This window comes from Oncorhynchus gorbuscha, unplaced genomic scaffold, assembly GCF_021184085.1.
Source record: "Oncorhynchus gorbuscha isolate QuinsamMale2020 ecotype Even-year unplaced genomic scaffold, OgorEven_v1.0 Un_scaffold_2527, whole genome shotgun sequence".
NCBI classification, from domain to species: domain Eukaryota; kingdom Metazoa; phylum Chordata; class Actinopteri; order Salmoniformes; family Salmonidae; genus Oncorhynchus; species Oncorhynchus gorbuscha.
This window is the reverse complement of record NW_025747015.1, coordinates 8,080-74,802: the sequence shown is the minus strand read 5'-3', so window position 1 is coordinate 74,802 and position 66,723 is coordinate 8,080. Positions and strand designations below refer to the sequence as shown.

General features: G+C 44.5%; 1 protein-coding gene across 1 annotated transcript; it reads right to left on the bottom strand.

Annotated features, from left to right (window-relative positions):
* Positions 1 to 29,892: 29,892 nt before the first annotated feature.
* Positions 29,893 to 33,587, bottom strand: LOC124026042 (transcription initiation factor IIA subunit 2). Its single transcript, XM_046339220.1, has 4 exons — positions 33,365 to 33,587; positions 32,451 to 32,555; positions 30,451 to 30,577; positions 29,893 to 30,237 (listed from the first exon to the last, which is right to left on the bottom strand). The coding sequence occupies exons 1-4, from the start codon at positions 33,434 to 33,436 to the stop codon at positions 30,215 to 30,217; spliced, it is 327 nt and encodes a 108-aa protein (XP_046195176.1). The 5' UTR covers positions 33,437 to 33,587; the 3' UTR covers positions 29,893 to 30,214.
* Between the last annotated feature and the right edge of the window lie 33,136 nt (positions 33,588 to 66,723).

The window sequence follows — 66,723 nt, the reverse complement described above, 5'->3', positions numbered from 1 at the left end:
GAGAGAGAGAGAGAGAGAGAGAGAGAGAGAGAGAGAGAGAGAGAGAGAGAGAGAGAGAGAGAGAGAGAGAGAGAGAGAGAGAGAGAGAGAGAGAGAGAGAGACAGAGAGAGGGAGGTAGAGAGAGGGAGGTAGAGAGAGACAGAGAGAGAGACAGAGAGAGAGAGAGAGAGACAGAGAGAGAGAGAGAGAGAGAGACAGAGAGAGACAGAGAGAGACAGAGAGAGACAGAGAGAGAGAGAGAGACAGAGAGAGGGAGGTAGAGAGAGAGACAGAGAGAGAGACAGAGAGAGGGAGGTAGAGAGAGAGACAGAGAGAGAGACAGAGAGAGAGAGACAGAGAGAGGGAGACAGAGAGAGAGACAGAGAGAGAGACAGAGACAGAGACAGAGAGAGAGAGACAGAGACAGAGACAGAGACAGAGACAGAGACAGAGACAGAGACAGAGACAGAGAGAGAGAGAGAGAGAGAGAGACAGAGACAGAGAGAGAGAGAGAGAGAGAGAGAGAGAGAGACAGAGACAGAGAGAGAGAGAGAGATAGAGAGAGAGACAGAGAGAGAGACAGAGACAGAGAGAGACAGAGAGAGAGACAGAGACAGAGAGATACAGAGAGAGAGACAGAGAGAGATACAGAGAGAGAGACAGAGACAGAGAGAGACAGAGACAGAGAGAGACAGAGAGAGAGACAGAGAGAGAGACAGAGACAGAGAGAGAGACAGAGAGAGAGACAGAGCAACTAAAACATTGTAACAGGTGTGAAAGGTAAACATGTCTGTGCTCCAACTAGGGAGCTACACAAACATAAGTCCCTGTAGGTTAAATCACAAGCCTCCGGGTCAAACTCAGTATCAAACAGCACCACGGGGTCATTTCAGTAGAAAACACTTTCTTTTGTCATCAGTCACGATTTAGGAGGGTTGAGGATTAGAATTTACAGAGCAAAAAACATTTTGACAATAGCTTTAACTTAAACTAATATGGTGTCTACGAGCGTCACAGCCTGCAGCATCTGATCCACACAATATTAGATTTGTTTTTTTTATAGGTCAAACGAATCGGGGGGGAAAAATGATTGAATAACAAAAGAAAAACATAACACTGAATTCAATTTCTTATCACTTCTCAGCATTTTCTCCTTCACTCATCATTAATTTTGACTGATAGTTTGTTTTATCCGATGCATTCATCTAGATGACCTCATGTCCATGTTTCAGTACAAAACAAATGCATTGTTGTTGTTGTTGTTGTTGTTGTTGTTGTTGTTGTTGTTGCTACTGTTGTTGTTGTTGCTACTGTTGTTGTTGTTGTTGTTGTTGTTGCTACTGTTGTTGTTGTTGTTGTTGTTGTTGCTACTGTTGTTGTTGTTGTTGTTGTTGTTGTTGTTGCAGTTTTCAGTTGTTGTTTTTTTTTGTCGTTACATTTTGAATGCTTAGCAGGACAGGCAAATGGTCTAACATTACCAACAGAACATCCCTGGTCATCCCTACTGCCTCTGATCTGGCGGACTCACTAAACACACCTGCTTCATTTGTAAATGATGTCTGAGTGTTGGAGCGTTACAATAACTACATTAACTTTTTGATACTTAAGTATATTTAAAACCAAATACTTATATTTCTCAAGTAGGATTTTACTGGGTGACTTTCACTTTTACTTGAGTCATTTTCTATTAAGGCATCTTTACTTTTACTCAAGTATGACATTTGGATACTTTTTCCACCACTGTCTCTAACACGCAATATGTACCTGTAGCTGTAATAATCCTGGCTAGTGGAACACGCGGGTCAGAGGTCTCTCCTTCACTGCAGCCGAGGTGATTAAGACATTTAAACGTGTTAACCCTCGCAAGGCTGCAGGCCCAGACGGCATCCCCAGCCGCGCCCTCCGAGCATGCGCAGACCAGCTGGCTGGTGTGTTTACGGACATATTCAATCAATCCCTATACCAGTCTGCTGTTCCCACATGCTTCAAGAGGGCCACCATTGTTCCTGTTCCCAAGAAAGCTAAGGTAACTGAGCTAAACGACTACCGCCCCGTAGCACTCACTTCCGTCATCATGAAGTGCTTTGAGAGACTAGTCAAGGACCATATCACCTCCACCCTACCTGACACCCTAGACCCACTCCAATTTGCTTACCGCCCAAATAGGTCCACAGACGATGCAATCTCAACCACACTGCACACTGCCCTAACCCACCTGGACAAGAGGAATACCTATGTGAGAATGCTGTTCATCGACTACAGCTCGGCATTCAACACCATAGTACCTCCAGCTCGTCATCAAGCTCGAGACCCTGGGTCTCGACCCCGCCCCTGTGCAACTGGGTACTGGACTTCCTGACGGAGCCGCCCCAGGTGGTGAGGGTAGGCAACAACATCTCCTCCCCGCTGATCCTCAACACGGGGCCCCACAAGTGCGTTCTGAGCCCTCTCCTGTACTCCCTGTTCACCCACGACTGCGTGGCCACGCACGCCTCCAACTCAATCATCAAGTTTGCGGACGACACAACAGTGGTAGGCTTGATTACCAACAACGGCCAGAGACGGCCTACAGGGAGGAGGTGAGGGCCCTTGGAGTGTGGTGTCAGGAAAATAACCTCACACTCAACGTCAACAAAACTAAGGAGATGATTGTGGACTTCAGGAAACAGCAGAGGGAACACCCCCTATCCACATCGATGGAACAGTAGTGGAGAGGTAGCTAGTTTTAAGTTCCTCGGCATACACATCACAGACAAACTGAATTGGTCCACTCACACTGACAGCGTCGTGAAGAAGAGCGCAGCAGCGCCTATTCAACCTCAGGAGGCTGAAGAAATTCGGCTTGTCACAAAAGCACTCACAAACTTCTACAGATGCACAATCGAGAGCATCCTGGCGGGCTGTATCACCGCCTGGTACGGCACCTGCTCCGCCCTCAGCCGTAAGGCTCTCAGAGGGTAGTGAGGACTGCACAACGCATCACCGGGGGCAAACTACCTGCCCTCCAGGACACCTACACCACCGTTGTTACAGGAAGGCCATAAAGATCATCAAGGACATCAACCACCGAACCACTGCCTGTTCACCGCTATCATCCAGAAGGCGAGGTCAGTACAGGTGCATCAAAGCTGGGACCGAGAGACTGAAAAACAGCTTCTATCTCAAGGCCATCAGACTGTTAAATAGCCACCACTAACATTGAGTGGCTGCTGCCAACACACTGTCATTGACACTGACCCAACTCCAGCCATTTAATAATGGGAATTGATGGGAAATGATGTAAATATATCACTAGCCACTTTAAACAATGCTACCTTATATAATGTTACTTACCCTACATTATTCATCTCATATACATATGTATATACTGTACTCTACAACATCGACTGCATCCTTATGTAACACATGTATCACTAGCCACTTTAACTATGCCACTTTGTTTACTTTGTCTACATACTCATCTCATATGTATATACTGTACTCGATACCATCTACTGTATGCTGCTCTGTACCATCACTCATTCATATATCCTTATGTACATGTTCCTTATCCCCTTACACTGTGTATAAGACAGTAGTTTTGGAATTGTTAGTTAGATTACTTGTTGGTTATCACTGCATTGTCGGAACTAGAAGCACAAGCATTTCGCTACACTCGCATTAACATCTGCTAACCATGTGTATGTGACAAATAAAATTTGATTTGATTTGATTTGATTTGACACAATAACCAGCCTGCGTAGCATTATAACATTAAAACGACAGGGACGGATCTGTGTGTGGCTGACTGCATCATAAGACTCTGGGGCCACAAATTTATACAGACGTTTCTCATGCAGCCCTCACAGATTTATGTAGAGGTTTCAACCCTCACAGATTTACACAGACGTTTCTCATTCAGCCCTCACAGATTTATGTAGAGGTTTCAACCCTCACAGATTTACACAGACGTTTCTCATTCAGCCCTCACAGATTTACACAGACGTTTCTCATTCAACCCTCACAGATTTAAACGGACGTTTCTCATTCAGCCCTCACAGATTGATGCAGACGGTTCTCATTCAGCCCTCATTGGCTGTCATCGACAGAAATAACATTATGAGAGAAGAAATGACTGATTATTTTTCACTAAATACTTTAATTTGTCTAAAATAAGTAGCTATGAAATGTGAACTATTTAAAACGCTGTGGAGCCTGACAGTAGAACCACAGTTAGACCCTCGAGACTACTGCTGAGGGTTAGTTACAACATCCACTTCCTCAAGAGGAGGCATCACTACATACAAAACAACATCCACTTCCTCTAAGAGGAGGCATCACTACATACAAAACAACATCCACTTCCTCTAAGAGGAGGCATCACTACATACAAAACAACATCCACTTCCTCTAAGAGGAGGCGTCACTACATACAAAACAACATCCACTTCCTCTAAGAGGAGGCATCACTACATACAAAACAACATCCACTTCCTCTAAGAGGAGGCATCACTACATACAAAACAACATCCACTTCCTCTAAGAGGAGAAATCACTACATACAAAACAACATCTACTTCCTCTAAGAGGAGGCATCACTACATACAAAACAACATCCACTTCCTCTAAGAGGAGGCATCACTACATACAAAACAACATCCACTTCCTCTAAGAGGAGGCATCACTACATACAAAACAACATCCACTTCCTCTAAGAGGAGGCATCACTACATACAAAACAACATCCACTTCCTCTAAGAGGAGGCATCACTACATACAAAACAACATCCACTTCCCCTAAGAGGAGGCATCACTACATACAAAACAACATCATCATCAGATCTGGGACCGGCCTAACAGACAGCAACATGTCCTGAGTCTCACCATAACATCCTTATAAACAGATCTGGGACCAGCCTAACAGACAGCAACATGTCCTGAGTCTCACCATAACATCCTTATGAACAGATCTGGGACCGGCCTAACAGACAGCAACATGTCCTGAGTCTCACCATAACATCCTTATAAACAGATCTGGGACCAGCCTAACAGACAGCAACATGTCCTGAGTCTCACCATAACATCCTTATAAACAGATCTGGGACCAGCCTAACAGTCAGAAGTGGTCCAGTCCAGCGTGGAAACGTTAGCGGTTTGATCGCTATAGCGACCCACAACCTCAGAACGGTTACAACACAAAAAGGATGAGGATCAGAACGTTGATTTGAAACGGGCGGAATAAGGTACCGTTTTGGGAACGCATACAAAGTCCTCCATGGCATGAACTTTCCCTGGAGACGACAATACTACATACTACAAAAAAAAACCAACATTTCTCTCGTATTATTCTAGTAGCCTGTTCCCAGACCTGTTGGTGCTGTCTTGCCAATGCCTATGGTTACATGAATCTAACACAAACAGATCTGGGACCAGGCTTAAAGAAGGCAACGTGTCCTGGTCTCACGGTTACAGACTTTATGGATTCTCTTCTCTTGAATCATTCAGAAGAGTTCCTTGGTGCTGAACCGAGGCCAACAGGAACCCATTCACAAAGCCACAATGGTCATTCCGATGGGTCTCTTTGTGGAGCGAGGAGCAACGGAGCTAGAATTCACTGGGATGTCTGATCCGAGGTCAAGGAGCGTCCCCGGAGTCTCCATGTCCACAGCACACTGAGCACAGTGGTACAGTCCAGACCAAGGAGAAGAACCCCCATGTCCACAGCACAGTGGTACAGTCCAGACCAAGGAACCCCCATGTCCACAGCACACTGAGCACAGTGGTACAGTCCAGACCAAGGAGAAAAACCCCCATGTCCACAGCACAGTGGTACAGTCCAGACCAAGGAGGCGAACCCCCATGTCCACAGCACAGTGGTACAGTCCAGACTTAAGAGAAGAACCCCCATGTCCACAGCACAGTGGTACAGTCCAGACCAAGGAGAAGAACCCCCATGTCCACAGCACAGTGGTACAGTCCAGACCAAGGAGAAGAACCCCATGTCCACAGCACAGTGGTACAGTCCAGACCAAGGAACGCCCATGTCCACAGCACAGTGGTACAGTCCAGACCAAGGAACCCCCATGTCCATAGCACAGTGGTACAGACCATACCAAGGAGAAGAACCCCATGTCCACAGCACAGTGGTACAGTCCAGACCTAAGAGAAGAACCCCATGTCCACAGCACAGTGGTACAGTCCAGACCAAGGAGAAGAACCCCCATGTCCACAGCACAGTGGTACAGTCCAGACCTAAGAGAAGAACTCCCATGTCCACAGCACAGTGGTACAGTCCAGACCAAGGAGAAGAACCCCATGTCCACAGCACAGTGGTACAGTCCAGACCAAGGAGAAGAACCCCCATGTCCACAGCACAGTGGTACAGACCAGACCAAGGAGAAGAACCCCCATGTCCACAGCACAGTGGTACAGTCCAGACCAAGGAGGAGAACCCCATGTCCACAGCACAGTGGTACAGTCCAGACCAAGGAGAAGAACCCCATGTCCACAGCACAGTGGTACAGTCCAGACCAAGGAGAAGAACCCCATGTCCACAGCACAGTGGTACAGACCAGACCAAGGAGAAGAACCCCCATGTCCACAGCACAGTGGTACAGTCCAGACCAAGGAGAAGAACCTCCATGTCCACAGCACAGTGGTACAGACCACACCAAGAAGAAGAACCCCATGTCCACAGCACAGTGGTACAGTCCAGACCAAGGAGAAGAAACCCCATGTCCACAGCACAGTGGTACAGTCCAGATCAAGGCGAAGAACCCCCATGTCCACAGCACAGTGGTAGAGACCACACCAAGGCGAAGAACCCCCATGTCCAGAGCACAGTGGTACAGTCCAGACCTAAGAGAAGAAGCATGCCCTGCTAGCCTGGCATCAGATCTATGTGTGCTGTCTTGCCAACTATGCATGAAAGCAGCCATAGCAGTTACTGTAGCTATACAGCACCAACCAATCTAGAACCAGGCTAATGCCCTGTAGGTTTAGTCAGCATAGTCAGGTGCCTAAACACCTGTTATACACGTGACATATACTGGTTATAACCTGCCATAGGCTCCACTCTCTAGACACCTGTTATACACCTGACATATACTGGTTATAACCTGCCATAGGCTCCACTCTCTAGACACCTGTTATACACCTGACATATACTGGTTATAACCTGCCATAGGCTCTACTCTATAGACACCTGACATATACTGGTTATAACCTGCTATAGGCTCCACTCTCTAGACACCTGACATATACTGGTTATAACCTGCCATAGGCTCTACTCTATAGACACCTGACATATACTGGTTATAACCTGCCATAGGCTCCACTCTATAGACACCTGTTATACACCTGACATATACTGGTTATAACCTGCTATAGGCTCCACTCTATAGACACCTGTTATACACCTGACATATACTGGTTATAACCTGCCATAGGCTCCACTCTATAGACACCTGACATATACTGGTTATAACCTGCCATAGGCTCCACTCTCTAGACACCTGACATATACTGGTTATAACCTGCTATAGGCTCCACTCTATAGACACCTGTTATACACCTGACATATACTGGTTATAACCTGCCATAGGCTCCACTCTCTAGACACCTGTTATACACCTGACATATACTGGTTATAACCTGCCATAGGCTCCACTCTATAGACACCTGACATATACGGGTTATAACCTGATATAGGCTCCACTCTATAGACACCTGTTATACACCTGACATATACTGGTTATAACCTGCCATAGGCTCCACTCTATAGACACCTGACATATACTGGTTATAACCTGCTATAGGCTCCACTCTCTAGACACCTGACATATACTGGTTATAACCTGCTATAGGCTCCACTCTATAGACACCTGACATATACTGGTTATAACCTGCTATAGGCTCCACTCTATAGACACCTGACATATACTGGTTATAACCTGCCATAGGCTCCACTCTATAGACACCTGACATATACTGGTTATAACCTGCCATAGGCTCCACTCTCTAGACACCTGACATATACTGGTTATAACCTGCTATAGGCTCCACTCTATAGACACCTGACATATACTGGTTATAACCTGCTATAGGCTCCACTCTATAGACACCTGACATATACTGGTTATAACCTGCCATAGGATCCACTCTATAGACACCTGACATATACTGGTTATAACCTGCCATAGGCTCCACTCTATAGACACCTGACATATACTGGTTATAACCTGCCATAGGCTCCACTCTATAGACACCTGGCATATACTGGTTATAACCTGATATAGGCTCCACTCTCTAGACACCTGTTATACACCTGACATATACTGGTTATAACCTGCCATAGGCTCCACTCTATAGACACCTGACATATACTGGTTATAACCTGATATAGGCTCCACTCTCTAGACACCTGTTATACACCTGACATATACTGGTTATAACCTGCCATAGGCTCCACTCTATAGACACCTGTTATACACCTGACATATACTGGTTATAACCTGCCATAGGCTCCACTCTATAGACACCTGTTATACACCTGACATATACTGGTTATAACCTGCTATAGGCTCCACTCTCTAGACACCTGTTATACACCTGACATATACTGGTTATAACCTGCCATAGGCTCCACTCTATAGACACCTGACATATACTGGTTATAACCTGCCATAGGCTCTACTCTATAGACACCTGTTATACACCTGACATATACTGGTTATAACCTGCTATAGGCTCCACTCTATAGACACCTGTTATACACCTGACATATACTGGTTATAACCTGATATAGGCTCTACTCTCTAGACACCTGACATATACTGGTTATAACCTGCTATAGGCTCCACTCTATAGACACCTACTATACACCTGACATATACTGGTTATAACCTGATATAGGCTCTACTCTCTAGACACCTGACATATACTGGTTATAACCTGCTATAGGCTCCACTCTATAGACACCTGTTATACACCTGACATATACTGGTTATAACCTGCCATAGGCTCCACTCTATAGACACCACCACAACCTTTTAATGCATTATAAGTAGCTCATAAGGCATTATAAATGTGCTTATAATGCATTATGAAAAGGGTATTCATAGCTTGGAAGTGCTACCGTCCGAGCGAGCGTTTCTTCTTCAGGTTTATCCTCCCTCTTTGTGAGCCCCCCCTCCCTCTGCCAACCCCCTCCACCAACCCCCATCCACCCCTCCACCAACCCCCTCCACCAACCCCCATCCGCCCCTCCGTCAAACCCCCTCCGCCCCTCCGCCAACCCACCTCCGCCACCCACCAACCCCCATCCGCCCCTCCGTCCAACCCCCATCCGCCCCTCCACCAACCCCCTCCGTCACTCCACCAACCGCCCTCCGCCACTCCACCAACCCCCTCCGCCCTCCACCAACCCCCTCCGCCAACCCACCTCCGCCCCACCTCCGCCAACCCAACTCCGCCCCTCCGCCAACCCACCTCCGCCCCTCCGCCAACCCACCTCCGCCCCTCCACCAACCCCCCTCCGCCCCTCCACCAACCCCCTCCGCCCCTCCACCAACCCACCTCCGCCTCCACCAACCCACCTCCGCCCCTCCACCAACCCCCTCCGCCCCTCCTCCTCCGCCCTCTGCCCCTCCACCTCCGCCCCTCCACCAACCCACCTCCGCCCCTACACCAACCCACCTCCGCCCCTCCACCAACCCACCTCCGCCCCTCCACCAACCCACCTCCACCTCCGCCCCTCCACCAACCCACCTCCGCCCCTCCACCAACCCACCTCCACCTCCGCCCCTCCACCAACCCACCTCCGCCCGTCCACCAACCCACCTCCGCCCCTCCGCCCCTCCACCAACCCACCTCCGCCCCTCCACCAACCCACCTCAACCCCCCTCCACCACCCACCGCCTCCACCAACCCACCTCCGCCCTCCACCAACCCCCCTCCGCCCCTCCACCAACCCACCTCCGCCACTCCACCAACCCACCTCCGCCCCTCCACCAACCCACCTCCGCCACTCCACCAACCCACCTCCGCCCCTCCACCAACCCACCTCCGCCACTCCACCAACCCACCTCCGCCACTCCACCAACCCACCTCCGCCACTCCACCAACCCCCCTCCACCAACCCCCTCCGCCAACCCACCTCCGCCCACTACATGATCTCACATCACTCTAATGCATGCTGCTGGGACCTGACCTAAATCTAGAATAGGATGAGACCCTGCTATGCACACACACACACACACACACACACACACACACACACACACACACACACACACACACACACACACACACACACACACACACACACACACACACACACACACACACACACACACACACTCTCACTCTCACTCTCACTCAGACACGGAACACAGAAAACAGAGGAATGACTGTGGCCGAGGTTCCTAGGTAAGAAGTCTGAGTCTTAACTAGTTGGAGTCCATGTTGTAGACAGAGACACAGAAGTCATTATATTTAACTAGTTGGAGTCCATGTTGTAGACAGAACCACAGAAGTCATTATATTTAACTAGTTTGAGTCCATGTTGTAGGCAGAACCACAGAAGTCATTATATTTAACTAGTTGGAGTCCATGTTGTAGACAGAGACACATAAGTCATTATATTTAACTAGTTGGAGTCCATGTTGTAGACAGAGACACAGAAGTCATTGTATTTAACTAGTTGGAGTCCATGTTGTAGACAAAGACACAGAAGTCATTATATTTAACTAGTTGGAGTCCATGTTGTAGGCAGAACCACAGAAGTCATTATATTTAACTAGTTGGAGTCCATGTTGTAGACAGAGACACAGAAGTCATTATATTTAACTAGTTGGAGTCCATGTTGTAGACAGAGACACAGAAGTCATTATATTTAACTAGTTTGAGTCCATGTTGTAGACACAGACACAGAAGTCATTATATTTCTAAGGTTGTATGCCATTCAATCAGTATATATATTATGTATTATTACGTAATAGTTTGTGTCTGGAGTGGGTGGATCCAGGTACTGGTATGGTCAGGTGGGTGGGTGGATCCAGGTACTGGTATGGTCAGGTGGATGGACCCAGGTACTGGTATTGTCAGGTGGATGGACCCAGGTACTGGTATGATCAGGTGGATAGATCCAGGTACTGGTATGGTCAGGTGGGTGGATCCAGGTACTGGTATGGTCAGGTGGATGGATCCAGGTACTGGTATGGTCAGGTGGATGGATCCAGGTACTGGTATGGTCAGGTGGATAGATCCAGGTACTGGTATGGTCAGGTGGATGGATCCAGGTACTGGTATGGTCAGGTGGGTGGATCCAGGTACTGGTATGGTCAGGTGGATAGATCCAGGTACTGGTATGGTCAGGTGGATGGACCCAGGTACTGGTATGGTCAGGTGGATGGATGGACCCAGGTACTGGTATGGTCAGGTCGATAGATCCAGATACTGGTATGGTCAGGTGGGTGGATCCAGGTACTGGTATGGTCAGGTGGATGGATCCATGTACTGGTATGGTCAGGTGGATGGATCCAGGTACTGGTATGGTCAGGTCGATAGATCCAGATACTGGTATGGTCAGGTGGATGGACCCAGGTACTGGTATGGTCAGGTGGATGGACCCAGGTACTGGTATTGTCAGGTGGGTGGATCCAGGTACTGGTATTGTCAGGTGGATGGGTGGATCCAGGTACTGGTATGGTCAGGTGGATGGATGGACCCAGGTACTGGTATGGTCAGGTGGGTGGATAGATCCAGGTACTGGTATGGTCGGTTGGGTGGGTGGATCCAGGTACTGGTATGGTCAGGTGGATGGATGGACCCAGGTACTGGTATGGTCAGGTGGATGGACCCAGGTACTGGTATGGTCAGGTGGGTGGATCCAGGTACTGGTATGGTCAGGTGGATGGATCCAGGTACTGGTATGGTCAGGTGGGTGGGTGGATCCAGGTACTGGTATGGTCAGGTGGGTGGGTGGATCCAGGTACTGGTATGGTCAGGTGGGTGGGTGGATCCAGGTACTGGTATGGTCAGGTGGGTGGGTGGATCCAGGTACTGGTATGGTCAGGTGGATAGATCCAGGTAATGGTATGGTCAGGTGGATAGATCCAGGTACTGGTATGGTCAGGTGGATGGATCCAGGTACTGGTATGGTCAGGTGGATAGATCCAGGTACTGGTATGGTCAGGTGGATGGATCCAGGTACTGGTATGGTCAGGTGGATAGATCCAGGTACTGGTATGGTCAGGTGGATGGATCCAGGTACTGGTATGGTCAGGTGGATGGATCCAGGTACTGGTATGGTCAGGTGGATAGATCCAGGTACTGGTATGGTCAGGTGGATGGGTGGATCCAGGTACTGGTATGGTCAGGTGGGTGGATCCAGGTACTGGTATGGTCAGGTGGATAGATCCAGGTACTGGTATGGTCAGGTGGATGGATCCAGGTACTGGTATGGTCAGGTGGATGGATCCAGGTACTGGTATGGTCAGGTGGATGGACCCAGGTACTGGTATGGTCAGGTGGATGGACCCAGGTACTGGTATGGTCAGGTGGGTGGACCCAGGTACTGGTATGGTCAGGTGGGTGGATCCAGGTACTGGTATGGTCAGGTGGGTGGGTGGATCCAGGTACTGGTATGGTCAGGTGGGTGGGTGGATCCAGGTACTGGTATGGTCAGGTGGGTGGGTGGATCCAGGTACTGGTATGGTCAGGTGGATAGATCCAGGTACTGGTATGGTCAGGTGGATAGATCCAGGTACTGGTATGGTCAGGTGGATGGATCCAGGTACTGGTATGGTCAGGTGGATAGATCCAGGTACTGGTATGGTCAGGTGGATGGATCCAGGTACTGGTATGGTCAGGTGGATAGATCCAGGTACTGGTATGGTCAGGTGGATGGATCCAGGTACTGGTATGGTCAGGTGGATGGATCCAAGTACTGGTATGGTCAGGTGGATAGAGCCAGGTACTGGTATGCTCAGGTGGATGGGTGGATCCAGGTACTGGTATGGTCAGGTGGGTGGGTGGATCCAGGTACTGGTATGGTCAGGTGGATGGATCCAGGTACGGGTGGTCAGGTGGATGGATCCAGGTACTGGTATGGTCAGGTGGATGGACCCAGGTACTGGTATGGTCAGGTGGATGGACCCAGGTACTGGTATGGTCAGGTGGGTGGGTGGATCCAGGTACTGGTATGGTCAGGTGTATGGACCCAGGTACTGGTATGGTCAGGTGGATGGACCCAGGTACTGGTATGGTCAGGTGGATGGATGGACCCAGGTACTGGTATGGTCAGGTGGATGGACCCAGGTACTGGTATGGTCAGGTGGATGGACCCAGGTACTGGTATGGTCAGGTGGGTGGATGGACCCAGGTACTGGTATGGTCAGGTGGATGGACCCAGGTACTGGTATGGTCAGGTGGGTGGATGGCCCCAGGTACTGGTATGGTCAGGTGGGTGGATGGCCCCAGGTACTGGTATGGTCAGGTGGATGGACCCAGGTACTGGTATGGTCAGGTGGATAGATCCAGGTACTGGTATGGTCAGGTGGATAGATCCAGGTACTGGTATGGTCAGGTGGATGGACCCAGGTACTGGTATGGTCAGGTGGATAGATCCAGGTACTGGTATGGTCAGGTGGATAGATCCAGGTACTGGTATGGTCAGGTGGATGGACCCAGGTACTGGTATGGTCAGGTGGATAGATCCAGGTACTGGTATGGTCAGGTGGATAGATCCAGGTACTGGTATGGTCAGGTGGATAGATCCAGGTACTGGTATGGTCAGGTGGATAGATCCAGGTACTGGTATGGTCAGGTGGATGGACCCAGGTACTGGTATGGTCAGGTGGATAGATCCAGGTACTGGTATGGTCAGGTGGATAGATCCAGGTACTGGTATGGTCAGGTGGATAGATCCAGGTACTGGTATGGTCAGGTGGATAGATCCAGGTACTGGTATGGTCAGGTGGATAGATCCAGGTACTGGTATGGTCAGGTGGATAGATCCAGGTACTGGTATGGTCAGGTGGATAGATCCAGGTACTGGTATGGTCAGGTGGATGGACCCAGGTACTGGTATGGTCAGGTGGATGGACCCAGGTACTGGTATGGTAAGGTGGATGGACCCAGGTACTGGTATGGTCAGGTGGATGGACCCAGGTACTGGTATGGTCAGGTGGATGGACCCAGGTACTGGTATGGTCAGGTGGATGGACCCAGGTACTGGTATGGTCAGGTGGATGGACCCAGGTACTGGTATGGTCAGGTGGATAGATCCAGGTACTGGTATGGTCAGGTGGATAGATCCAGGTACTGGTATGGTCAGGTGGATAGATCCAGGTACTGGTATGGTCAGGTGGATAGATCCAGGTACTGGTATGGTCAGGTGGATAGATCCAGGTACTGGTATGGTCAGGTGGATAGATCCAGGTACTGGTATGGTCAGGTGGATAGATCCAGGTACTGGTATGGTCAGGTGGATGGACCCAGGTACTGGTATGGTCAGGTGGATAGATCCAGGTACTGGTATGGTCAGGTGGATAGATCCAGGTACTGGTATGGTCAGGTGGATAGATCCAGGTACTGGTATGGTCAGGTGGATAGATCCAGGTACTGGTATGGTCAGGTGGATAGATCCAGGTACTGGTATGGTCAGGTGGATAGATCCAGGTACTGGTATGGTCAGGTGGATAGATCCAGGTACTGGTATGGTCAGGTGGATGGACCCAGGTACTGGTATGGTCAGGTGGATGGACCCAGGTACTGGTATGGTCAGGTGGATGGACCCAGGTACTGGTATGGTCAGGTGGATGGACCCAGGTACTGGTATGGTCAGGTGGATGGACCCAGGTACTGGTATGGTCAGGTGGATGGACCCAGGTACTGGTATGGTCAGGTGGATGGACCCAGGTACTGGTATGGTCAGGTGGATAGATCCAGGTACTGGTATGGTCAGGTGGATAGATCCAGGTACTGGTATGGTCAGGTGGATAGATCCAGGTACTGGTATGGTCAGGTGGATAGATCCAGGTACTGGTATGGTCAGGTGGATGGATCCAGGTACTGGTATGGTCAGGTGGATGGATCCAGGTGCTGGTATGGTCAGGTGGGTGGCCTCAGGTGGTGAAGCATCAACACATGGTGTAAACGTATATATAGTAAACACAACGCTAGTCAGATTCACAAAACCCTATGCTATGGAAATACTAGACAACAACACAACACTGGAACAGCTATGTGGTACCTCATCCAACCAGAATACACAACGTAGCTAGGTGTACACAATAACAGACAAACAAACAAACAAACAAACAAACAAACAGGCAGGCAGGCAGGCAGGCAGGCAGGCAGGCAGGCAGGCAGGCAGGCAGGCAGGCAGGCAGGCAGGCAGGCAGGCAGGCAGGCAGGCAGGCAGGCAGGCAGGCAGGCAGGCAGGCAGGCAGGCACAGGCAGGCACAGGCAACAAGGCAGGCAAACAAGGCAGGCAAACAGGCAAGGCAAACAGGCAAAAGGCAGGCACAAAGGCAAAGGCAAACAAACAAAGGCAGGCAGGCAAAGGCAGGCAGGCAGGCAGGCAGGCAGGCAGGCAGGCAGGCAGGCAGACAGACAGACAGACAGACAGACAGACAGACAGACAGACAGACAGACAGACAGACAGACAGACAGACAGACAGACAGACAGACCCATTGTCAACAGATGAAGTGGAAAATATGAGTACGTCGATGACATGTCCCAGCATCATTATAGCCAATAGACTGTCACAGAACAACGCGGCTAGCCAATCACTTCACAGAAAAGAAATAACAGGACTGCAATTCCATAGCAGTGATCCAGCAACCACATCCTCCTGACAATGAAGGCCTTCACAAGTATGTGTTACTTTATCATGATACGCGGAGCCATTTGAAATGACGACTGAACTCAAGACACACAACGACGTCTGACTATTATCACAGCGATATCGTTTACTTAGGCCTATAAACCATGGTCTAACGGTTTTACATACTGTACATAAATATATATATATATCCTATAGATGCTGGTCGTCGACAAAAAGAAGGCAGAATAATGTATTAAATCGGTGCACAGTTAAATGTAGGCCTATCTGTGCGTTTTGTGTCGCAGAAATAAACAAAGTCACATTACGGTTACAAATAATGTATGGAGCGACAGGTATCAGGTATGTAACCGTGCTCTAGCAGGAGTGTGATTACACAACATCTATATTGTGTTTTCTGGATGCATTGTGTGTGTGTGTGTGTTTTAAAAAAAAACGCGTGGTCTACTCCTATGCTCAACGACATGTTACGTAGACTACCGTGTTGTATGAGACTGTCTTTACACTAAAGGTTCCTTACTGTATGTAGGCTGCTCCCCGAATTAAATCATCACATTACTCCGAGCGTGTAGCCTACGTTGTGTAGCCTAGGTCCTACCATCCTCATGAAACGATAATGCTCTGTTCCTTTCATGACAGAAAAACAACGGGGGGGCCTATAAAATATCACATTCGGTTCACCCTGGCCCCCCCCCAAAAAACCACACGGTGTTTACCTTAATAAAGGCCACACTGTTGAGTTTGATATCTCTTTGTCTCCACAAATATCACTTGCATTTACCAACCTCATCAAAGGCTACGGTATAGGTTATCTAGCCAATATAATAACAAATGAATCCAAAACCGTGCATAGACTCGACGTGCAAATCTACCGGACCAACCGGGTGCACCTGCCTAACGGAAGGAAAAAGAATGACCGCATAAAATATTTACCATATCCAGATATATATAGTATTACATCCACATAGGCATCAACTCACCGTGTATTTTAAGTCACTGTCTCCCGTCATTATTTGTTTAATCCCCACTGGTCCTTTGTGTCTCTGTGTGTTTCGTGTTTTAATTTTCCCTGTGTGATAAACATGCCCGTCCAGACGGGGTCTGTGCTCCTCTCATCCGCCTGCCGTCATTCTGTCTCTATCTCCGCCTGCTGCTGCAGCACGAGCACTAAAGTCACTCCCACCGTTCCATTCCACAGCATGACGTCAAGGATCAACAGCGTCCACCCCTCCTTTAATAATGCCATTGACTATCTCCCTTTCCTCTCTCTCGCTCTCTCTCTGTCGCGCAGTGTCTCTCTGTCTACCGGATTCAGAACCCGCCGGCCCGTTTGGGCGCTTGTCTGGTTGTAGGCTTAAACCAACATCATTTAGGAGACGGGATTCTTCTGGAGTAGTGTGGTGGTTACATAAATGGCGCTGGTACTTATACAATGTATTACTATGGAAACACGAGGCTTCATTATCACAGCAGAGGGACTCACCAGTGGATGGCGCTTGTCGGGTCCCGGCTGGCGGAACGACCGTGGATAGACAATGCCGTCATGTTCTCGAGTGGCTAAATTGTTGCTCTGTACATCAATGGCATTGTTCTGTGTTTGAATGGCTGATGATGTGCAGTGGAGCTATAACCATGGGCTACTGTAGTCTCACATTTAAATAAATATATATAATTCTAGTCCTGCCTGTGTAGTCATTCGTTTTAATTGTTAGTCCGAAAAAAAAGTCATTAAAAAACAGAAATAGGGACAAAAAACACATATACATTAACATATTTACCAGCCAATCACAAGTTGATGTGTGTCTGATGTCTCATTGTGGACAGAAAGGACTTGATTGTATTTTTATTTTTTTTTAACCTTTATTTAAATAAGTCAGTTAAGAACAAATTCTTATTTTCAATGACGGCCTAGAAACAGTGGGTTAACTGCCTGTTCAGGGGCAGAACGGGATTTGAACGTGAAACCTTCCGGTTACTAGCCCAACGCTCTAACCACTAGGCTACTTGCTGGTTACTGACCCAACGCTCTAACCACTAGGCTACTTGCTGGTTACTGACCCAACGCTCTAACCACTAGGCTACCTGCTGGTTACTAGCCCAACGCTCTAACCACTAGGCTACCTGCTGGTTACTAGTCCAACACTCTAACCACTAGGCTACTTGCTGGTTACTGACCCAACGCTCTAACCACTAGGCTACCTGCTGGTTACTAGCCCAACGCTCTAACCACTAGGCTACCTGCTGGTTACTAGCCCAACGCTCTAACCACTAGACTACCTGCCGGTTACTAGTCCAACACTCTAACCACTAGGCTACCTGCTGGTTACTAGTCCAACACTCTAACCACTAGGCTACCTGCTGGTTACTAGTCCAACACTCTAACCACTAGGCTACCTGCTGGTTACTAGCCCAACACTCTAACCACTAGGCTACTTGCTGGTTACTGGCCCAATGCTCTAACCACTAGACTACCTGCTGGTTACTAGCCCAACGCTCTAACCACTAGGCTACTTGCTGGTTACTGGCCCAATGCTCTAACCACTAGACTACCTGCTGGTTACTAGCCCAACACTCTAACCACTAGGCTACCTGCTGGTTACTGGCCCAACGCTCTAACCACTAAGCTACCTGCTGGTTACTGGCCCAACGCTCTAACCACTAGACTACCTGCTGGTTTCTAGTCCAACGCTCTAACCACTAGGCTACCTGCTGGTTACTAGTCCAACGCTCTAACCACTAGGCTACCTGCTGGTTACTAGCCCAACACTCTAACCACTAGGCTACCTGCCGGTTACTAGCCCAACGCTCTAACCACTAGACTACCTGCCGGTTACTAGTCCAACACTCTAACCACTAGGCTACCTGCTGGTTACTAGTCCAACACTCTAACCACTAGGCTACCTGCTGGTTACTAGTCCAACACTCTAACCACTAGGCTACCTGCTGGTTACTGGCCCAATGCTCTAACCACTAGGCTACCTGCTCGTTACTAGTCCAACACTCTAACCACTAGGCTACCTGCTGGTTACTGGCCCAACGCTCTAACCACTAGGCTACCTGAAGGTTACTAGTCCAATGCTCTAACCACTAGACTACCTGCTGGTTACTAGCCCAACACTCTAACCACTAGACTACCTGCTGGTTACTAGCCCAACACTCTAACCACTAGGCTACCTGCTGGTTATTGGCCCAACGCTCTAACCACTAGACTACCTGCTGGTTTCTAGTCCAACGCTCTAACCACTAGGCTACCTGCTGGTTACTAGTCCAACGCTCTAACCACTAGGCTACCTGCTGGTTACTAGCCCAACACTCTAACCACTAGGCTACCTGCTGGTTACTAGCCCAACGCTCTAACCACTAGACTACCTGCTGGTTACTAGTCCAACACTCTAACCACTAGGCTACCTGCTGGTTACTAGTCCAACACTCTAACCACTAGGCTACCTGCTGGTTACTGGCCCAACGCTCTAACCACTAGGCTACCTGAAGGTTACTAGTCCAATGCTCTAACCACTAGACTACCTTCTGGTTACTAGCCCAACACTCTAACCACTAGACTACCTGCTGGTTACTAGCCCAACACTCTAACCACTAGGCTACCTGCTGGTTACTGGCCCAACGCTCTAACCACTAGGCTACCTGCTGGTTACTGGCCCAACGCTCTAACCACTAGACTACCTGCTGGTTTCTAGTCCAACGCTCTAACCACTAGGCTACCTGCTGGTTACTAGTCCAACGCTCTAACCACTAGGCTACCTGCTGGTTACTAGCCCAACACTCTAACCACTAGGCTACCTGCTGGTTACTAGCCCAACGCTCTAACCACTAGACTACCTGCCGGTTACTAGTCCAACACTCTAACCACTAGGCTACCTGCTGGTTACTAGTCCAACACTCTAACCACTAGGCTACCTGCTGGTTACTGGCCCAATGCTCTAACCACTAGGCTACCTGCTGGTTACTGGCCCAACGCTCTAACCACTAGGCTACCTGAAGTTTACTAGTCCAATGCTCTAACCACTAGGCTACCTGCTGGTTACTAGTCCAACACTCTAACCACTAGGCTACCTGCTGGTTACTAGTCCAACACTCTAACCACTAGTCTACTAGTCTGCTCTTATGGACCGTCCTCTTCAATGGGGGGTCCATGAGGCTGAGATAAGCATTGCGAAAATTTAGTCGTCAATTTCTTTGTGAAATATGTGTGCTATTATCTTGCTGGAAGATCCACTTGCAGGCAGAGGAAACCAGGTTTTTTGGCTAAAATGTTCTGGTACTGGGTACAGTTCATGATGCCGTTGACCCTAACAACGGCCTCAGGACCAATGGAAGCAAAATATCCCCAAAACATCACCACCATATTTTACAGTAGGTGTGGGGGTTTCTTTTCTGCTTATCACATCCTTTCTTTCAACACCAAACCCTGTCCGAAGAGCTCTGTTTTCATGTAATCTGACCATAACATTGAATCCAATTACATTTGTTGGATGACATGAAAATAGCAATAACAATATTCATATTGTCTATAGACTACTGACTTGGCCATCTGAAACTTCTTTATGAGCGGTCTCTTTTTGCTCCTAGTCAATCCTCTGTTCCTGTCATGTGATATTCAGCTTTATAATGCCATTCGCTCCTACTCATTCAGTCAACCCTCTCTTCCTGTCATGTGATATTCAGCTTTATAATGCCATTCGCTCCTACTCGTTCAGTCAACCCTCTCTTCCTGTCATGTGATATAATGCCATTCGCTCCTACTCGTTCAGTCAACCCTCTCTTCCTGTCATGTGATATTCAGCTTTATAATGCCATTCGCTCCTACTCGTTCAGTCAACCCTCTCTTCCTGTCATGTGATATTCAGCTTTATAATGCCATTCGCTCCTACTCGTTCAGTCAACCCTCTCTTCCTGTCATGTGATATTCAGCTTTATAATGCCATTCGCTCCTACTCGTTCAGTCAACCCTCTCTTCCTGTCATGTGATATTCAGCTTTATAATGCCATTCGCTCCTACTCGTTCAGTCAACCCTCTCTTCCTGTCATGTGATATTCAGCTTTATAATGCCATTCGCTCCTACTCGTTCAGTCAACCCTCTCTTCCTGTCATGTGATATAATGCCATTCGCTCCTACTCGTTCAGTCAACCCTCTCTTCCTGTCATGTGATATAATGCCATTCGCTCCTACTCGTTCAGTCAACCCTCTTTTCCTGTCATGTGATATTCAGCTTTATAATGCCATTCGCTCCTACTCGTTCAGTCAACCCTCTCTTCCTGTCATGTGATATGTGATATTCACTACTCTAAAACTGACTCCTTATCAGTCTTCTCATCTGGGCAGTCATCTTTTCCCCGATCCTTCTCTTCCTCTCTCCTAGTGATTTGGGTCACAGCTGGTCTGCCAGAGGGAATGTGAGTTGGTACCTTGGCCTGGCTGAGTGGTGAGAGGACTGGGTCACAGCTGGTCTGCCAGGGGGAATGTAAGGTGGGGGGCTGAGTGGTGAGAGGACCGGGTCACAGCTGGTCTGCCAGGGGGAATGTAAGGTGGGGGGCTGAGTGGTGAGAGAAACAATCAGACTTAAGTTAAGGCAGAACTCCTTCAAATCAAATAAAATAAAATGTTATTGGTCACATACACATGGTTAGCAGATGTTAATGCGAGTGTAGCGAAATGCTTGTGCTTCTAGTTCCGACAATGCAGTAATAACCAATGAGTAATCTAGCTAACAATTCCAAAACTACTGTCTTATACACAGTGTAAGGGGATAAAGAATATGTACATAAGGAAATACATGAATGAGTGATGGTACAGAACGGCACAGGCAAGATGCAGTAGATGGTATAGAGTACAGTATATACATATGAGATGAGTAATGTAGGGTATGTAAACAAGATGCAGTAGATGGTAATAGAGTACAGTATATACATATGAGATGAGTAATGTAGGGTATGTAAACAAGATGCAGTAGATGGTATAGAGTACAGTATATACATATGAGATGAGTAATGTAGGGTATGTAAACAAGATGCAGTAGATGGTAATAGAGTACAGTATATACATATGAGATGAGTAATGTAGGGTATGTAAACAAGATGCAGTAGATGGTATAGAGTACAGTATATACATATGAGATGAGTAATGTAGGGTATGTAAACAAGATGCAGTAGATGGTATAGAGTACAGTATATACATATGAGATGAGTAATGTAGGGTATGTAAACAAGATGCAGTAGATGGTATAGAGTACAGTATATACATATGAGATGAGTAATGTAGGGTATGTAAACAAGATGCAGTAGATGGTATATAGAGTACAGTATATACATATGAGATGAGTAATGTAGGGTATGTAAACAAGATGCAGTAGATGGTATATAGAGTACAGTATATACATATGAGATGAGTAATGTAGGGTATGTAAACAAGATGCAGTAGATGGTATAGAGTACAGTATATACATATGAGATGAGTAATGTAGGGTATGTAAACAAGATGCAGTAGATGGTATAGAGTACAGTATATACATATGAGATGAGTAATGTAGGGTATGTAAACAAGATGCAGTAGATGGTATAGAGTACAGTATATACATATGAGATGAGTAATGTAGGGTATGTAAACAAGATGCAGTAGATGGTATAGAGTACAGTATATACATATGAGATGAGTAATGTAGGGTATGTAAACAAGATGCAGTAGATGGTATAGAGTACAGTATATACATATGAGATGAGTAATGTAGGGTATGTAAACAAGATGCAGTAGATGGTATAGAGTACAGTATATACATATGAGATGAGTAATGTAGGGTATGTAAACAAGATGCAGTAGATGGTATAGAGTACAGTATATACATATGAGATGAGTAATGTAGGGTATGTAAACAAGATGCAGTAGATGGTATAGAGTACAGTATATACATATGAGATGAGTAATGTAGGGTATGTAAACAAGATGCAGTAGATGGTATAGAGTACAGTATATACATATGAGATGAGTAATGTAGGGTATGTAAACAAGATGCAGTAGATGGTATAGAGTACAGTATATACATATGAGATGAGTAATGTAGGGTATGTAAACAAGATGCAGTAGATGGTATAGAGTACAGTATATACATATGAGATGAGTAATGTAGGGTATGTAAACAAGATGCAGTAGATGGTATAGAGTACAGTATATACATATGAGATGAGTAATGTAGGGTATGTAAACAAGATGCAGTAGATGGTATAGAGTACAGTATATACATATGAGATGAGTAATGTAGGGTATGTAAACAAGATGCAGTAGATGGTATAGAGTACAGTATATACATATGAGATGAGTAATGTAGGGTATGTAAACATTATATTAAGTAGCTAGTGATATATTTTACATCGATTTCCATTATTAAAGTGGCTGTAGTTGAGTCAGTTTGTTGGCAGCAGCCACTCAATGTTAGTGGTGGCTGTTAGCCTTGAGATAGAAGCTGTTTTTCAGTCTCTCGGTCCCTGCTTTGATGCCCCTGTACTGACCTCGCCTTCTGGATGATAGCGGGGTGAACAAGCAGTGGCTCGGGTACTGACCTCGCCTTCTGGATGATAGCGGGGTGAACAGGCAGTGGCTCGGGTACTGACCTCGCCTTCTGGATGATAGCGGGGTGAACAGGCAGTGGCTCGGGTACTGACCTCGCCTTCTGGATGATAGCGGGGTGAACAGGCAGTGGCTCGGGTACTGACCTCGCCTTCTGGATGATAGCGGGGTGAACAGGTAGTGGCTCGGGTACTGACCTCGCCTTCTGGATGATAGCGGGGTGAACAGGCAGTGGCTCGGGTACTGACCCTTCTGGATGATAGCGGGGTAAACAGGCAGTGGCTCGGGTACTGACCCTACTGGATGATAGCGGGGTGAACAGGCAGTGGCTCGGGTACTGACCCTTCTGGATGATAGCGGTGTGAACAGGCAGTGGCTCGGGTACTGACCCTACTGGATGATAGCGGGGTGAACAGGCAGTGGCTCGGGTACTGAACTCGCCTTCTGGATGATAGCGGGGTGAACAGGCAGTGGCTCGGGTACTGACCCTTCTGGATGATAGCGGGGTAAACAGGCAGTGGCTCGGGTACTGACCCTACTGGATGATAGCGGGGTGAACAGGCAGTGGCTCGGGTACTGACCCTACTGGATGATAGCGGGGTGAACAGGCAGTGGCTCGGGTACTGACCCTACTGGATGATAGCGGGGTGAACAGGCAGTGGCTCGGGTACTGACCCTACTGGATGATAGCGGGGTGAACAGGCAGTGGCTCGGGTACTGACCCTACTGGATGATAGCGGGGTGAACAGGCAGTGGCTCGGGTACTGACCCTACTGGATGATAGCGGGGTGAACAGGCAGTGGCTCGGGTACTGACCCTACTGGATGATAGCGGGGTGAACAGGCAGTGGCTCGGGTACTGACCCTTCTGGATGATAGCGGGGTGAACAGGCAGTGGCTCGAGTACTGACCTCGCCTTCTGGATGATAGCAGGGTGAACAGGCTGTGGCTCGGGTACTGACCCTACTGGATGATAGCGGGGTGAACAGGCAGTGGCTCGGGTACTGACCCTTCTGGATGATAGCAGGGTGAACAGGCAGTGGCTCGGGTACTGACCCTTCTGGATGATAGCGGGGTGAACAGGCAGTGGCTCGGGTACTGACCCTACTGGATGATAGCGGTGTGAACAGGCAGTGGCTCGGGTACTGACCCTACTGGATGATAGCGGTGTGAACAGGCAGTGGCTCGGGTACTGACCCTACTGGATGATAGCGAGGTGAACAGGCAGTGGCTCGGGTACTGACCCTTCTGGATGATAGCGGGGTGAACAGGCAGTGGCTCGGGTACTGACCCTACTGGATGATAGCGGGGTGAACAGGCAGTGGCTCGGGTACTGACCCTTCTGGATGATAGCGGGGTGAACAGGCAGTGGCTCGGGTACTGACCCTACTGGATGATAGCGGGGTGAACAGGCAGTGGCTCGGGTACTGACCCTACTGGATGATAGCGGGGTGAACAGGCCTTCACTCCTGCTTGGCAGTTGTCCCACAGCATAACCAGCCACTAGCCTGGCTGTATACTGCCCAGGAAGACAAGGCATGACAACGATAGAAGTGGCTAAATCATGTATAGTGTAGAGGACTAACCACCACAGCCGTATTGTGGCACAAATACCTTTGTACAACCCCCATTCTATATAACTAAAGGTAACCCCCATTCTATATAACTAAAGGTAACCCCCATTCTATATAACTAAAGTTAACCCCCATTCTATATAACTAAAGGTAACCCCATTCTATATAACTGAACTAAAGGTAACTAAAGGTAACCCCCATTCTATATAACTGAACTAAAGGTAACCCCCATTCTATATAACTAAAGGTAACCCCATTCTATATAACTGAACTAAAGGTAACCCCCATTCTATATAACTAAAGTTAACCCCATTCTATATAACTGAACTAAAGGTAACCCCATTCTATATAACTAAAGGTAACCCCCATTCTATATAACTGAACTAAAGGTAACCCCCATTCTATATAACTGAACTAAAGGCAACCCCCATTCTATATAACTAAAGTTAACCCCCATTCTATATAACTGAACTAAAGGTAACCCCCATTCTATATAACTGAACTAAAGGTAACCCCCATTCTATATAACTAAAAGGTAACCCCCATTCTATATAACTAAAGGTAACCCCCATTCTATATAACTAAAGTTAACCCCCATTCTATATAACTTAACTAAAGGTAACCCCCATTCTATATAACTTAACTAAAGGTAACCCCCATTCTATATAACTGAACTAAAGGTAACCCCCATTCTATATAACTAAAGGTAACCCCCATTCTATATAACTGAACTAAAGGTAACCCCCATTCTATATAACTAAAGGTAACCCCCATTCTATATAACTAAAGGTAACCCCCATTCTATATAACTAAAGTTAACCCCCATTCTATATAACTGAACTAAAGGCAACCCCCATTAATAATTTTTTAATGGAATAATTTTAAAAAAAACTGAATAATTTTGCACGCCCAATTTTTCAGTTTTTGATTTGTTAAAAAGTTTGAAATATCCAATAAATGTCGTTCCACTTCATGATTGTGTCCCACTTGTTGATTCTTCACAAAAAAAATACAGTTTTATATCTTTATGTTTGAAGCCTGAAATGTGGCAAAAGGTCGCAAAGTTCAAGGGGGCCGAATACTTTCGCAAGGCACTGTATCTTTTGCTATATACTCTATCCTACAGATATACTATATACACTGCTCAAAAAAATAAAGGGAACACTAAAATAACACAACCTAGATCTGAATGAATGAAATATTCTTATTAAATACTTCTTTCTTTGCATAGTTGAATGTGCTGACAACAGAATCATACAAAAATGATCCATGGAAATCAAATTTATCAACCCATGGAGATCTGGATTTGGAGTCACACTCAAAATTAAAGGGGAAAACCACACTACAGGCTGATCCAACTTTGATGTAATGTCCTTAAAACAAGTCAAAATGAGGCTCAGTAGTGTGTGGCCTCCACGTGCCTGTATGACCTCCCTACAACGCCTGGGCATGCTCCTGATGAGGTGGCGGATGGTCTCCTGAGGGATCTCCTCCCAGACCTGGACTAAAGCATCCACCAACTCCTGGACAGTCTGTGGTGCAACGTGGCGTTGGTGGATGGAGCGAGACATGATGTCCCAGATGTGCTCAATTGGATTCAGGTCTGGGGAACGGGCGGGCCAGTCCATAGCATCAAGGCCTTCCTCTTGCAGGAACTGCTGACACACTCCAGCCACATGAGGTCTAGCATTGTCTTGCATTAGGAGGAACCCAGGGCCAACCGCACCAGCATATGGTCTCACAAGGGGTCTGAGGATCTCATCTCGGTACCTACTGGCAGTCAGGCTACCTCTGGCAAGCACATGGAGGGCTGTGCGGCCCCCCAAAAAATGCCATCCCACACCATGACTGACCCACTGCCAAACCGGTCATGCTGGAGGATGTTGCAGGCAGCAGAACGTTCTCCATGGCGTCTCCAGACTGTCACATGTGCTCAGTGTGAACCTGCTTTCATCTGTGAAGAGCACAGGACGCCAGTGGCGAATTTGCCAATCTTGGTGTTCTCTGGCAAATGCCAAACGTCCTGCACGGTGTTGGGCTGTAAGCACAACCCCCACTTGTGGACGTCGGGCCCTCATACCACCCTCATGGAGTCTGTTTCTGACCGTTTGAGCAGACACATGCACATTTGTGGCCTGCTGGAGGTCATTTTGCAGGGCTCTGGCAGTGCTCCTCCTTGCACAAAGGCGGAGGTAGCGGTCCTGCTGCTGGGTTGTTGCCCTCCTACGGCCTCCTCCACGTCTCCTGATGTACTGGCCTGTCTCCTGGTAGCGCCTCCATGCTCTGGACACTACGCTGTCAGACACAGCAAACCTTCTTGCCACAGCTCGCATTGATGTGCCATCCTGGATGAGTTGCACTACCTGAGCCACCTGTGTGGGTTGTAGACTCCGTCTCATGCGACCACTAGAGTGAAAGCACCGCCAGCATTCAAAAGTGACCAAAACATCAGCCAGGAAGCATAGGAACTGAGAAGTGGTCTGTAGTCACCACCTGCAGAACCACTCCTTTATTGGGGGTGTCTTGCTAATTGCCTATAATTTCCACCTGTTGTCTATTCCATTTGCACAACAGCATGTGACATTTATTGTCAATCAGTGTTGCTTCCTAAGTGGACAGTTTGATTTCACAGAAGTGTGATTGACTTGGAGTTACATTGTGTTGTTTAAGTGTTCCCTTTATTTTTTTGAGCAGTGTATATTCTATCCACACTGTCCATGTCTATACATCCCATCACACATATTTATACTAGATATACTATATATATATTCTATCCATACTGTCCATGTCTATACATCCCATCACAACATACATATTTATACTACAGATATACTATATATATTCTATCCACACTGTCCATGTCTATACATCCCATCACAACATATGTATTTATACTACAGATATACTATATATATATTCTATCCACACTGTCCATGTCTATACATCCCATCACAACATATGTATTTATACTACGGACTCCAACATCGCTCATCCTAATATTTATACATTTCTTAATTCCATTATTTTCCTTTTAAATGTGTGTGTGTATTGTTAGATATTACTGCACTGTTTGGAGCTAGGAACATAAAGCATATCACTACACCCGCAATAACATCTGCTAAATGTGTACGAGACCAATAACATCTGCTAAATGTGTACGAGACCAATAACATCTGTGTACGAGACCAATAACATCTGATAAATGTGTACGAGACCAATAACATCTGCTAAAATAAATGTGTACGAGACCAATAACATCTGATGTGTACGAGACCAATAACATCTGATAAATGTGTACGAGACCAATAACATCTGATGTGTACGAGACCAATAACATCTGCTAAATGTGTACGAGACCAATAACATCTGATGTGTACGAGACCAATAACATCTGATAAATGTGTACCGACCAATAACATCTGATGTGTACGAGACCAATAACATCTGATAAATGTGTACGAGACCAATAACATCTGCTAAATGTGTACGAGACCAATAACATCTGATGTGTACGAGACCAATAACATCTGCTAAATATGTACGAGACCAATAACATCTGATGTGTACGAGACCAATAACATCTGCTAAATGTGAGACCAATAACATCTGAGACCAATAACATCTGTGTACGAGACCAATAACATCTGATAAATGTGTACGAGACCAATAACATCTGATAAATGTGTACGAGACCAATAACATCTGATGTGTACGAGACCAATAACATCTGTGTACGAGACCAATAACATCTGCTAAATGTGTACAAGACCAATAACATCTGCTAAATGTGTACGAGACCAATAACATCTGATAAATGTGTACGAGACCAATAACATCTGATAAATGTGTACGAGACCAATAACATCTGTGTACGAGACCAATAACATCTGCTAAATGTGTACGAGACCAATAACATCTGATGTGTACGAGACCAATAACATCTGATGTGTACCGACCAATAACATCTGATGTGTACGAGACCAATAACATCTGATAAATGTGTACGAGACCAATAACATCTGATAAATGTGTACGAGACCAATAACATCTGATGTGTACGAGACCAATAACATCTGATGTGTAACATCTGAGACCAAATAACATCTGATAAATGTAACATCTGATAAATGTGTAGACCAATAACATCTAATGTGTACGAGACCAATAACATCTGCTAAATGTGTACGAGACCAATAACATCTGATAAATGTGTACGAGACCAATAACATCTGATAAATGTGTACGAGACCAATAACATCTGATAAATGTGTACGAGACCAATAACATCTGTGTACGAGACCAATATCATCTGCTAAATGTGTACCGACCAATAACATCTGCTAAATGTGTACCGACCAATAACATCTGCTAAATGTGTACCGACCAATAACATCTGCTAAATGTGTACGAGACCAATAACATCTGTGTACGAGACCAATAACATCTGCTAAATGTGTACCGACCAATAACATCTGCTAAATGTGTACCGACCAATAACATCTGTGTACGAGACCAATAACATCTGATAAGCTTCTATCCAAAGAACACAGACAGTGGATAGCAATAGTGAGTCCAATAGTGAGTCCAATAGTGAGTCCAATAGTGAGTCCAATAGCGAGGCCAATAGCGAGGCCAATAGCGAGGCCAATAGCGAGGCCAATAGTGAGACCAATAGTGAGTCCAATAGCGAGACCAATAGCGAGACCAATAGTAAGACCAATTGCAGTTGAAGCAGAGCCTTTATAGAGCAGGTCGTTGTCAAGGGGACGGTCACGTGTGTTTTAGGAGCAGAGGATCAAAGATGGCTCCGTTGTGGACGAGTGAGGAAGAAAGCTATACTGTTTAAAAATATTAAAAACATTTAAAAAAAACACAGTGACACGACATCTGTTTCAAATGCAGTTTCTCCCCCAGAAATAAAATCAGTCTCCATATTTTAAATAAAAGTTTATTAAAGGTTAACAAGCTCAACAACAGTAACTAAACTGAAAAGGCAGTTCTAAGAAACAAATTTATTTAAATAAAAAAGTCATGCAAGCAATATCCAAGGCCTTGACTGGTCCATTCACTCCCATTGATCCAGATGGTCGTATATATATATATATACACACACACACACGGGTTTAAGTGTATCTTCTTCACAGCCATTACTGTAATAAGTTATATATACAGTCCTGTCTGTCTGTGATATGGGGTGGTTTCTCTCCACCCTCCTCTTCATCAGTAACGTCTCAGCGGATGCCATCGTCTTCGTTCACTCTGCAGCATTGCCCGTGTCTGATAAGAGAAAAGGAGCTGGGCAGGTTAGTATGGTGATACATTGTGCATATTTCAAAATGAGAATCTGCAGCAAAATCAAATTACGGTGTGAGAAATAGTAATTCACTTGGTCTTATACTTGGAAAGCGAAGTGTGTAATCTAGTTCTAACCGAGTCTGTTTGAAAGATGAAGAGAAAATGGCCTGAGAGAGAAAAAAAAAGTGAGCCTACTTTTCCCATCGCAGGCGACGATCTTGACTTTGTCCACCTTGACCAGATCTGTCACTTCCCTAAACTCCACGTCATTCAGAACGAAGGTCCACACGTTGTCACAGAATCTATAGGTGTTTAGTGACCCCTAGAGGCGAGAGAATGTTACTACACATGACGAGAAAAGGTGCACAAAAGCAGAATGGCATTTCAACCAATGGGATGTATTAATAAACACATACAGCCGTGATTTCAGATCATTTTCAACCAGGGATGAACCAGTTTGTGGGTGAAGGCTTTTGCTCCAGACAAAAAACAGTCATCTGTTTTTATGTTTTAATTTGATCTTTATTTAACCAGGCAAGTCAGTTAAGAACAAATTCTTATTTTCAATGACTGCCTTGGAACAGAACAACAGATTTGTACCTTGTCAGCTCGGGGATTTGAACTTGCAACCTTCCAGTTACTAGTCCAACGCTCTAACCACTAGGCTACCCTGCCACCCCTCCACTCTAACCACTAGGCTACCCTGCCGCCCCTCCACTCTAACCACTAGGCTACCCTGCCGCCCCTCCACTCTAACCACTAGGCTACCCTGCCGCCCCTCCACTCTAACCACTAGGCTACCCTGCCGCCCCTCCACTCTAACCACTAGGCTACCCTGCCGCCCCTCCACTCTAACCACTAGGCTACCCTGCCGCCCCTCCACTCTAACCACTAGGCTACCCTGCCGCCCCTCCACTCTAACCTCTAGGCTACCCTGCCGCCCCTCCACTCTAACCACTAGTCTACCCTGCCGCCCCTCCACTCTAACCACTAGGCTACCCTGCCGCCCCTCCACTCTAACCACTACCTGCCGCCCCTCCACTCTAACCACTACCTGCCGCCCCTCCACTCTAACCACTACCTGCCGCCCCTCCACTCTAACCACTAGGCTACCCTGCTGCCCCTCCACTCTAACCACTACCTGCCGCCCCTCCACTCTAACCACTAGGCTACCCTGCCGCCCCTCCACTCTAACCACTACCTGCCGCCCCTCCACTAACCACTAGGCTACCCTGCCGCCCCTCCACTCCCACTACCTGCCGCCCCTCCACTCTAACCACTAGGCTACCCTGCCGCCCCTCCACTCTAACCACTAGGCTACCCTGCCGCCCCTCCACTCTAACCACTAGGCTACCCTGCCGCCCCTCCACTCTAACCACTAGGCTACCCTGCCGCCCCTCCACTCTAACCACTAGGCTACCCTGCCGCCCTCCACTCTAACCACTAGGCTACCCTGCCGCCCCTCCACTCTAACCACTAGGCTACCCTGCCGCCCCTCCACTCTAACCACTAGGCTACCCTGCCGCCCCTCCACTCTAACCACTAGGCTACCCTGCCGCCCCTCCACTCTAACCACTAGGCTACCCTGCCGCCCCTCCACTCTAACCACTAGGCTACCCTGCCACCCCTCCACTCTAACCACTAGGCTACCTTGCCGCCCCTCCACTCTAACCACTAGGCTACCCTGCCGCCCCTCCACTCTAACCACTAGGCTACCCTGCCACCCCTACACTCTAACCACTAGACTACCCTGCCGCCCCAATTGTGTCCATTATATTACATTCTACCTACTACTTATTATTTGACTTTGATTATATTGATATTGTACAGCACTGTTGAGGGAGCTTACAAGTAAGTTGTAAACTGTGTACGTGACGAATGCACTTTGATTTAACCATAACCTTCAATACAGTGTTTGTTGCATCAGCTGTGGTGTTGCTTTGGCTAGAGAGAAAGCCTACACCTGTTCCAGCCAGCTGTGGTGTTGCTTTGGCTAGAGAGAAAGCCTACACCTGTTCCAGCCCGTATTTGTCCCTTTAAGGTAGGTGCAAACAGGAGAGTAATAATTAGTCCAAACAACTGCAAACAGTTGTGTTTTGCCCATGAAAACAAGCGTTTCTATTAGACAAATTCAGACCGGTCTCTTCCTCGTTTCCTTTGCTTTGCTTCCTAGTGAACACAAGCCGGGTCCTCACCTTGAAGTTGACCCTGTTGCGAACCCGGTTGGCCAGCGCCGTGTTGATGGCTTTGTCAAACTGGAGGAGAACCTGAAGCGCCAACTGAGGAGTGATCTGTTGGGTCTGGGGGGAAGGGGGAAATAACCGTTTTTCCATTTAATCATGACTCAAGTTTAACATTGTAAGAAATATATACCTAGCTACTGCTTTCAGATGAGTAGCTAACAGTAGCTGGTAAATCAATCAATCAAATTGTATTTATATAGCCCTTCGTACATCAGCTGATATCTCAAAGTGCTGTACAGAAACCCAGCCTAAAACCCCAAACAGCAAGCAATGCAGGTGTAGAAGCACGGTGGCTAGGAAAAACTCCCTAGAAGTAATGTAGCTAGTGATTGAGAAGTGCTGGAGTGAGGCTTGAACCAGAAATCACGAGTTTATTGAGCTCATCACCTTTAACTAGTCGCGCATGCGCGTATAATAGCTAATAACTAATGAGCCAGTAACTATCAATACAAATGTAGTGAATCCAAAAGAACGTTACTCATCACCACTGACTTCGGTGAAACACATTAGCCAGCTTAATTTAGTCAATCAAAACTAAAACTGAGCCTGTAAATGAGCTTTATAAGACGGATATTTTAGTTTCTTGGTTCAAATCAGACGTCACTGCAGCCAGTTATGGAGATGCTTCTTGTTAGCATTGCTAACTAGTTAGCTAGCTATGTCGAAGACGAGAAGGGTAACTAGGTTAGCTAACCAGTTATTTCTAGTGAAAGATAACACCCGTTTTTTTTCAAATAACGAAGTTAACGATGAATAATGTGGCTTCATAATTAGCTAACTTAACTTGCTATCCTAAAACAAAGTGCAACTAGATCACGTTAGCTAATTATCTAGCTAGCTTGGGAGCTAGCATAGCTGCAGTTTACCTGAATTAGCTCGTCAAGACTCTCTTGCAGACTGTTTCCTAGCGTCGTATTTCTGTAGAGCTGGTATGCCATTGTAAATAAATTAATTTTACTAGTAAGATTGTGCACAATTCACTGCAAAAAAAATACAATTTACTAGAGGAATTTAACCGAAACAAAAAGGCTGTGTTTTCAGAAACGGACCTATGAGCCCCCGACTACGGAACACCGCGGAGGACAAACACAATTGCGTTTCGTATATTTCCTCAACCGCAGAAAGCGTTTATACCGGTAAGAACCGTTAGATGGTAGCAGATGACAGAGGAACAAGGTGATTCAAGTGGAATTGTATCTGTACTGTAGAAAGAAAAGCGTGCAAGGTTATCTGTGGATAAGAGCCTGAAGACACACTATTGATTGTGTATAATGTTTTTATTGACAGACAAAATGTTTGTGTCAATGCAATATATTTATATTTTATATTTTTTCAAAAATTATACAATTATAATTTTAATTAAATACTCTTTTGGATTCCATCAGTTGAGTACAATTTCAAAAGCATCAAACAATCATGTTATGAAAAGTAATTTTAAACTGTAAAGTACTTTTTTTGTGAATACTCTGATATATAAGTACTTTTGAAAATGATGTAATATCAACAGTACTGTTTATAAAGATTAATGCTGTTCCTCCCAAATCCCCCATTCATATCCCCCCCCCCACGATAAGACTTCCACAGTAATCTCTTACATTAATCAGTAAAGAGCAGTCTCTCAGCTTTGTGATACGAAAAAAAAACCCACTCAACTTTGTTGATCACATTATTTTTTTATCACTCTAGAAGAGACGGTGTCAAGGCTAATGCTAACAGAACAGAGTTATTCGTTAGAGATGCCAGAGTAGGATAAATGCATCTGCCCACAGATGCTTGAATAAGCATTTATATGTACAAAACACCAGATAAATCACGGTTAGAGCAGGAGGAGATTTTTGTCAACTTCGTTTAAACATTATACATGGTTGTTTTGGTAATGCATAGATCTATTGAAGGGGCGGATTTGAAATGACACTTAAAAAAAAAATACAGAATACAAATATAAGGAAATTACATTGTAAATGTGTCAGAGCAGGTAATGCAATTATTTGTACAAAGTCGGGGACTGGTGAGCTCAACATAAACCAAAACCATTAACATTGATCAATGTATCTATCTATTCAGTTTTTCCCCAGAATAAAAGTAATTGAGTTCGTTTAACTTATTTAAATGTCCTTACAGTGGTATGTGTTAATGGAGGAGGCGTGGTTTACAGCGGTATGTGTTTAATGGAGGAGGCGGGGTTTACAGTGGTATGTGTTAATGGAGGAGGCGTGGTTTACAGCGGTATGTGTTTAATGGAGGAGGCGGGGTTTACAGTGGTGTGTGTTAATGGAGGAGGCGGGGTTTACAGTGGTATGTGTTAATGGAGGAGGCGTGGTTTACAGCGGTATGTGTTTAATGGAGGAGGCGGGGTTTACAGTGGTGTGTGTTAATGGAGGAGGCGGGGTTTACAGTGGTATGTGTTAATGGAGGAGGTGGGGTTTACAGTGGTATGTGTTAATGGAGGAGGCGGGGTTTACAGTGGTGTGTGTTAATGGAGGAGGCGGGGTTTACAGTGGTATGTGTTAATGGAGGAGGCGGGGTTTACAGTGGTGTGTGTTAATGGAGGAGGCGGGGTTTACAGTGGTATGTGTTAATGGAGGAGGCGGGGTTTACAGTGGTATGTGTTAATGGTGGAGGCGGGGTTTACAGCGTTATGTGTTAATGGAGGAGGCGGGGTTTACAGTGGTATGTGTTAATGGAGGAGGCGGGGTTTACAGTGGTGTGTGTTAATGGAGGAGGCGGGGTTTACAGTGGTATGTGTTAATGGAGGAGGCGGGGTTTACAGTGGTATGTGTTAATGGTGGAGGCGGGTTTACAGTGGTATGTGTTAATGGAGGAGGCGGGGTTTACAGTGGTATGTGTTAATGGAGGAGGCGGGGTTTACAGTGGTATGTGTTAATGGAGGAGGCGGGGTTTACAGTGGTATGTGTTAATGGAGGAGGCGGGGTTTACAGTACAGATATAGGTGCTTAATTCTATAATTTCCACTTTGACATTTCAGACTTGATTCTCCGTTACGAAAAATGTATCAACCCCTACAAAAATGTCCATGAATTATAATCCACATAAAAATTCACATTTCTTGTTTCTGCAGGTTTATTTTCCTGCTGTAGCAAACTGGCTCAAATGAAGACCCTACAGCTGTATCCACAGTGGCCTCTGTCTTGTAGCCACAGTAGCCTCTGTCTTGTAGCCACAGTGGCCTCTTTCTTGTAGCCACAGTAGCCTCTATCTTGAAGCTGCAGTAGCCTCTATCTTGTAGCCACAGTAGGCTCTATCTTGAAGCTACAGTAGCCTCTGTCTTGCAGCCACAGCAGACTCTGTCTTGTAGCCACAGTAGCCTCTGTCTTGTAGCCACAGTAGCCTCTGTCTTGGAGCCACAGTAGCCTCTGTCTTGTAGCCACAGTAGCCTCTGACTTGTAGCCACACTAGCCTCTGTCTAGTAGCTATAGTAGCCTCTGTCTTGTAGCCACAGTAGCCTCTGTCTTGAAGCCACAGTAGCCTCTGTCTAGTAGCTATAGTAGCCTCTGTCTTGTAGCCACAGTAGCCTCTGTCTTGTAGCCACAGAAGCCTCTGTCTTGTACTCACAGTAGCCTCTGTCTTGTAGCCACAGTAGCCTCTGTCTTGTAGCCACAGTAGCCTCTGTCTTGTAGTCACAGTAGCCTCTATCTTGGAACCACAGTGGCCTCTGTCTTGTAGCCACAGTGGCCTCTGTCTTGGAGTCACAGTAGCCTCTGTCTTGTAGCCACAGTAGCCTCTGTCTTGTAACCACAGTAGCCTCTGTCTTGTAGTCACAGTAGCCTCTGTCTTGTAGCCACAGTAGGCTCTGTCTTGAAGCCACAGTAGCCTCTGTCTTGTAGCTACAGTAGCCTCTGTCTTGTAGCCACAGTAGCCTCTGTCTTGTAACCACAGTAGCCTCTGCCTCTGTCTTGTAGCCACAGTAGTCTCTGTCTTGAAGCCACAGTAGCCTCTGTCTTGTAGCTACAGTAGCCTCTGTCTTGTAGCTACAGTAGCCTCTGTCTTGTAGCCACAGTAGCCTCTGTCCTGTAGCCACAGAAGCCTCTGTCTTGTACTCACAGTAGCCTCTGTCTTGTACTCACAGTAGCCTCTGTCTTGTAGCCACAGTAGCCTCTGTCTTGTACTCACAGTAGCCTCTGTCTTGTAGCCACAGTAGCCTCTATCTTGGAACCACAGTGGCCTCTGTCTTGTAGCCACAGTGGCCTCTGTCTTGGAGTCACAGTAGCCTCTGTCTTGTAGCCACAGTAGCCTCTGTCTTGTAACCACAGTAGCCTCTGTCTTGTAGCCACAGTAGCCTCTGTCTTGTAGCCACAGTAACCTCTGTCTTGTAGACACAGTAGCCTCTGTCTTGTAGACATAGTAGCCTCTGTCTTGTAGCCACAGTAGCCTCTGTCTTGTAGTCACAGTAGCCTCTGTCTTGAAGCTACAGTAGCCTCTGTCTTGTACTCACAGTAGCCTCTATCTTGGAACCACAGTAGCCTCTATCTTGGAACCACAGTGGCCTCTGACTTGTAGCCACGTCCATTGGAGAGTCATATAAATGAACACTGTACTATAAAATATTACATATTTATTCCCTGTCTCAATGAGACAACTAGAGAATTCCCTGTATCCTTTTGATGCTGTTTTCTAATAGGATACTGCTGTCTACTTTCAGTAATGCTGCTAATTAGCACATTACTGTTGACTCATTAAGATCAGAGAGCTTTGTTAAATAAGGAATAATCCTCTCGAAATTACAGAACATGTCCAACATTTTGTGAATCTGTTATGTTTGCCATCGCTTCTGTTGGCAGGCCTCCACTAATTCAGCAAATGTTACCTTTCTTTGAAGTGAAGAAAAATGTACTTTGTCAAATACACAAAGACAAAATGAAATATTTGCTAAGTTGCAGAGAGGATCAGCTTCCCCAGTTTAAGATAATCGTACTTCATTAGATGATTTCCACACAGTTTAACAGTGATCTACTGCGGTGGAAGTTGGTACAGGCTGGTGATTGGATGGACTCTACAGTTTAACAGTGATCTACTGCGGTGGAAGATGGTACAGGCTGGTGATTGGATGGACTCTACAGTTTAACAGTGATCTACTGCGGTGGAAGATGGTACAGGCTGGTGATTGGATGGACTCTACAGTTTAACAGTGATCTACTGCGGTGGAAGATGGTACAGGCTGGTGATTGGATGGACTCTACAGTTTAACAGTGATCTACCGCGGTGGAAGTTGGTACAGGCTGGTGATTGGATGGACTCTACAGTTTAACAGTGATCTACTGCGGTGGAAGATGGTACAGGCTGGTGATTGGATGGACTCTACAGTTTAACAGTGATCTACTGCGGTGGAAGTTGGTACAGGCTGGTGATTGGATGGACTCTACAGTTTAACAGTGATCTACTGCGGTGCAAGTTGGTACATGAATTGAACAATAAAACACACTTTTGAACTTAAAGATTGTGAAAATGCGTGGAGACAATTTGGTTAAAAAAAAGTCTGGTTGTTTTTAACGGATCCTATTGAAAGTAATGTGGAATAAAGGGGTGTATAGATATCATCATTATTAATGATCACACAGACAGAAAGAGAAGCAGAACGTGCTCCCAATGTGGTTGTGATGTTAGGCTAAATGAATATTTAACAGCTGATGAAATATTAACGGGGAACTAATGAGGGAAACATTAGAAAACAGCGCGATAAATAATGATGTGTCACAAAAAAAAACTAAAAAGTGCATTTCGAACTGCGCGGCGAACAAAATGTTTTGCCATGTTTTCTTTTTTTGTGTGTTTTTTTTCTTTTTTTTAACAGTACAGCACCAAATTCAACGTCACAAATGCTACCCTACTTTTTTTGTGCCCTCTATTAAACTAGAACCCTATGGACCCTGGTCAAAAGTAGTGCACTAAATAATAGGGAATAGGGTGCCGTTTGTCCCCCTTTTTTACTGCCCACACTAACCATTTGTCTAATTTGAACTGTGCTGTCAGAACAGTTTGTTTTTCAGTATGCCAGTCGTTAGGAGAACTCACAAGGTCTGTGTTCCAGGAGGCAGCAGGGTTAGGACTTGAAGCCTATTAATTTTCTACTCCGTTTCTACCTCCCAAATGACATACTATTCCCTATATAGTGCACTACTTTTGACCAGAGCCCTATTCCCTATATAGTGGTACTACTTTAGACCAGGGCCCATAGAGTACCATTTGGGATACAGGCAGTGCAGTTTGGATTACAGCCAGTAATTAACTAAGTAGAAGGATAATGTCCTCTGTGTGGTCTGGCTCTTGTTTTGTTTGACCATAATGTTTTGGTGTCCAAGAAACTAGACTTTTGAAGGATAACTTGAGTCACGTTCTGACCTTAGTTCCTTTTTTATGTCTCTGTTTTAGTTTGGTCAGGGCGTGAGTTGGGGTGGGCAGGGCGTGAGTTGGGGTGGGCAGGGCGTGAGTTGGGGTGGTCAGGGCGTGAGTTGGGGTGGTGAGGGCGTGAGTTGGGGTGAACAGGGCGTGAGTTGGGGTGGTCGGGGTGTGAGTTGGGGTGGTCAGGGCGTGAGTTGGGGTGGTCAGGGTGTGAGTTGGGGTGAACAGGGCGTGAGTTGGGGTGGTCAGGGCGTGAGTTGGGGTGGTCAGGGCGTGAGTTGGGGTGGGCAGGGCGTGAGTTGGGGTGGTCAGGGCGTGAGTTGGGGTGGGCAGGGCGTGAGTTGGGGTGGGCAGGGCGTGAGTTGGGGTGGGCAGGGCGTGAGTTGGGGTGGTCAGGGCGTGAGTTGGGGTGGTGAGGGCGTGAGTTGGGGTGGTCAGGGCCTGAGTTGGGGTGGTCAGGGCGTGAGTTGGGGTGGGCAGGGCGTGAGTTGGGGTGGTCAGGGTGTGAGTTGGGGTGGTCAGGGCGTGAGTTGGGGTGGTCAGGGCCTGAGTTGGGGTGGTCAGGGCGTGAGTTGGGGTGGTCAGGGCGTGAGTTGGGGTGGTCAGGGCCTGAGTTGGGGTGGTCAGGGCGTGAGTTGGGGTGGGCATTCTATGTTTTTGTTCTAGGTTTTGTATTTCTGCTTTTGGCCTAGTATGGTTCCCAATCAGAGGCAGCTGTCAATCGTTGTCTCTGATTGGGAACCAAACTTAGGTATTCTGTGTTCCCGCTATGATTTGTGGGTAGTTGTTTTCTGTTTAGTGTATGTCACCTTACAGAACTGTTTCGTTTCTTTCATTCGCTTTGTTATTTTGTGTTTTGTGTGTTCAGTCTAATAAATTAACATGGACATTTACCACGCTGCATGTTCGTCCGATCCTTCCTCCTCCTCCTCCTCAGACGAAGAGATTCGTTACAACGTGTTTCGAGTCATTTTATGTTTTCTAGCACATTCTCAGGCAGCAGAATAGTTGCTAGTGGCCTGATTGGTGGCTCTATCAGATTGGCCTGATTGGTGGCTCTATCAGATTGGCCTGATTGGTGGCTCTATCAGATTGGCCTGATTGGTGGCTCTATTAGATTGGCCTGATTGGTGGCTCTATTAGATTGGCCTGATTTGGTGGCTCTATTAGATTGGCCTGATTGGTGGCTCTATCAGATTGGCCTGATTGGTGGCTCTATCAGATTGGACTGATTGGTGGCTCTATTAGATTGGCCTGATTGGTGGCTCTATTAGATTGGCCTGATTGGTGGCTCTATTAGATTGGCCTGATTGGTGGCTCTATCAGATTGGCCTGATTGGTGGCTCTATTAGATTGGCCTGATTGGTGGCTCTATAATGGCACCACTTAGTGGCATGATAGTAGTGGGTGACTATGATTTACTTTATGTTTCATACATATTAACAGCTACTGTATTGGCCCTAACCCTGTCCCTAACTCTGTCCCTGTCCCTGTCCCTGTCCCTAACCCTGTCCCTAACTCTGTCCCTGTCCCTGTCGTTGTTCCTAACCCTGTCCCTGTCCCTGTCGCTGTTCCTAACCCTGTCCCTGTCCCTAACCCTGTCCCTGTCCCTGTCCCTGTCCCTGGCCCTGTCCGTAACCCTGTCCCTAACCCTGTCCCTAACTCTGTCCCTGTCCCTGTCGCTGTTCCTAACCCTGTCCCTGTCCCTAACCCTGTCCCTGTCCCTGGCCCTGGCCCTGTCCATAACCCTGTCCCTAACCCTGTCCCTAACTCTGTCCCTGTCCCTGTCGCTGTTCCTAACCCTGTCCCTGTCCCTAACCCTGTCCCTGTCCCTAACCCTGCCCCTGTCCCTAACTCTGTCCCTGTCCCTGGCCCTGGCCCTGTCCATAACCCTGTCCCTAACCCTGTCCCTAACTCTGTCCCTGTCCCTGTCGCTGTTCCTAACCCTGGCCCTGGCCCTGGCCCTGGCCCTGGCCCTTTCCATAACCCTGTCCCTAACCCTGCCCCTAACTCTGTCCCTGTCCCTGTCACTGTTCCTAACCCTGTCCCTAACCCTGTCCCTGTCCCTGTCCCTAACCCTGCCCCTAACTCTGTCCCTGTCCCTGGCCCTGGCCCTGTCCATAACCCTGTCCCTAACCCTGTCCCTAACTCTGTCCCTGTCCCTGTTGCTGTTCCTAACCCTGGCCCTGGCCCTGGCCCTGGCCCTTTCCATAACCCTGCCCCTAACTCTGTCCCTGTCCCTGTCACTGTTCCTAACCCTGTCCCTAACCCTGTCCCTGTCCCTGTCCCTAACCCTGCCCCTAACTCTGTCCCTGTCCCTGTCACTGTTCCTAACCCTGTCCCTAACCCTGTCCCTGTCCCTGTCCCTGTCCCTAACCCTGCCCCTAACTCTGTCCCTGTCCCTGTCACTGTTCCTAACCCTGTCCCTAACCCTGTCCCTGTCCCTGTCCCTGTCCCTGTCCCTGTCCCTGTCCCTGTCCCTGTCCATGTCCCTGTCCCTAACCCTGCCCCTAACTCTGTCCCTGTCCCTGGCCCTGGCCCTGTCCATAACCCTGTCCCTAACCCTGTCCCTAACTCTGTCCCTGTCCCTGTCGCTGTTCCTAACCCTGTCCCTGTCCCTGTCCCTGTCCCTAACCCTGCCCCTAACTCTGTCCCTGTCCCTGGCCCTGGCCCTGTCCATAACCCTGTCCCTAACCCTGCCCCTAACTCTGTCCCTGTCACTGTTCCTAACCCTGTCCCTAACCCTGTCCCTGTCCCTAACCCTGTCCCTGTCCCTGTCCCTAACCCTGCCCCTAACTCTGTCCCTGTCCCTGTCGCTGTCCCTAACCCTGTCCCTAACTCTGTCCCTGTCCCTGTCCCTAACTCTGCCCCTGTCCCTGTCTCTGTCCCTGTCCCTGTCTCTGTCCCTGTCCCTGTCCCTAACTCTGTCCCTGGCCCTGGCCCTGTCCATAACCCTGTCCCTAACTTTGTCCCTGTCCCTAACCCTGTCCCTAAATCTATCCCTGTCCCTGTCGCTGTCCCTAACCCAGTCCCTGTCCATAACTCTCTCCCTGTCCCTGTCCCTGTCCCTGTCCCTGTCCCTGTCCCTGTCCCTGTCCCTGTCCCTAACTCTGTCCATGTCCCTGTCCCTGTCCCTGTCCCTAACACTGTCCCTGTCCCTAATCCTGTCCCTGGCCTTGTCCCTGGCCCTAATCCTGTCCCTATCCCTGTCGCTGTCCCTGTCCCTGTCCCTAACTCTGTCCTTGTCCCTGTCCCTGTCCCTATCCCTAACTCTGTCCTTGTCCATGTCCCTGTCCCTAACACTGTCCTTGTCCCTGTCCCTAACACTGTCCCTGTCCCTAACTCTGTCCCTGTCCCTGTCGCTGTTCCTAACCCTGGCCCTGGCCCTGGCCCTGGCCCTGGCCCTGTCCATAACCCTGTCCCTAACCCTGCCCCTAACTCTGTCCCTGTCCCTGTCACTGTTCCTAACCATGTCCCTGTCCCTAACCCTGTCCCTGTCCCTGTCCCTAACCCTGTCCCTAACTCTGTCCCTGTCCCTGTCGCTGTCCCTAACCCTGTCCCTAACTCTGTCCCTGTCCCTGTCCCTAACTCTGCCCCTGTACTTGTCTCTGTCCCTGTCCCTGTCCCTAACTCTGTCCCTGGCCCTGGCCCTGTCCCTAACCCTGTCCCTGTCCATAACCCTGTCCCTAATTCTGACCCTGTCCCTAACCCTGTCCCTAACTCTATCCCTGTCCCTGTCGCTGTCCCTAACCCAGTCCCTGTCCCTAACTCTCTCCCTGTCCCTGTCCCTGTCCCTGTCCCTGTCCCTGTCCCTGTCCCTGTCCCTGTCCCTGTCCCTGTCCCTGTCCCTGTCCCTGTCCCTGTCCCTAACTCTGTCCTTGTCCCTGTCCCTGGCCCTGTCCCTAACCCTGTCCCTAACACTGTCCCTGTCCCTAATCCTGTCCCTGGCCTTGTCCCTGGCCCTAATCCTGTCCCTATCCCTGTCGCTGTCCCTGTCCCTAACTCTGTCCCTGTCGCTGTCCCTGTCCCTGTCCCTGTCCCTGTCCCTGTCCCTGTCCCTGTCCCTGGCCCTGTCCCTGTCCCTAACCCTGTCCCTAACCCTGTCCCTAACCCTGTCCCTGTCCCTGTCCTTAACCCTGTCCCTGTCCCTGTCCCTGTCCCTAGCCCTGTCCCTAACCCTGTCCCTGTCCCTGTCCCTGTCCCTGTCCCTGTCCCTGTCCTTAACCCTGTCCCTGTCCCTAACCCTGTCCCTGTCCCTGTCCCTGTCCCTGTCCCTAACCCTGTCCCTGTCCCTGTCCCTAACCCTGTCCCTAACCCTGTCCCTGTCCCTAACCCTGTCCCTGTCCCTATCCCTGTCCCTGTCCCTAACCCTGTCCCTAACCCTGTCCCTGTCCCTGTCCCTGTCCCTGTCCCTGTCCCTGTCCCTGTCCCTGTCCCTGTCCCTGTCCCTGTCCCTGTCCCTGTCCTTAACCCTGTCCCTGTCCCTGTCCCTGTCCCTGTCCCTGTCCCTGTCCCTAACCCTGTCCCTGTCCCTGTCCCTAACCCTGTCCCTGTCCCTGTCCCTGTCCCTAACCCTGTCCCTGTCCCTGTCCCTAACCCTGTCCCTGTCCCTAACCCTGTCCCTGTCCCTGTCCCTGTCCCTAACCCTGGTAGTGTCTGATTCACTCAGAATGATCATTATTATACATCAACAACATTTACACACTTTTCTAAACCGGCTAATTAAATCTGCAAACAAATAATTACATGAGCCAATGAGAACAATTAATTCCACAATGCCTCTGAGACTTGGATCTGCATATTGAATTAGTTAATTATCATGCTGTGAAAAATGGAGTGGAACTGGAGGGATTTTATGCTTTCTGTACCTTGAAATCTATTCTTCTAATAAATGTTGGGTCCTGATTTGACTCCATTTGATTACAGCAACTGAATTCTACCACCTGTGCATACCTGCTCTCTTTACATGTTTAACATCAACCCCTGCACCTCCTGAAATGTAATACGATCGAAACAATCAAAGCATAATAATAATAATTATTATTCATGTTAATTATTAAATAATATCGTGGTCAGTTTATAAATTACATTTTTTTTTGGGGGGGGACCTGTAGCACAAACATCACATATTTTCCATAGCAGTCAACATTATTGCAATTCTTAATTCTCAATTTGAACACGTTTATCATTGAAACCATGTCAATAAAAGTGACAGATATTTCCCCTTTCTTCCCTCTTCCTGTTGAATTACCACCTCACCAATGGAGGACCGGGGATCTGTGAAAATTAAAATGACTAAATACTATTTTGGGACTCTTATTGATTAAACATTTTATTTTAATTTTAAAGTCCCTCCTCACTATTAAAACGCAGTGTGAACCACTGAAGGCTGGTTAATGTATAGCTGTTGTAAGAGCTCCCCCCACTCCGGGCCTCTGATAACAACAGAGCAGTATGCCAGGCTTCCACCCCAGGCCTCTGATAACAACAGAGCAGTATGCCAGGCTTCCACCCCAGGCCTCTGATAACAACAGAGCAGTATGCCAGGCTTCCACCCCAGGGCCTCTGATAACAACAGAGCAGTATGCCAGGCTTCCACCCCAGGCCTCTGATAACAACAGAGCAGTATGCCAGGCTTCCACCCCAGGCCTCTGATAACAACAGAGCAGTATGCCAGGCTTCCACCCCAGGGCCTCTGATAACAACAGAGCAGTACGCCAGGCTTCCACCCCAGGGCCTCTGATAACAACAGAGCAGTATGCCAGGCTTCCACCCCAGGCCTCTGATAACAACAGAGCAGTATGCCAGGCTTCCACCCCAGGGCCTCTGATAACAACAGAGCAGTACGCCAGGCTTCCACCCCAGGGCCTCTGATAACAACAGAGCAGTATGCCAGGCTTCCACCCCAGGCCTCTGATAACAACAGAGCAGTATGCCAGGCTTCCACCCCAGGGCCTCTGATAACAACAGAGCAGTATGCCAGGCTTCCACCCCAGGCCTCTGATAACAACAGAGCAGTATGCCAGGCTTCCACCCCAGGGCCTCTGATAACAACAGAGCAGTACGCCAGGCTTCCACCCCAGGGCCTCTGATAACAACAGAGCAGTATGCCAGGCTTCCACCCCAGGCCTCTGATAACAACAGAGCAGTATGCCAGGCTTCCACCCCAGGGCCTCTGATAACAACAGAGCAGTACGCCAGGCTTCCACCCCAGGGCCTCTGATAACAACAGAGCAGTATGCCAGGCTTCCACCCCAGGCCTCTGATAACAACAGAGCAGTATGCCAGGCTTCCACCCCAGGGCCTCTGATAACAACAGAGCAGTATGCCAGGCTTCCACCCGGGCCTCTGATAACAACAGAGCAGTATGCCAGGCTTCCACCCCGGGCCTCTGATAACAACAGAGCAGTATGCCAGGCTTCCACCCCTGGGCCTCTGATAACAACAGAGCAGTAAGCCAGGCTTCCACCCCAGGGCATCTGATAACAACAGAGTAGTACGCCAGGCTTCCACCCCGGGCCTCTGATAACAACAGAGCAGTACGCCAGGCTTCCACCCCAGGGCATCTGATAACAACAGAGTAGTACGCCAGGCTTCCACCCCAGGGCATCTGATAACAACAGAGCAGTACGCCAGGCTTCCACCCCGGGCCTCTGATAACAACAGAGCAGTATGCCAGGCTTCCACCCCAGGGCCTCTGATAACAACAGAGCAGTATGCCAGGCTTCCACCCCGGGCCTCTGATAACAACAGAGCACTATGCCAGGCTTCCACTCCGGGCCTCTGATAACAACAGAGCAGTATGCCAGGCTTCCACCCCGGGCCTCTGATAACAACAGAGCAGTACGCCAGGCTTCCACCCCAGGGCATCTGATAACAACAGAGTAGTACGCCAGGCTTCCACCCCGGGCCTCTGATAACAACAGAGCAGTACGCCAGGCTTCCACCCCAGGGCATCTGATAACAACAGAGTAGTACGCCAGGCTTCCACCCCAGGGCATCTGATAACAACAGAGCAGTACGCCAGGCTTCCACCCCGGGCCTCTGATAACAACAGAGCAGTATGCCAGGCTTCCACCCCGGGCCTCTGATAACAACAGAGCACTATGCCAGGCTTCCACCCCGGGCCTCTGATAACAACAGAGCAGTACGCCAGGCTTCCACCCCGGGCCTCTGATAACAACAGAGCAGTAAGCCAGGCTTCCACCCCGGGCCTCTGATAACAACAGAGCAGTACACCAGGCTTCCACCCCGGGCCTCTGATAACAACAGAGCAGTACGCCAGGCTTCCACCCCCGGGCCTCTGATAACAACAGAGCAGTATGCCAGGCTTCCACCCCAGGGCCTCTGATAACAACAGAGCAGTACGCCAGGCTTCCACCCCGGGCCTCTGATAACAACAGAGCAGTACGCCAGGCTTCCACCCCCGGGCCTCTGATAACAACAGAGCAGTATGCCAGGCTTCCACTCCGGGCCTCTGATAACAACAGAGCAGTATGCCAGGCTTCCACTCCGGGCCTCTGATAACAACAGAGCAGTATGCCAGGCTTCCACCCCGGGCCTCTGATAACAACAGAGCAGTATGCCAGGCTTCCACTCCGGGCCTCTGATAACAACAGAGCAGTATGCCAGGCTTCCACCCCGGGCCTCTGATAACAACAGAGCAGTATGCCAGTCTTCCACCCCGGGCCTCTGATAACAACAGAGCAGTATGCCAGGCTTCCACCCCGGGCCTCTGATAACAACAGAGCAGTATGCCAGGCTTCCACCCCGGGCCTCTGATAACAACAGAGCAGTATGCCAGGCTTCCACCCCGGGCCTCTGATAACAACAGAGCACTATGCCAGGCTTCCACTCCGGGCCTCTGATAACAACAGAGCAGTACACCAGGCTTCCACCCCTGGGCCTCTGATAACAACAGAGCAGTATGCCAGGCTTCCACTCCGGGCCTCTGATAACAACAGAGCAGTATGCCAGGCTTCCACCCCTGGGCCTCTGATAACAACAGAGCAGTATGCCAGGCTTCCACTCCGGGCCTCTGATAACAACAGAGCAGTATGCCAGGCTTCCACTCCGGGCCTCTGATAACAACAGAGCAGTATGCCAGGCTTCCACTCCGGGCCTCTGATAACAACAGAGCAGTATGCCAGGCTTCCACCCCGGGCCTCTGATAACAACAGAGCAGTATGCCAGGCTTCCACCCCTGGGCCTCTGATAACAACAGAGCAGTACGCCAGGCTTCCACCCCGGGCCTCTGATAACAACAGAGCAGTATGCCAGGCTTCCACCCCGGGCCTCTGATAACAACAGAGCACTATGCCAGGCTTCCACCCCGGGCCTCTGATAACAACAGAGCAGTACACCAGGCTTCCACCCCGGGCCTCTGATAACAACAGAGCAGTACACCAGGCTTCCACCCCGGGCCTCTGATAACAACAGAGCAGTACACCAGGCTTCCACCCCGGGCCTCTGATAACAACAGAGCAGTATGCCAGGCTTCCACTCCGGGCCTCTGATAACAACAGAGCACTATGCCAGGCTTCCACCCCGGGCCTCTGATAACAACAGAGCAGTATGCCAGGCTTCCACCCCAGGCCTCTGATAACAACAGAGCAGTACGCCAGGCTTCCACCCCGGGCCTCTGATAACAACAGAGCAGTATGCCAGTCTTCCACCCCGGGCCTCTGATAACAACAGAGCACTATGCCAGGCTTCCACCCCAGGGCCTCTGATAACAACAGAGCAGTATGCCAGGCTTCCACCCCAGGGCCTCTGATAACAACAGAGCACTATGCCAGGCTTCCACCCCAGGGCCTCTGATAACAACAGAGCAGTACGCCAGTCTTCCACCCCAGGCCTCTGCTAACAACAGAGCACTATGCCAGGCTTCCACCCCGGGCCTCTGATAACAACAGAGCAGTACGCCAGGCTTCCACCCCAGGGCCTCTGATAACAACAGAGCACTATGCCAGGCTTCCACCCCGGGCCTCTGATAACAACAGAGCAGTATGCCAGGCTTCCACCCCGGGCCTCTGATAACAACAGAGCAGTATGCCAGGCTTCCACCCCAGGCCTCTGATAACAACAGAGCAGTACGCCAGGCTTCCACCCCGGGCCTCTGATAACAACAGAGCAGTATGCCAGTCTTCCACCCCGGGCCTCTGATAACAACAGAGCACTATGCCAGGCTTCCACCCCAGGGCCTCTGATAACAACAGAGCAGTATGCCAGGCTTCCACCCCAGGGCCTCTGATAACAACAGAGCACTATGCCAGGCTTCCACCCCAGGGCCTCTGATAACAACAGAGCAGTACGCCAGTCTTCCACCCCAGGCCTCTGATAACAACAGAGCACTATGCCAGGCTTCCACCCCGGGCCTCTGATAACAACAGAGCAGTACGCCAGGCTTCCACCCCAGGGCCTCTGATAACAACAGAGCACTATGCCAGGCTTCCACCCCGGGCCTCTGATAACAACAGAGCAGTATGCCAGGCTTCCACCCCGGGCCTCTGATAACAACAGAGCAGTATGCCAGGCTTCCACCCCGGGCCTCTGATAACAACAGAGCACTATGCCAGGCTTCCACTCCGGGCCTCTGATAACAACAGAGCAGTATGCCAGGCTTCCACCCCGGGCCTCTGATAACAACAGAGCAGTATGCCAGGCTTCCACCCCTGGGCCTCTGATAACAACAGAACAGTATGCCAGGCTTCCATCCCCGGGCCTCTGATAACAACAGAGCAGTATGCCAGGCTTCCACCCCGGGGCCTCTGATAACAACAGAGCAGTACGCCAGGCTTCCACCCCGGGGCCTCTGATAACAACAGAGCAGTATGCCAGGCTTCCACCCCGGGCCTCTGATAACAACAGAGCAGTATGCCAGGCTTCCACCCTGGGGCCTCTGATAACAACAGAGCAGTATGCCAGGCTTCCACCCTGGGGCCTCTGATAACAACAGAGCAGTATGCCAGGCTTCCACCCAGGGCCTCTGATAACAGAGTAGTACGCCAGGCTTCCACCCCGGGCCTCTGATAACAACAGAGCACTATGCCAGGCTTCCACCCCAGGGCCTCTGATAACAACAGAGCAGTATGCCAGGCTTCCACCCCAGGGCCTCTGATAACAACAGAGCACTATGCCAGGCTTCCACCCCAGGGCCTCTGATAACAACAGAGCAGTACGCCAGTCTTCCACCCCAGGCCTCTGATAACAACAGAGCACTATGCCAGGCTTCCACCCCGGGCCTCTGATAACAACAGAGCAGTACGCCAGGCTTCCACCCCAGGGCCTCTGATAACAACAGAGCACTATGCCAGGCTTCCACCCCGGGCCTCTGATAACAACAGAGCAGTATGCCAGGCTTCCACCCCGGGCCTCTGATAACAACAGAGCAGTATGCCAGGCTTCCACCCCGGGCCTCTGATAACAACAGAGCACTATGCCAGGCTTCCACTCCGGGCCTCTGATAACAACAGAGCAGTATGCCAGGCTTCCACCCCGGGCCTCTGATAACAACAGAGCAGTATGCCAGGCTTCCACCCCTGGGCCTCTGATAACAACAGAACAGTATGCCAGGCTTCCATCCCCGGGCCTCTGATAACAACAGAGCAGTATGCCAGGCTTCCACCCCGGGGCCTCTGATAACAACAGAGCAGTACGCCAGGCTTCCACCCCGGGGCCTCTGATAACAACAGAGCAGTATGCCAGGCTTCCACCCCGGGCCTCTGATAACAACAGAGCAGTATGCCAGGCTTCCACCCTGGGGCCTCTGATAACAACAGAGCAGTATGCCAGGCTTCCACCCTGGGGCCTCTGATAACAACAGAGCAGTATGCCAGGCTTCCACCCAGGGCCTCTGATAACAGAGTAGTACGCCAGGCTTCCACCCCGGGCCTCTGATAACAACAGAGCAGTACACCAGGCTTCCACCCCTGGGCCTCTGATAACAACAGAGTAGTACGCCAGGCTTCCACCCCCGGGCCTCTGATAACAACAGAGCAGTATGCCAGGCTTCCACCCCGGGCTGCTTGACAGAGGAATACTTGCTGACATATAACCCAGGCCGAGTCAGAGATCATTAGTCCCGTGACTGATGGGAGGGCGGCGGTGACTTGTCACTTTTATTTCCCTGCCGCAGCTGAGCTCCTTGACCAACGGGAGCCTCCCAAAGGATCCCCTATGTCCTACATAGTGCGCTACTTTTCAACAGAGTCCTATGGGAGGGACTTATAGGGGGCCACTGGTTAAAAAGTAGTGCGTTTATATATAGAGTGGAACAGGGAGCCATTTGGAACACGGATCAAGCTAGCTCAGCGGACACAACCTTTCAAGTCCTGTTACCAGCTCAACGGCTCTAACGTAAAAAAAAACGGGTCGCTTCGTCAGACGCCGTTCCATCTTAATCATCTGTGATGGGCTATCAATAATGTTTCAGGCTGGTTGAGCACTTGGCTGAAGGTTAAATAAATTTCCCTGTGATGGTTTGCATGATCGTACCCAAACGGGAAAGATTTCCAATTTGCAACAGCTTTTCTCTGCAGCATGCTGGGGGGGGTTAAGGCTTGTTTAGGGGTCGGAGTCTGTCTGCGTTAGGGAACACCCCCAGCCAGCTGATCTCCATAGCGATACAGGAATGGGGTGTCAGTAAGGTCCTTTAGAACATGTGAACTACATTATTAAAGGGGGGCATCGGGATGAAGCAGTCAATAAGGACAACATGTGGATAACTTTATTATGAAAGTCCTTTATTTTATAAAGAATACGAGTATGACATACAGTATAATGTTTATAATATGTCATATGAGATTATAATGCACAGACATACTGTATACAGTATAATGTTTATAATATGAGAATTATAATACACAGACTACTTTATACAGTATAATGTTTATAATATGAGAATTATAATACACAGACTACTGTATACAGTATAATGTTTATAATATGAGAATTATAATGCACAGACATACTGTATACAGTATAATGTTTATAATATGAGAATTATAATGCACAGACTACTGTATACAGTATAATGTTTATAATATGAGAATTATAATGCACAGACTACTGTATACAGTATAATGTTTATAATAGGATAATTATAATGCACAGACTACTGTATACAGTATAATGTTTATAATAGGAGAATTATAATGCACAGACATACTGTATACAGTATAACGTTTATAATATGAGAATTATACTGTATACAGTATACAGACTACTGTAAACACTATGTTTATGTCTTTAAAAGACATCTGGATGAGACGGAGGTGTTGATCACTACAGTAACAGTCTAACATGATGGAAGCCATGGAATAGCAGAAATATGAAGGTGTTTTTGCACCATGCTTTCAAACCAATGTGTTTGGGTTGTTGTCCCTACTAACTGCATAAATGATGCATTACAGACAGAAGTCCTTTTCAGTGGCTGTGTTCAGAGCTCTTGTGCTCGCCGGTATTGGGACTAGACTTGTTTGTGCGGGAGCTGAGTTTGGTATTGGGACTAGACTTGTTTGTGCGGGAGCTGAGTTTGGTATTTGGACTAGACTTGTTTGTGCGGGAGCTGAGTTTGGTATTGGGACTAGACTTGTTTGTGCGGGAGCTGAGTTTGGTATTGGGACTAGACTTGTTTGTGCGGGAGCTGAGTTTGGTATTGGGACTAGACTTGTTTGTGCGGGAGCTGAGTTTGGTATTGGGACTAGACTTGTTTGTGCGGGAGCTGAGTTTGGTATTGGGACTAGACTTGTTTGTGCGGGAGCTGAGTTTGGTATTGGGACTAGACTTGTTTGTGCGGGAGCTGAGTTTGGTATTGGGACTAGACTTGTTTGTGCGGGAGCTGAGTTTGGTATTGGGACTAGACTTGTTTGTGCGGGAGCTGAGTTTGGTATTGGGACTAGACTTGTTTGTGCGGGAGCTGAGTTTGGTATTGGGACTAGACTTGTTTGTGCGGGAGCTGAGTTTGGTAATGGGACTAGACTTGTTTGTGCGGGAGCTGAGTTTGGTATTGGGACTAGACTTGTTTGTGCGGGAGCTGAGTTTGGTATTGGGACTAGACTTGTTTGTGCGGGAGCTGAGTTTGGTATTGGGACGAGACTTGTTTGTGCGGGAGCTGAGTTTGGTATTGGGACTAGACTTGTTTGTGCGGGAGCTGAGTTTGGTATTGGGACTAGACTTGTTTGTGCGAGAGCTGAGTTTGGTATTGGGACTAGACTTGTTTGTGCGGGAGCTGAGTTTGGTATTGGGACTAGACTTGTTTGTGCGGGAGCTGAGTTTGGTATTGGGACTAGACTTGTTTGTGCGGGAGCTGAGTTTGGTATTGGGACTAGACTTGTTTGTGCGAGAGCTGAGTTTGGTATTGGGACTAGACTTGTTTGTGCGGGAGCTGAGTTTGGTATTGGGACTAGACTTGTTTGTGCGGGAGCTGAGTTTGGTATTGGGACTAGACTTGTTTGTGCGGGAGCTGAGTTTGGTATTGGGACTAGACTTGTTTGTGCGGGAGCTGAGTTTGGTATTGGGACTAGACTTGTTTGTGCGAGAGCTGAGTTTGGTATTGGGACTAGACTTGTTTGTGCGGGAGCTGAGTTTGGTATTGGGACTAGACTTGTTTGTGCGGGAGCTGAGTTTGGTATTGGGACTAGACTTGTTTGTGCGGGAGCTGAGTTTGGTATTGGGACTAGACTTGTTTGTGCGGGAGCTGAGTTTGGTATTGGGACTAGACTTGTTTGTGCGGGAGCTGAGTTTGGTATTGGGACTAGACTTGTTTGTGCGAGAGCTGAGTTTGGTATTGGGACTAGACTTGTTTGTGCGGGAGCTGAGTTTGGTATTGGGACTAGACTTGTTTGTGCGGGAGCTGAGTTTGGTATTGGGACTAGACTTGTTTGTGCGGGAGCTGAGTTTTCCTCTGTTTTTTTGGTCGTTGTTGTTCTTCATTTATGGTTGAAAAGATTCAAATACATTTGTTTTGATCGGATTAAGAATAAATTGGTTTGATTTACAGTTGTTCTCTTTAATGTCTTTAGTTTCTGTGACCTCAGAAAAAAAGTTTTGGTGTCTGAAAGAAAATTCTCAAATAGTTTATTTCCAGTATACTGTTGGTTTAATATAATGGTTTATTTACGGTAAACTGTAGGTCTAATATAATGGTTTATTTCTAGTATACTGTAGGTCTAATATAATGGTTTATTTCTAGTAGACTGTAGGTCTAATATAATGGTTTATTTCTAGTATACTGTAGGTCTAATATAATGGTTTATTTCTAGTAGACTGTAGGTCTAATATAATGGTTTATTTCTAGTATACTGTAGGTCTAATATAATGGTTTATTTCTAGTATACTGTAGGTCTAATATAATGGTTAATTTCTAGTAGACTGTAGGTCTAATATAATGGTTTATTTCTAGTAGACTGTAGGTCTAATATAATGGTTTATTTCTAGTAGACTGTAGGTCTAATATAATGGCTAATTTCTAGTATACTGTAGGTCTAATATAATGGTTAATTTCTAGTAGACTGTAGGTCTAATATAATGGTTTATTTCTAGTAGACTGTAGGTCTAATATAATGGCTAATTTCTAGTAGACTGTAGGTCTAATATAATGGTTAATTTCTAGTAGACTGTAGGTCTAATATAATGGTTTATTTCTAGTAGACTGTAGGTCTAATATAATGGCTAATTTCTAGTATACTGTAGGTCTAATATAATGGTTTATTTCTAGTAGACTGTAGGTCTAATATAATGGCTAATTGCTAGTATACTGTAGGTCTAATATAATGGCTAATTTCTAGTATACTGTAGGTCTAATATAATGGCTAATTTCTAATAGACTGTAGGTCTAATATAATGGTTTATTTCCAGTATACTGTTGGTCTGACATAACGGTTTATTTCTAGTAGACTGTAGGTCTAATATAATGGTTTATTTCTAGTAGACTGTAGGTCTAATATAATGGCTAATTTCTAGTAGACTGTAGGTCTAATATAATGGCATAATAACATACAGTCTCCAAAGAGGGCTAAGCTCTTTTAATGACTGTTACAATTTTAGCCAAATCACAGTTATAATTATAATACAGAATTATAATTAATTATAATAAATTATAATTATTTCTGCCCTCTTGGCCAAGTATCCCTTGTAAAAATAGGTATTCTGACGTCAACGGAACTTCCTGAATAAATAAAGGTTATAAATAAAATAAATAAAAAATTAGAATTCCTTCAAATGTCCAAATGTCATGATTTAGTTTGGCTGGAGCTCGTTCAGACAGGCTGTGTGTGTAGCAGAAGGATACCATTTCCCCCCCTGTCTTTATCTGATGGCTTTATCTGATGTCTCTCTAATTCTCTCTTTCTTTCTCTCTCTCGGAGGACCTGAGCCCTAGGACCGTGCCCCAGGACTACCTGACATGATGACTCCTTGCTGTCCCCGGTCCACCTGACTGTGCTGCTGCTCCAGTTTCAGCTGTTCTGCCTTGTTATTATTCGACCATGCTGGTCATTTATGAACATTTGAACATCTTGGCCATGTTCTGTTATAATCTCTACCCGGCACAGCCAGAAGAGGACTGACCACCCCTCATAGCCTGGTTCCTCTCTAGGTTTCTTCCTAGGTTTTGGCCTTTCTAGGGAGTTTTTCCTAGCCACCGTGCTTCTACACCTGCATTGCTTGCTGTTTGGGGTTTTAGGCTGGGTTTCTGTACAGCACTTTGAGATATCAGCTGATGTACGAAGGGCTATATAAATAAATTTGATTTGATTTGATTTGATTTGATTTGATTTATCTGATGTCTTTATCTGATGTCTTTATCTGATGTCTTTATCTGATGTCTTTATCTGATGTCTTTATTTGATGTCTTTATTTGATGTCTTTATCTGATGTCTGATGTCTTTATCTGATGTCTTTATCTGATGTCTGATGTCTTTATCTGATGTCTGATGTCTTTATCTGATGTCTTTATCTGATGTCTTTATCTGATGTCTTTATTTGATGTCTTTATCTGATGTCTTTATCTGATGTCTTTATCTGATGTCTTTATCTGTCTGATGTCTTTATCTGATGTCTTTATCTGATGTCTTTATCTGTCTGATGTCTTTATCTGATGTCTTTATCTGTCTGATGTCTTTATCTGATGTCTTTATCTGATGTCTTTATCTGTCTGATGTCTTTATCTGATGTCTGATGTCTTTATCTGATGTCTGATGTCTTTATCTGATGTCTTTATCTAATGTCTTCATCTGATGTCTTTATCTGATGTCTTTATCTGATGTCTTTATCTGTCTGATGTCTTTATCTGATGTCTTTATCTGATGTCTTTATCTGTCTGATGTCTTTATCTGATGTCTTTATCTGTCTGATGTCTTTATCTGATGTCTTTATCTGATGTCTTTATCTGTCTGATGTCTTTATCTGTCTGATGTCTTTATCTAATGTCTTTATCTGTCTGATGTCTTTATCTGATGTCTAATGTCTTTATCTAATGTCTTTATCTGATGTCTTTATCTGATGTCTTTATCTGATGTCTTTATCTGATGTCTTTATCTGATGTCTGATGTCTTTATCTGATGTCTTTATCTGATGTCTTTATCTGTCTGATGTCTTTATCTGATGTCTGATGTCTTTATCTGATGTCTTTATCTGATGTCTTTATCTGATGTCTTTATCTGTCTGATGTCTTTATCTGATGTCTTTATCTGATGTCTTTATCTAATGTCTTTATCTGATGTCTGATGTCTTTATCTGATGTCTGATGTCTTTATCTGATGTCTTTATCTGATGTCTTTATCTGTCTGATGTCTTTATCTGATGTCTTTATCTGTCTGATGTCTTTATCTGATGTCTTTATCTGTCTGATGTCTTTATCTGATGTCTTTATCTGTCTGATGTCTTTATCTAATGTCTTTATCTGATGTCTTTATCTGATGTCTGATGTCTTTATCTGTCTGATGTCTTTATCTAATGTCTTTATCTGATGTCTTTATCTGATGTCTTTATCTGATGTCTTTATCTGATGTCTTTATCTGATGTCTTTATCTGATGTCTGATGTCTTTATCTGATGTCTTTATCTGTCTGATGTCTTTATCTGATGTCTTTATCTGTCTGATGTCTTTATCTGATGTCTTTATCTGATGTCTTTATCTGTCTGATGTCTTTATCTGATGTCTTTATCTGATGTCTTTATCTGATGTCTTTATCTGATGTCTTTATTTGATGTCTTTATTTGATGTCTGATGTCTTTATCTGATGTCTTTATCTAATGTCTTTATCTGATGTCTTTATTTGATGTCTGATGTCTTTATCTGATGTCTTTATCTGATGTCTTTATCTGTCTAATGTCTTTATCTGATGTCTTTATCTGATGTCTTTATCTGATGTCTTTATCTGATGTCTTTATCTGATGTCTTTATCTGATGTCTTTATCTGATGTCTTTATCTAATGTCTTTATCTGATGTCTTTATTTGATGTCTTTATCTGATGTCTTTATCTGATGTCTTTATCTAATGTCTTTATCTGATGTCTTTATTTGATGTCTTTATCTGATGTCTTTATCTGTCTAATGTCTTTATCTAATGTCTTTATCTGATGTCTTTATTTGATGTCTTTATTTGATGTCTGATGTCTTTATCTGATGTCTTTATCTGATGTCTTTATTTGATGTCTTTATCTGATGTCTTTATCTGATGTCTTTATCTAATGTCTTTATTTGATGTCTTTATCTGATGTCTTTATCTGATGTCTTTATCTGTCTAATGTCTTTATCTGATGTCTTTATCTGATGTCTTTATCTGATGTCTAATGTCTTTATCTGATGTCTTTATCTGATGTCTTTATCTGATGTCTGATGTCTTTATCTGATGTCTTTATCTGATGTCTTTATCTGATGTCTTTATCTGATGTCTTTATTTGATGTCTTTATTTGATGTCTGATGTCTTTATCTGATGTCTTTATCTGATGTCTTTATTTGATGTCTTTATCTGATGTCTTTATCTGATGTCTTTATCTAATGTCTTTATTTGATGTCTTTATCTGATGTCTTTATCTGATGTCTTTATCTGTCTAATGTCTTTATCTGATGTCTTTATCTGATGTCTTTATCTGATGTCTAATGTCTTTATCTGATGTCTTTATCTGATGTCTTTATCTGATGTCTGATGTCTTTATCTGATGTCTTTATCTGATGTCTTTATCTGATGTCTTTATCTGATGTCTTTATTTGATGTCTTTATTTGATGTCTGATGTCTTTATCTGATGTCTTTATCTAATGTCTTTATTTGATGTCTGATGTCTTTATCTGATGTCTTTATCTGATGTCTTTATTTGATGTCTTTATTTGATGTCTGATGTCTTTATCTGATATCTTTATCTAATGTCTTTATTTGATGTCTTTATTTGATGTCTGATGTCTTTATCTGATGTCTTTATCTGATGTCTTTATTTGATGTCTTTATTTGATGTCTTTATTTGATGTCTGATGTCTTTATCTGATGTCTGATGTCTTTATCTGATGTCTTTATCTGATGTCTTTATTTGATGTCTGATGTCTTTATCTAATGTCTTTATCTGATGTCTAATGTCTTTATCTGATGTCTTTATCTGATGTCTTTATCTGATGTCTTTATCTAATGTCTTTATCTGATGTCTTTATCTGATGTCTTTATCTGATGTCTTTATCTAATGCCTTTATCTGATGTCTTTATCTGATGTCTTTATCTGATGTCTGATGTCTTTATCTGATGTCTTTATCTGATGTCTTTATCTAATGTCTTTATTTGATGTCTTTATTTGATGTCTGATGTCTTTATCTGATGTCTTTATCTAATGTCTTTATTTGATGTCTTTATTTGATGTTTGATGTCTTTATCTGATGTCTTTATCTGATGTCTTTATCTGATGTCTTTATCTGATGTCTTCATTTGATGTCTTTATTTGATGTCTTTATTTGATGTCTGATGTCTTTATCTGATGTCTGATGTCTTTATCTGATGTCTTTATCTGATGTCTTTATTTGATGTCTTTATTTGATGTCTGATGTCTTTATCTGATGTCTTTATCTAATGTCTTTATCTGATGTCTAATGTCTTTATCTGATATCTTTATCTGATGTCTTTATCTGATATCTTTATCTGATGTCTTTATCTAATGTCTTTATCTGATGTCTTTATCTGATGTCTGATGTCTTTATCTAATGTCTTTATCTGATGTCTTTATCTGATGTCTGATGTTTTTATCTGATGTCTTTATCTAATGTCTTTATCTGATGTCTTTATCTGATGTCTTTATCTAATGTCTTTATCTGATGTCTTTATCTGATGTCTGATGTTTTTATCTGATGTCTTTATCTAATGTCTTTATCTGATGTCTTTATCTGATGTCTTTATCTAATGTCTTTATCTGATGTCTTTATCTGATGTCTTTATCTGATGTCTTCATCTGATGTCTTTATCTGTCTGATGTCTTTATCTGATGTCTTTATCTGATGTCTTTATCTGATGTCTTTATCTGATGTCTTTATCTAATGTCTTTATCTGATGTCTTTATCTGATGTCTTTATCTGATGTCTTTATCTAATGTCTTTATCTAATGTCTTTATCTGATGTCTTTATCTGATGTCTTTATCTGATGTCTTTATCTGATGTCTTTATCTGATGTCTTTATCTGATGTCTTTATCTGATGTCTTTATCTGTCTGATGTCTTTATCTGATGTCTGATGTCTTTATCTAATGTCTTTATCTGATGTCTTTATCTGATGTCTTTATCTGATGTCTTTATCTAATGTCTTTATCTGATGTCTTTATCTGATGTCTGATGTCTTTATCTGATGTCTTTATCTGATGTCTTTATCTGTCTAATGTCTTTATCTGATGTCTTTATCTGATGTCTTTATCTGATGTCTAATGTCTTTATCTGATGTCTTTATCTGATGTCTTTATCTGATGTCTTTATCTAATGTCTTTATCTGATGTCTTTATCTGATGTCTGATGTCTTTATCTGATGTCTTTATCTGATGTCTTTATCTGTCTAATGTCTTTATCTGATGTCTTTATCTGATGTCTTTATCTGATGTCTAATGTCTTTATCTGATGTCTTTATCTGATGTCTGATGTCTTTATCTGATGTCTTTATCTGATGTCTTTATCTGATGTCTTTATCTGATGTCTTTATTTGATGTCTTTATTTGATGTCTGATGTCTTTATCTGATGTCTTTATCTAATGTCTTTATTTGATGTCTGATGTCTTTATCTGATGTCTTTATCTGATGTCTTTATTTGATGTCTTTATTTGATGTCTGATGTCTTTATCTGATATCTTTATCTAATGTCTTTATTTGATGTCTTTATTTGATGTCTGATGTCTTTATCTGATGTCTTTATCTGATGTCTTTATCTGATGTCTTTATTTGATGTCTTTATTTGATGTCTTTATTTGATGTCTGATGTCTTTATCTGATGTCTGATGTCTTTATCTGATGTCTTTATCTGATGTCTTTATTTGATGTCTGATGTCTTTATCTAATGTCTTTATCTGATGTCTAATGTCTTTATCTGATGTCTTTATCTGATGTCTTTATCTGATGTCTTTATCTAATGTCTTTATCTGATGTCTTTATCTGATGTCTTTATCTGATGTCTTTATCTAATGCCTTTATCTGATGTCTTTATCTGATGTCTTTATCTGATGTCTGATGTCTTTATCTGATGTCTTTATCTGATGTCTTTATCTAATGTCTTTATTTGATGTCTTTATTTGATGTCTGATGTCTTTATCTGATGTCTTTATCTAATGTCTTTATTTGATGTCTTTATTTGATGTTTGATGTCTTTATCTGATGTCTTTATCTGATGTCTGATGTCTTTATCTGATGTCTGATGTCTTTATCTGATGTCTGATGTCTTTATCTGATGTCTTTATCTGATGTCTTTATTTGATGTCTTTATTTGATGTCTGATGTCTTTATCTGATGTCTTTATCTAATGTCTTTATTTGATGTCTTTATTTGATGTCTGATGTCTTTATCTGATGTCTTTATCTGATGTCTTTATCTGATGTCTTTATCTGATGTCTTTATCTAATGTCTTTATCTGATGTCTTTATCTGATGTCTTTATCTGATGTCTTTATCTGATGTCTTTATCTGATGTCTTTATCTGATGTCTTTATCTGATGTCTTTATCTGATGTCTTTATCTGATGTCTTTATCTGTCTGATGTCTTTATCTGATGTCTGATGTCTTTATCTAATGTCTTTATCTGATGTCTTTATCTGATGTCTTTATCTGATGTCTTTATCTGATGTCTGATGTCTTTATCTGATGTCTTTATCTGATGTCTTTATCTGATGTCTTTATCTGATGTCTTTATCTAATGTCTTTATCTGATGTCTTTATCTGATGTCTGATGTCTTTATCTGATGTCTTTATCTGATGTCTTTATCTGATGTCTTTATCTAATGTCTTTATTTGATGTCTTTATTTGATGTCTGATGTCTTTATCTGATGTCTTTATCTGATGTCTTTATTTGATGTCTTTATTTGATGTCTGATGTCTTTATCTGATGTCTTTATCTGATGTCTTTATCTGATGTCTTTATCTGATGTCTTTATCTAATGTCTTTATCTGATGTCTTTATCTGATGTCTTTATCTGATGTCTTTATCTGATGTCTTTATCTGATGTCTGATGTCTTTATCTGATGTCTTTATCTGATGTCTTTATCTGTCTGATGTCTTTATCTGATGTCTGATGTCTTTATCTGATGTCTTTATCTGATGTCTTTATCTGATGTCTTTATCTGTCTGATGTCTTTATCTGATGTCTTTATCTGATGTCTTTATCTAATGTCTTTATCTGATGTCTGATGTCTTTATCTGATGTCTGATGTCTTTATCTGATGTCTTTATCTGATGTCTTTATCTGTCTGATGTCTTTATCTGATGTCTTTATCTGTCTGATGTCTTTATCTGATGTCTTTATCTGTCTGATGTCTTTATCTGATGTCTTTATCTGTCTGATGTCTTTATCTAATGTCTTTATCTGATGTCTTTATCTGATGTCTGATGTCTTTATCTGTCTGATGTCTTTATCTAATGTCTTTATCTGATGTCTTTATCTGATGTCTTTATCTGATGTCTTTATCTGATGTCTTTATCTGATGTCTTTATCTGATGTCTGATGTCTTTATCTGATGTCTTTATCTGTCTGATGTCTTTATCTGATGTCTTTATCTGTCTGATGTCTTTATCTGATGTCTTTATCTGATGTCTTTATCTGTCTGATGTCTTTATCTGATGTCTTTATCTGATGTCTTTATCTGATGTCTTTATCTGATGTCTTTATTTGATGTCTTTATTTGATGTCTGATGTCTTTATCTGATGTCTTTATCTAATGTCTTTATCTGATGTCTTTATTTGATGTCTGATGTCTTTATCTGATGTCTTTATCTGATGTCTTTATCTGTCTAATGTCTTTATCTGATGTCTTTATCTGATGTCTTTATCTGATGTCTTTATCTGATGTCTTTATCTGATGTCTTTATCTGATGTCTTTATCTGATGTCTTTATCTAATGTCTTTATCTGATGTCTTTATTTGATGTCTTTATCTGATGTCTTTATCTGATGTCTTTATCTAATGTCTTTATCTGATGTCTTTATTTGATGTCTTTATCTGATGTCTTTATCTGTCTAATGTCTTTATCTAATGTCTTTATCTGATGTCTTTATTTGATGTCTTTATTTGATGTCTGATGTCTTTATCTGATGTCTTTATCTGATGTCTTTATTTGATGTCTTTATCTGATGTCTTTATCTGATGTCTTTATCTAATGTCTTTATTTGATGTCTTTATCTGATGTCTTTATCTGATGTCTTTATCTGTCTAATGTCTTTATCTGATGTCTTTATCTGATGTCTTTATCTGATGTCTAATGTCTTTATCTGATGTCTTTATCTGATGTCTTTATCTGATGTCTGATGTCTTTATCTGATGTCTTTATCTGATGTCTTTATCTGATGTCTTTATCTGATGTCTTTATTTGATGTCTTTATTTGATGTCTGATGTCTTTATCTGATGTCTTTATCTGATGTCTTTATTTGATGTCTTTATCTGATGTCTTTATCTGATGTCTTTATCTAATGTCTTTATTTGATGTCTTTATCTGATGTCTTTATCTGATGTCTTTATCTGTCTAATGTCTTTATCTGATGTCTTTATCTGATGTCTTTATCTGATGTCTAATGTCTTTATCTGATGTCTTTATCTGATGTCTTTATCTGATGTCTGATGTCTTTATCTGATGTCTTTATCTGATGTCTTTATCTGATGTCTTTATCTGATGTCTTTATTTGATGTCTTTATTTGATGTCTGATGTCTTTATCTGATGTCTTTATCTAATGTCTTTATTTGATGTCTGATGTCTTTATCTGATGTCTTTATCTGATGTCTTTATTTGATGTCTTTATTTGATGTCTGATGTCTTTATCTGATATCTTTATCTAATGTCTTTATTTGATGTCTTTATTTGATGTCTGATGTCTTTATCTGATGTCTTTATCTGATGTCTTTATTTGATGTCTTTATTTGATGTCTTTATTTGATGTCTGATGTCTTTATCTGATGTCTGATGTCTTTATCTGATGTCTTTATCTGATGTCTTTATTTGATGTCTGATGTCTTTATCTAATGTCTTTATCTGATGTCTAATGTCTTTATCTGATGTCTTTATCTGATGTCTTTATCTGATGTCTTTATCTAATGTCTTTATCTGATGTCTTTATCTGATGTCTTTATCTGATGTCTTTATCTAATGCCTTTATCTGATGTCTTTATCTGATGTCTTTATCTGATGTCTGATGTCTTTATCTGATGTCTTTATCTGATGTCTTTATCTAATGTCTTTATTTGATGTCTTTATTTGATGTCTGATGTCTTTATCTGATGTCTTTATCTAATGTCTTTATTTGATGTCTTTATTTGATGTTTGATGTCTTTATCTGATGTCTTTATCTGATGTCTTTATCTGATGTCTTTATCTGATGTCTTCATTTGATGTCTTTATTTGATGTCTTTATTTGATGTCTGATGTCTTTATCTGATGTCTGATGTCTTTATCTGATGTCTTTATCTGATGTCTTTATTTGATGTCTTTATTTGATGTCTGATGTCTTTATCTGATGTCTTTATCTAATGTCTTTATCTGATGTCTAATGTCTTTATCTGATATCTTTATCTGATGTCTTTATCTGATATCTTTATCTGATGTCTTTATCTAATGTCTTTATCTGATGTCTTTATCTGATGTCTGATGTCTTTATCTAATGTCTTTATCTGATGTCTTTATCTGATGTCTGATGTTTTTATCTGATGTCTTTATCTAATGTCTTTATCTGATGTCTTTATCTGATGTCTTTATCTAATGTCTTTATCTGATGTCTTTATCTGATGTCTGATGTTTTTATCTGATGTCTTTATCTAATGTCTTTATCTGATGTCTTTATCTGATGTCTTTATCTAATGTCTTTATCTGATGTCTTTATCTGATGTCTTTATCTGATGTCTTCATCTGATGTCTTTATCTGTCTGATGTCTTTATCTGATGTCTTTATCTGATGTCTTTATCTGATGTCTTTATCTGATGTCTTTATCTAATGTCTTTATCTGATGTCTTTATCTGATGTCTTTATCTGATGTCTTTATCTAATGTCTTTATCTAATGTCTTTATCTGATGTCTTTATCTGATGTCTTTATCTGATGTCTTTATCTGATGTCTTTATCTGATGTCTTTATCTGATGTCTTTATCTGATGTCTTTATCTGTCTGATGTCTTTATCTGATGTCTGATGTCTTTATCTAATGTCTTTATCTGATGTCTTTATCTGATGTCTTTATCTGATGTCTTTATCTAATGTCTTTATCTGATGTCTTTATCTGATGTCTGATGTCTTTATCTGATGTCTTTATCTGATGTCTTTATCTGTCTAATGTCTTTATCTGATGTCTTTATCTGATGTCTTTATCTGATGTCTAATGTCTTTATCTGATGTCTTTATCTGATGTCTTTATCTGATGTCTTTATCTAATGTCTTTATCTGATGTCTTTATCTGATGTCTGATGTCTTTATCTGATGTCTTTATCTGATGTCTTTATCTGTCTAATGTCTTTATCTGATGTCTTTATCTGATGTCTTTATCTGATGTCTAATGTCTTTATCTGATGTCTTTATCTGATGTCTGATGTCTTTATCTGATGTCTTTATCTGATGTCTTTATCTGATGTCTTTATCTGATGTCTTTATTTGATGTCTTTATTTGATGTCTGATGTCTTTATCTGATGTCTTTATCTAATGTCTTTATTTGATGTCTGATGTCTTTATCTGATGTCTTTATCTGATGTCTTTATTTGATGTCTTTATTTGATGTCTGATGTCTTTATCTGATATCTTTATCTAATGTCTTTATTTGATGTCTTTATTTGATGTCTGATGTCTTTATCTGATGTCTTTATCTGATGTCTTTATCTGATGTCTTTATTTGATGTCTTTATTTGATGTCTTTATTTGATGTCTGATGTCTTTATCTGATGTCTGATGTCTTTATCTGATGTCTTTATCTGATGTCTTTATTTGATGTCTGATGTCTTTATCTAATGTCTTTATCTGATGTCTAATGTCTTTATCTGATGTCTTTATCTGATGTCTTTATCTGATGTCTTTATCTAATGTCTTTATCTGATGTCTTTATCTGATGTCTTTATCTGATGTCTTTATCTAATGCCTTTATCTGATGTCTTTATCTGATGTCTTTATCTGATGTCTGATGTCTTTATCTGATGTCTTTATCTGATGTCTTTATCTAATGTCTTTATTTGATGTCTTTATTTGATGTCTGATGTCTTTATCTGATGTCTTTATCTAATGTCTTTATTTGATGTCTTTATTTGATGTTTGATGTCTTTATCTGATGTCTTTATCTGATGTCTGATGTCTTTATCTGATGTCTGATGTCTTTATCTGATGTCTGATGTCTTTATCTGATGTCTTTATCTGATGTCTTTATTTGATGTCTTTATTTGATGTCTGATGTCTTTATCTGATGTCTTTATCTAATGTCTTTATTTGATGTCTTTATTTGATGTCTGATGTCTTTATCTGATGTCTTTATCTGATGTCTTTATCTGATGTCTTCATTTGATGTCTTTATTTGATGTCTTTATTTGATGTCTGATGTCTTTATCTGATGTCTGATGTCTTTATCTGATGTCTTTATCTGATGTCTTTATTTGATGTCTTTATTTGATGTCTGATGTCTTTATCTGATGTCTTTATCTAATGTCTTTATCTGATGTCTAATGTCTTTATCTGATATCTTTATCTGATGTCTTTATCTGATATCTTTATCTGATGTCTTTATCTAATGTCTTTATCTGATGTCTTTATCTGATGTCTGATGTCTTTATCTAATGTCTTTATCTGATGTCTTTATCTGATGTCTGATGTTTTTATCTGATGTCTTTATCTAATGTCTTTATCTGATGTCTTTATCTGATGTCTTTATCTAATGTCTTTATCTGATGTCTTTATCTGATGTCTTTATCTGATGTCTTCATCTGATGTCTTTATCTGTCTGATGTCTTTATCTGATGTCTTTATCTGATGTCTTTATCTGATGTCTTTATCTGATGTCTTTATCTAATGTCTTTATCTGATGTCTTTATCTGATGTCTTTATCTGATGTCTTTATCTAATGTCTTTATCTGATGTCTTTATCTGATGTCTTTATCTGATGTCTTTATCTGATGTCTTTATCTGATGTCTTTATCTGATGTCTTTATCTGATGTCTTTATCTGATGTCTTTATCTGATGTCTTTATCTGTCTGATGTCTTTATCTGATGTCTGATGTCTTTATCTAATGTCTTTATCTGATGTCTTTATCTGATGTCTTTATCTGATGTCTGATGTCTTTATCTGATGTCTTTATCTGATGTCTTTATCTGATGTCTTTATCTGATGTCTTTATCTAATGTCTTTATCTGATGTCTTTATCTGATGTCTGATGTCTTTATCTGATGTCTTTATCTGATGTCTTTATCTGATGTCTTTATCTAATGTCTTTATTTGATGTCTTTATTTGATGTCTGATGTCTTTATCTGATGTCTTTATCTGATGTCTTTATTTGATGTCTTTATTTGATGTCTGATGTCTTTATCTGATGTCTTTATCTGATGTCTTTATCTGATGTCTGATGTCTTTATCTGATGTCTTTATCTGATGTCTTTATCTGATGTCTTTATCTAATGTCTTTATTTGATGTCTGATGTCTTTATCTGATGTCTTTATCTAATGTCTTTATTTGATGTCTTTATTTGATGTCTGATGTCTTTATCTGATGTCTTTATCTGATGTCTTTATCTGATGTCTGATGTCTTTATCTGATGTCTTTATCTGATGTCTTTATCTGATGTCTTTATCTGATGTCTTTATTTGATGTCTGATGTCTTTATCTGATGTCTTTATCTAATGTCTTTATTTGATGTCTTTATTTGATGTCTGATGTCTTTATCTGATGTCTTTATCTGATGTCTTTATTTGATGTCTGATGTCTTTATCTGATGTCTTTATCTAATGTCTTTATTTGATGTCTTTATTTGATGTCTGATGTCTTTATCTGATGTCTTTATCTAATGTCTTTATCTAATGTCTTTATCTGATGTCTTTATCTGATGTCTTTATTTGATGTCTTTATTTGATGTCTTTATTTGATGTCTTTATTTGATGTCTGATGTCTTTATCTGATGTCTGATGTCTTTATCTGATGTCTTTATCTAATGTCTTTATTTGATGTCTTTATTTGATGTCTGATGTCTT

Excerpts from the sequence above, each read along its gene's own strand:
- LOC124026042 (XM_046339220.1), bottom strand. The coding sequence starts at position 33,436 with ATGGCATACCAGCTCTACAGAAATACGACGCTAGGAAACAGTCTGCAA. Across the intron at positions 30,578-32,450 it reads GCAACAGGGTCAACTTCAAG|GGGTCACTAAACACCTATAG; the intron begins GTGAGGACCCGG and ends TCTCGCCTCTAG. Across the intron at positions 30,238-30,450 it reads CGTCGCCTGCGATGGGAAAA|ACACGGGCAATGCTGCAGAG; the intron begins GTAGGCTCACTT and ends TTCTCTTATCAG.